The sequence below is a fragment of the Macrobrachium nipponense genome, chromosome 42 (genome assembly GCF_015104395.2).
Source record: "Macrobrachium nipponense isolate FS-2020 chromosome 42, ASM1510439v2, whole genome shotgun sequence".
Taxonomy (NCBI): Eukaryota; Metazoa; Arthropoda; class Malacostraca; order Decapoda; family Palaemonidae; genus Macrobrachium; species Macrobrachium nipponense.
Genome location: NC_061103.1, coordinates 48,706,119 through 48,765,816, shown reverse-complemented (window position 1 = coordinate 48,765,816; position 59,698 = coordinate 48,706,119). Strand labels below are relative to the sequence as shown.

Sequence of the window (59,698 nt, the reverse complement as noted above, 5' to 3'; positions counted from 1 at the left end):
GCACTGACTTCATGTCTGTGTAAGAGCATGGAAATATTGGTGAACACATTTCATTTGATACTTAGAGCTTGGTAGATATCTGTCACTTGCTTAGTGTGGTTTTCAAAGTATTCACTCCACAACTAATGTATTGGTTCGAATGGAATCTTCAGTATGTGAAGTTTTTGCTAATAAGCATCATCACATCACTGTTTTCTTTAATCTTGTGAGGGCTTATGATACAAAATGGAGATAGAGCATTTTGAGGGTACTTTATGAATGTAACATGACAGGTAATTTGCCTCTCTTAATCAAGGAATTTGTTAAAAAAGTAGATTATTTGAATTTGGAGCAACAGTGTCAGATGTGTTCAACCAAGGATTGCCACAAGGTTACAGTTAGAACACTGTTATATGTAAACTTGTTCACCTTGGCAGTCAATGGGGTATCCAAAATAATTCCCACAGATGTAGCTTCTATTCTTTGTTTTTGGTAACCTTTCAATATCTTTTGTGGCAACAAGGAGGGTAGTGGCTGAACGCTGCCTTCAGCTCTGTATGGATTACATAGTAGTAAAGATGGCAGATATGAATGGTTTTGGGTTTTCAGCTACTAAAACCGTAACCATGCATTTTTCTGCACAAGAGGATTCCATACATGGACAGAGAATTCCATGTGATGGTGAAACAAGGTTTCTTGGATTGCGTTTTGATAGCAAGCTGACTGGGGTTCCACATCTGAAATATATTAAGACAAAATGCTTGAAAGCAATGAATGTGCTGATGAAAGTTCTGTCTCATATTTTGTGGGGTGCTGACCGAAATCAGATATTGTAACTTTACAAAGCCTTATAGCCTTAAAATGCTCTATTCAATTCGTCATGGAGGAGTAAGATTGTTTACTGGAATATTTAAATGATCTCCCATAGAGAGCATGCTTGTAAATGCTGGAGAGATGCCTCTGGATCTTCATTACCAGCATCTGCTGGTTCAGAGCTGGTACAATTTTCAGAGGAATGGCTGCTGTTAGTGAAGAGGTAAAAAAATAAATTTTTGCTGGGTGGCTTCCCGTGTTGGGATGGTTGGGGACTAACAAGCTGATCAACTTGCTAAGTAGATTCTAGGTTCTTAGCAGTTTATTTATGTGTGAATGACCAGTGTAGATTTTAAGGGCATTAAATCGGTCTGCCAAATAAAATATTATTTTAAGTATTTGTTGTTATCTTTTTTATAAAATATTTTAAGTATTTGTTGTTATCTTTTTCATAAAATATTTTAATTATTGGTTGTTATCTTTTTTTAGGTAAACTGGATTTGCAGTTGCTGTCACGAGCATTCCAAGTACTGGAACGATCCAGACACTGGAAACCGTTTTGCCTCCCTCATCTTTGTACGCAAAGCCAAGCAGCGACCCCTTGATGCCCTTTACTAGTGTGTGTAATGTGTTTGTAGTACAATTTCCCATAAGTGAACTTTTAAGACTAGTGGTACAACAGTCTTACAGTTAAAAAAATATACTAAATACATATAGACAGGATTACATCGAATTTTTTCATAACTGGTATTCCAGCAGTGCAGGAGAATTTTCCCAGTGCAAAGGCCTCAGGTTTGTATGTTAGGAAAAATACAAATTGATTAAAAATTTGTGAAATTTAAAGTATATTTAATTTAGTTACTTCATCTGATAGCAAGTATGGCTGTCCACGCAGCTTGGCCACCCTTGGCATGCTTGGCCATGTTTGTCATGGTGATAGCATTCATAATTCTGAAGTACGGAGACCGCTTGTGTAAGGCTCGAACTGTTCCAAAGCCCCAGAACTATGAAATAGAAGACCAGTCTTCTGAAAATACGACTTACATGTACGACGAAAGGGAAACTGTTGGAGAGTACTTGGAAATACCAGAAATCACCCAAGAGGAAAAAGAAAAGTGCTACCCAGAGGAAAGGCGGGAAAAATATGAATATGCTGTTTAGGAGTACTACATACTTCCTGATACTAACATTTGTTGGTTAGCTGACTTTTCATTTTGCATTTTAAACATTCATTATTTTACTTACTCTTTGGATGGTTGTTGGATTTCTTTCTCTAGATCACCAAATTCCTTAACATACAGTATTTTAAGTATTTAGGACATATGAGATGAAGCCAGTAATGAGTACCATAGGTGATAATATGATGGTCGCACATTACATTCATGCTTTGTATTATTCTGAAAGCCATTCTAAAAGCCACCATTTGTTTTATGGAATGTCATATGGGCACTTATTCAGGCATTTTCTATCTTGATGCTAAGTCACATCAAATCCAGTATTCATGACAAAACTCACGTTCGATTTATAGCAAAGGATTGGCACCTTTGTCAGAAAAGGCAGTAATTACTACAACACTAATTATCAATTTACAATTAGGCTGTCTTTTTATTGGAATTGAAAAGTAACATTTGTCCTCATTGGATAACTTTCAGATTGAAAAGCCTTTATGAAATGGATGTTATTACGTTTATTTCTCTGCTTAATACATAAATTACTTCAATGAAAAAGCAAAGATCCTGGTTTACAAAAAAGATTTGGCTTGTGTAAGGCAAGATGCTAGAGAAATTGACTGTGTATGTAATGCTGCTGTTGATGACTGTAGTGTAGCATTATTGCCTGTTCTTCGTATTAACAGTTGTCTTTCATGAAGTGAAGGTATTGACGTGGGTTCCTGATTTTGTTACAAAAGGTTTTTTTTTTTCCGGGTATTACTAATAGATATCACTCAGTATTTTGAGAGGCATCACAACTGACTACTCTAGAACCGTCCATTTTATTCTGTCCATTTAGGCTAAGTCTTATTTTGTAGGGTTACAAATAGTTTGATACATATTTTAAAATGTAGATTTTCTATATATGAAGATTGGGGTAAGCTCAAACAGTGTAAATATGCAAAAGAAATTGTTCTTGATCACATAGGGCAGAAGATATTGGCCTTGATCATACACCATGTAGTATTTCAGCATGACTGTAGTCATTTGTAGGGAACTTGCAGTGAAAAATTGGTTGTGGAAGTGCATCATCTAAAGTTGTACATACAGGCAGTCCCCAGGTTACGACGGGGGTTCCGTTCTTGAGACGCGTCGTAAGCCGAAAATCATCGTAAGCTGGAACATCGTAAAAATCTTAAGAAACCCTTACTTTTAATGCTTTGTGTGCATTGAAAACTATGTAAACTGCATTCTTATTGCATTTTTTTATAAAAAACCCTTCAAATATTGATTATTTTGCATTTTTGGTGCCATATTTCATCTGCCAGATGAGTGTTGTAGGCGTCGTAACCATGGAAATAATGCCTGATGAATATAATTGAGAAGCGCCTTAACCTCGGAACGTCGTAACCCGAACCCGTAGTAACCCGGGGGGGGACTGCCTTACTATCAAGTTTGAGTAGATCAAAGTGCAAGGAACAAAGTTTAAGCTTGTTTGAGGATTTTATTTCCAGATGTTTGGTAGACATTTAAGTGTAGATGCATTATAAATTGTAATTATAGTGCTAGAAAGGTACATTGAATCAGTCATTTTTTCAAAATGTATATTGAGAATACAGTTATGTTAAGTGTTAAGTTTTGCAGCTCTAGATATTGAGCAGCATTTAAATATGGAATATTTCCTAAATTTACCTAATTTAAGATTCCCCTTAATATTGTCCCTCTCTCAATTCAGTACAGTATACTATGTGGTATAAATTTTTACTATAATGTCAATGCTGATACAACAGCACAGTATTAACTTTTTATGTGGTGATTGAGCAATCGAAACATTCTTTGTAATCTTAAGTATTGAATTTAAAGATACAAATTATGCAAGACTGATGGTGAACCTTCAAGTTTGTTTGTCCAAGTGTTCTTTGCTCTTCCATGGACCAAGAAGCCCTCATAGCCTGTTATACTTCCTCGTCCTCAAAGGTCACAATGTAATTTGTTATGTTAAGGTGTTTGCACCTTTTGTAATCTTGCAGTTGATGATATGTGTATCTTTGCATATTGAAGAAGAATGGAGAAGAAAGGCTTTCAGATGCCTTCCCCTAATTGACAGTAATACAAGTATAATCAGCACAGTGTTGGTATAACCCTCCTGTAATAGTCTCTATAACATTCTTTCAACAAACTTTTCCTTGAATTATTTGAATAGAATTCAGTCATTTTCAATCTTGGAAATAGGCCTGACCTGTATCATATAAGGCAATTGCTCCAGCCCCCTTTATGAAAAGCTCTAAAGTACCTTTGAAACTTAATATTTCAAATGATTAAACGTCCACCGTACAAAATGGATTGTACATTGTGTCAATTGGGTAAACCCTTAATAAATACCTAGTGCTCTTGCAGCAAGGGAATGACTCGCTCTGTGTGGTAGCATGGAAACTAAATAGGAACAGACGCACAGCTTCACAAGGACCTGAGAAAATGATCTGCAAAACAGTAACTTTAGTAACTGTAGTCTAGTTTACTTAGCCATTTATAGTATACCTTCAATAACTTTGAAAATTGACAGTTTGTGTTGTATTTGAATAATTTGATTGCAGTACCTAATTTCCAATAAAAGATTCAGGCAACTTAGAAACCACATTCGCACAATACTGTACTTGAGTTCAATATTGATATTTCGATGTAATTCAGAATGGAATTTCTATTGTGGTTATTTGATGGAGTTGTCATTGCAGCATTTTCAGGTCTTCACTTGCAGGAGAATCATGTCTATTTTGGAATCTCAACTTAGTCCGTCCTTTCTCAAGGTGCAAATGTTATTTCCATTTTATTGTGAACCATTTGGAGAACAAAGTTGTATATTTTCAACTAATAAAGGGTATATATTTTATAAGGTTTTTTTTAATGTAACAGTTGTTCTATTTAAATAAGAATAAATAATTTCCTGATACTAGTTTAAATTTCTGAAAGTGAGACATTAAAGGAATTTAAATGCAACATACTGCATTTTATGACCAGCATATTTTACTAAAGGAGAACTTGACCAAATATTCTTATAAAAGAATGAACAAGAAGAATCACAAAGTGAAAAATGAAAAAAAAAATGATTGATGTTGTGAGAATAGAACCACTTTGAATATTTATAAGTTGCAGTGTCCTGCACTTCCCCAGAGGGGTAGTAGTGGTTTCAGTGCAATTCGTGCAGTGCACTGTAGGCATTAGTACTTGGGTCATTGCAGTCTTGTGAGGACTTAGCTGCTGCATCCCTTTCATTGTGCCTCCATTCATATATATCTTCCATCTTTCCACCTTCCAACAGTTGATTTATAGTGCAACTGCGAGGTGTTCCTCCTCTTATATCTCAAACATTGTTATTCTCAGTTTCCTTATCAGTGCTGAATGACCTTGTAGGCCCCAGTGCTTGGTATTTGGCCTCAATTCTATGCTCTATCTAACAATGTTCTGCACTTTATTTCGGGACTAGTCAGTTTTATTTACATATTTATTGCTGATAACTTGTGTTGGAGATGAATAAAGCTTAGATAGCAGCAGCCAAGCCTTAACTGTCACAACACCATGTTTATATGAAAGAATGAAATAAGAAGAATCACACCAAGAATAACAGGAAAAATAAACATACATAGTGTGACAAAAACAGGCTTGGTTTCTGCTACCCAAGCTTTCTTTATTCACCTCAAACAAATTAATCTGCAGTAAACAAAACTTTATAGCACTTCCAAATTAAATAAAACTGACTAGTCCCTAAATATGCATTGCATACAAAGTGGTAATATAGATACACTTTCTAAGTAGTACAGCCTAATACACACACAAAAGGGAGGAGTCTTACATGTTGAGTGGATGGTACACCAATCCATGTAAACAAACCTTGAATATGATCGCAAGTGATGACAAATGTGTGAAAGTACGTACAGGCAGTCCCCAGTAATTGGTGGGGGTTACATTTACAGCATGGTGCTGATAAGCAAAAACCACCATTAACTTAAACTGATTTATGGCGCTGAGTTTTGGTTAATGGTGTGTCTTGTTAGGTATGTTATGGCACCATAACTATTATCAGCTCCTAACCGAAAACTTGGCACGTTATGGCGCTACATGAGCGCCACTAAATGAGTCCGCCAATAACCGGAGACTGCTTGTAAACTATAATTGTATGAAAATCTCAGTACACATTAAAATGACCTTCTACTGTAGATGAAAAGACCACTATCAAAAGGTTATGTTGTTCAATAATGTAACTACCATATTAATTTGACAGTGGAATTTTAAAACCAGGTGCCAGCATTGTATTGTACAATAAAATACAGGCAGTCCCTGGTTATCAGTGGATTCAGGTAACAGCGATCGAGTTTTATGGCGTTGGACAAGTGCCATAAAATTGGCAATTTATGGCACCATGACGCCCTGAATTACGGTTATCGAAGCCATAAGGCGCTGACAATAGAGTTATGGCTCCATAACAACTAACAGGGTCGTCATTAACTAGATAATGGTGCCACAAATCATTGAGTTTCAGTTCATAGTGGTTTTCGCTTATCAGCATCCCTGGGGACTGCCTGTAGTCAATTTGAATATGAAACTCATGATTAATCTGTATCCCTTAATAGCTGAAGTTGTTACCCTTCTAGACTTTCTTAGGTATAATAGAGTCTGCCATCTAACAGTTTGTAGCCTGTCAGGGCCAGAGTACACAAAAGGAGGTTATCAAAATCAGTGAAACATTTCTGTGAAAGTGAAAGCATAACTTTTGTTTATTACTTATCTCACCATATTTAGGGGAGGAAAGGCAAACACTCTAGGTTCTGGGACTGGTGAGCAGAAAAATGGGAGTTGATGGTTTTTTGACCATTGGATTCCAGTGCTTGGATTCAAGCCTAAATTTCATATTCCGATGGTTTTTAATGTTGCAAAAAGGTCCAATACTCATTTCCCCACAGTTTCCAGAGGTCTAGGTCTAATGTCCACTCCGTAGGTAGGATTTGCTTCTGGTGACTCAATTTGTCCACCAGAACATTCAGATTTCCTAGAATAAACCTTGTTACCAACTTGGTTAGGTTCTTGGCTGCCCGGAGATGTTTTGCTACTTCGCTCAGGGAGAAGGAGTGGGTTCCCCTTGGCTTCCTTATATAAGACAGGGCAGTTGTGGTGTCTTAGTGGACTGCCACTGTCTTGTCAAAAACTTCCTTGGCAAAGAATTGGAGACCTAGATGAATCGCTAACTATTCTTTTACATTTGTGCGCCACGATTTTTGCTCCAGGAACCAAATCCCAGATACTCTTTTGCTCCTATGAGAGTTCTTCAACCTAGATCTGATGCATCTGAGAAGAAGTCTCGGTTGGAGCTCAATGGATAGAGAGGCTTTCCCTCCGTCAAGTCATCATTCTTCGTAATTCCACCATAATAGGTCCTTTATTTTGGGGGTCATCGGAAAGATGAACGAATCCGGAGATTTTTTGTCCCAAATAGCCTTTATTCTATGCACCAGTCAAGAAAGCTTCAAAGGATTTCAATAAGCTCTTCAATAAATAATTTATCTCCCGATCTGAAAAGAACACTTTCACCAAAGCAAGAGCGGATCTTTGACCCGCATCTATAAGACCCGAAAAATCTCCTTGGATGGAGGCTGCCACTCGCAAGGAAGGAGCTTGCCCAGTCATTGAGATGGGTAATGACTGTGATAAGGCAGAATGCTAAAGCTTTCCACTTCCCTTAGGGCTTTCTTTGATGAAGAAGAGAGAACCATTGCCCTCTATCTCAAGCAGGCTGTGCATCACCACAATGACAAATTATTTTGTTAAACGTTTATGCTAAATTTTGTGCTTGTTCTGTCATTCACTATTTTCTTGAATATGATTAAACTATACAGTCTCACTTGGCACACAGAACAATGGCTGAATTAAGACTTTTTTTAATTATTTCTGTGTTGCATTTGATTGCTTTTATATTTTATCATTATGTTTAATTTACTGTGAAATTCCCTTTTTTATGTGAATTGTTACTGCTCTTCCATACGTACAGTAATATTTGAACTCTCTCTCCTCCTCTCCTCAACTTATCAACGCTCCCTCGTTCAGTCTCAAGTCAGCTGCGTGTGACGTCACCGCGGTATCGTACGATTTTGTACATCTTTTATGGTAAATATTATACTGAAAAGCCTTATTCTTTTATTTATTTTGTCGAATATGGTTACTTATCATTAAACTATACACGCACTGTAAAAGAAAAAACATGTTAATAGTACGGTTTTTCTTGTAAGACTCAGTAGGCCATCAAATACAAGTATAAACAAGATAATCAAGTACTAGAAACAAGATGAGTGGTCAGTTCGAAGTACGAGCATTTGTTAAAAAAAGATACTAAATTTTCTCGTAAATTTTGTCCAAAAAACAGAATGTTTGACATAAACATTCAACAAACGAGGTACCACTGTATGTATATGTAATAAGAAAATACATTATTTAGTGAATATTTCTGAGTGAAAAGTACCGCAAATATGTGAAGTTTCCACGAATAATGGGTAGATGTTCCATAGAGGAATCTGCAAATAGCGGAGTCTGCGAATCTTGAGAATGTGAATAAGGGAGTTCACTTTATATATTTTAAACATAAAGAGAAAAGTGTATTTTGTAGAGAATATGTGTTGGTGTCTCCGTCGTTATTTACAAACGAGGCACCAAGTTGTACTTTTGGTTTGCATCGCAAATGTCGGTTGGTATAACCCCATTCATTCTTAGCTATGTCTCCGTTGAATGTGAAGATATTCTCTAAGTTTTGTTTTAATTGCTTTTTTCTGGTGTGGAGGTTAAGTCATGGAAGCACATGGTACAAAATATAAGATATATTCTTCTAGCTCACATCGTTGGATAGATGCAAAGAAGGTTTTTAATAGATGTTTAAGCTGAGAGAGGAAGGGTAAGTCTGAGATACAATTCGTTTACAAATCATAGGAGAGCAAACACTGCTCAATATACAGACATGTGAACTAACATACTTAACTAGGTTAGTCACTTAAGCCACATCGTCTCGTGGGAGTCAACTGGTTCCCAGAGAAGGCATTGTTGATTGTTTATGCCCGACATAGATACTGCCGATTCCAGCTGTTCACACACTGGGGTTTTTGGACAATCTTTCCTGCATAACTTCCTTGGCCAATGGCCTGGTTTCTTGTTACACACATTACTCTACAGAATGTTTATACATATACATTCTTATTTTTAATGTAACACTTACATATGTACATAGTATTTAAAGAGAGCCAAGCAAATTACAACTAAAAACATTGAAATATTTCCTACCTTGCCTGATTATCACTCAATAGATACTGTGGACACCTAAGTTCAAGAGGAAACAAGCAAGTAGGTGTCTTGATTAACAATAGAAACTTCTCAAACAGCTAAAACATGTTCAAATAATAGCAAGTATGCCTCTGCCCAGTTCCAACGAGGATTAACAAGATTTTCCTAGCGTCCTCATATGAGGATACCTAATTTATCCCACTTTTTTTCATGTTCTATACAGCAGCCAGTAACTGGGATGAATTCATTGCTTATTGGTGTAAGATTTACTTCAACCAATGGTTCTTTGTCCCATTTTGTAATGTACTGAATATTGTGAAGTTGTTCCTATAACAACTAAATGTCAACAAAGATTCTTCAGAGCCTTTTGTAGGATTTACATAGGATCATATCCTGATACTAATCATTATAGTTTGCCTCGACTGATTCTAGTTTAAGACACATTCACATTCCATTTAATCATTTAAGGAATGAATTTTTGTGCAGTGGTGTTCAAATCATGGGGACTTACTGGTTTCCTGCACTTTTTTGATTCATGAATGAATCTATTTTGATGTCTAATGGTACCTTTGATTGTACGGTTGGGTCTGCTAATATGATGTAGTAATTTGTTTGTTCCTGAAACATTTGTCAATTTCTTCAGTTCCGATTTGACTCTCCACACATTCATTATACTACATTCACATCTGCATTTCTTATATGTACGTATATGTATATATAGTACATAAGAAAACTGATTTGGGAGTTTCTACATTATCCATTACTTGTGATGTTCTGGTATCAATAAACTTGGTACCAGCATTATATGTAGGCTGTTCCTCTATATTGGGAAGTTCCAAAAATTCCTTGCGAAAGATTTGTGGTTTCCCCCTTTTCAGGGGTGTGGTGACTCTGCAGACTTCATTTATCTTAGATGCCGAGTACGTAGTATTCAATTTCTTCGTTAATCTGAATAATTGTGGAATTAATTTTATTTCCATTTGAACTCATCTGTCTACCTCATCTTTTAACCAGACAGTTTAGACACAACAGAGTTTTTTAAACATATATTTGTGGAGATAAATACCTTCCTTACATCACTACAAGAGATTACAAAATCAGTATCAGCTTCAAAGGGGAATGCAAATATTACTTAGTACACTTTATTCAAAATGGTTGCATAAATATTATCGTATTATATTATACTCAAGTTTTCTATTATACTTAGTGGTTTTACAAATGTTAATTAAGCTTGCAAAAATAATAAAACAACTGAGATACTGTAACTATAAAGCTCCATTTGCTTGCGATTTATGCTGACATAACCTGACCTTCAAAGTATACTAAGAATGCAGTGAAATAACAAATTCCTGCAGTTAAAAGCCTTGGGCTGAAGGACTAATAACATTGTGTGTGTCCAGTCGTACATTAGATTAGTTTCATCTACGTACACAGTACTACTTACTCATGGAATGGGCTGGACAGAACATTGATAAAAAAAAGAAATTGCAACTTAGCTAGAAACTCAAATACAAATTGACCTTCCATGAAAATCATTACTGACAAAATATAAAAACATAAAATCTGCATCAAGCAATACTATGATGATATGCCAGTGCCCATAAAATATACACCAATCTTCACAAAATGACAGTACTACTATCTTATCACTCCTATTTGTATTAATTACAGTATTAATTACATTACCAAGATAACTCGTCCTTACAATTTCCTAAGAAAAGTGCACTTATTAATTCAGCATGAACTGGGACCTTCAATCAACAGAACACTGTGTCCAAAATCAATCTTGCCTGTTTCCTTAGGATGGTCTTTTAAGGGTTAGTACTTGGTACAACAACAACTAATGCAATATCTTTGGTCCTTTCAACATGAGGGTCTCATTTTATCTGTAAGTTCCTTTCAATGAAATCAAGGGTTGAGAGAAATTTACCACTCATGTTCCTTCAACTGCACTACACAACCAAAATTCAAACGAGGCAACCTTTGGGAACAGTGATCATATTTTGTTTCTTTTAGGCTCAAATTGAGAACTGGTAATTACCAAAGCTACGTGTTTCGTTAAAAATGAATTTAATTTACTGCAGTTTCAAATATAAGACAAGATTCTACTGTAGGATACTAATAAATAACTTTTATTCGACTGATTCAGACTTCTCAGGTGCCACCTTGAATCAGAAACGTAAGGTCACTAAACAATAAACTATAAAAATTACCTATTGTCTAAAAATATACAGTACATGGCAAAAGACTAAAATGATATGACAATATTTATTATATATATATATCAATCCATTTTATTTTCATATTAATCTGCTAGGATCTAGAAAACACTACTCAAAGGAGGACTCAAGATATTGCTGTAAACTAAATAGCATCGTACTCTACCATCAACATGAAGATTAGACTGGCAATAGCTACTTTGATAACAATGGAAACAAATTCAAGCTGATCTCCTGGAACACAACAGTACAGCATATGCAGTATAAGGACTCTCTTATGAATAAGACCCGATGGTTTTGACAAATAACTGAAAGAACATTTCACATAAAGCATGCATGAGTTATCATCCTCACCCTGTTCATATCAGTAAAATATAAAATGATTATCAGACTTTTTCAGTGTGAATCTTATGATTATGGTCAATTCTAAAGTCCATTGTTCACAGAAGAAAGACATTTTAAGAAGATCTAGGGGAAACAGACGGCATCATCTAACAATATTAGTTACTCTGCCTTATGGAACTATAATTTATATTGCCAAGCCAAATACGGAAACAATACAATACATAGTCTTGTTCTCCCAGCGGACGGTGCACGAGCCATCGGTTGTGTTATCCCAGTAACAGGAGCTAGCTGTGTGTAGCCCAGCACCATTCTTCTGCATTATTACACAAGTGACTGCAATCAAAGAAACATTTCATGAAAAATTAACCAAAAATTCAAACTTCTTGATTAACATTACTCCATAGAGGAGTAGTGTCATCAGTGCACCTCACATGTGGTACACTGTAGGCATTAGTACTTACGGTTCTTTGCAGCATCCCTTTGGACCCTAGCTGCAACCCCTTTCATTCCTTTTACTGTGCAGCCTTTTACGTACGTATATTATTTGTTCCATCTTACTCTCCACCCTCTTCTAAAAATTGTCCCACTGTGCAACTGCAAGGTTTTCCTGATGTTATTTTTTTTTCAGCTTGAATGACCTCATGGGTCCTCGAGCTTGTCTTTCGGTCTACATTGTATTACAGGCAGTCCCCGGTTATCGGTGGACTCGGTTAATGGCGATCTGGTTTTATGGTGCTTGTCTAGCACCATAAAAGTGGCGATTTACGGCACCATAATGGGCAAAGTTTTGGTCATTGGCGCTGATGATACAGTTATGGTGCCATAACATACCTAACAGAGGCACCATTAACTGAAACCTGGTGCCATAAATCGCCGAGTTTTGGTAAACTCAGTTCACGGCGGTTTCTATTCTTGATTAACATTACTACTCATACAACCAGTGCAGCAAATAAGGAAGCGATATGCTCACTCTCATAAAAGTGGTTACAATTAAAGACCTCCTGAAGAGGGTACCATTTGCTAGTCTATAGCCTGCAAACTCTAAGGACCAAATACCCTGCTGTATGTTTAATATTAAAGTATAAAATACTGCAAAACAATACTATTCTCTCCAAGTCAGATTTAAACTTGGGAGAATCTGTGCTGGTTATAACAAGCAAGTTTTGGATAGAAAGCTATGTGTTACATATTTATACCTTTAAGTATCTTAAATGTTTCTAGAAACTGACCCCTTAATTGAAGTTTTAATAATTAGTTGAAGGAGAGTTGTTCTAGCTGCCTACAGTAACCAGTGTTTTTGACTGAGGTTATTAAATTTGGCTGCTCTTGTCAATACTGCTTCAAATCTCTATATGGCCTTCCTTTGGGATGGCACCTAGAATTTGACAGGGCACTCAATAAATGGGGTCTGACTTCTGTTATCAATGCGTCCAAATCAAGTATGTACTGATAATAAAAAGGGATTTGAATTCGCTACTCTTTTTTAGTTATTTAATTTCTTCATATTATTCTAAGGAAACATGAATTTTCCTACAAAGTAAACTTAACACATCACATTGTGTAGAGAACACTTATAGAATTGCACAAATAAAAACCAAGAATAAACACTCGTTACCTAAATCCCTCTTTCATTGATCCACTTTGGTGACCCCAGAGGGAGTCATTCACCCAATCAGCACACAGTATTCAACTCCTCACACAAACTAAGCTCACACACATGGAGCAGTGGTTATCAGATAGAATACTGCTAACCTTCTGCCATTAACAGCACAATGATTGGCAAGTGTGCACTTTTTGGTGAGTAACTTTGCTTTACGATAAGTGTGTTCAAGGGCATTGTGTGAATACAGGAAAGGTGTACATATTAAGAAGCAGTTAAATGTCTGTGCCATGGTCCCTTGTTATAGGTCACAACTGTATTCGTCAACAGGTTTATCCACAAGTTACGGGAGATGACAACTTGCAATGAAACACCAGTTCCCTACAATCAAAGACAACAGACTACCTCCAGAATCAGTGTTATTATACCTAAATCAAATTTTCTTACAAAAAAGCCTTTGAAATCCTCAACTGGAGAGAGGAATGGGAGGGGTTGGATACTTTCCAAAATTTTAAAAGAGAAAGAAGTCTAAATGACATAAGCTAACACAGCACAAATAGGGACTTCTCCAACAAAGAAAATTTGGTTACCCTGTGATAAATGCTGATGGTAGCAGAATTCTATGATCTACCTTCATAGTTTAATTCATTATAGCATTATACTGCAAGTATACAACAGTAAGGGAACCTAACTGGGACTTGGCAGTGGCCTGAACTCTCCCAAAGCCCAAAGTTGATGGCAGTTACCCAAAAGAGGTTTGGTTGCAGTACCTTTCATAAGTATTAAAACAATCTTGAAGGACACAGCATGGTGCACCAAGGAGTCTTGAGTATCAAGTCTCCTTTTTTCCCTCACTAACCTGAATATTCTATGTGAAGAGTAAGGAGGAACCAATAATCATTTACTTCACCAGAGTCCAGTCTCAGTCAAAACCTGTTTTGAAAAGAGAATATAAACCCCTTTTCGTCTATTCCAGATAGGGTTAATCCACAAATTTGCAGAGATGAGGGAGGAAGGTCAATGTCCTTCCTCCCAACACCAACTTCCTTCAGAATTTTGCCTTCTCCTCTGAAGAGACTAAAAAAGGCAGTCTAAAATCATGTTCAGCCACAAGACCAGCCATAAGGTAGTTTGAAATGAAGCCTGGGTAACAGAGAGTGATCCCCTCTATAAGAAGCAATTCTAAACATGATATTGTTATGATACAATAAAGTTTCAAACATACTTACCTGGCAGATATATACATAGCTAAGACTCCGTCGTCCCTGACAGAAATTCAAATTTCGCGCCACTCGCTACAGGTAGGTCAGGTGATCTACCGGCCTGCCCTGGGTGGCAGGACTAGGAACCATTCCCGTTTTCTATCATATTTTCTCTCTTCCACCTGTCTCCTTGCGGGGAGGCTGGGTGGGCCCTAATCGTATATATCTGCCAGGTATGTATGTATGAAACTTTATTGTATCATAACAATATCATTTTCATACAATCAACTTACCTGTCAGATATATACATAGCTGATTGGCACCCTTCGGTGGAGGGTAAGAGACAGCTACTTATGGAATAGACAGGTTCCTACCTGATAGGTGGTAGACTTTGTGGCTGTAGCCCAGGAGTCTGCATCACCTCAAGAAACTTTAGCGAGATATGTGATCTATGGCCAAGAGTTCTTGTGGGTCTGCCGAAGGGGTCTTATCCACTTACTCGGCAGAGCCTGAAAGGACTTTGTCAATGGGTGCTGATCCACTTATATGACAATACACCTTATGAAGGAGCACACAACCAATCCCGACCACCTGATCCTAACCACCATGTTAGTATCAATAATTGTTCCGAGTTATCCCCAAACTCTTCACAACAACCATAACTCAAAACCAAATTACACACGCACACATAAAATTAAAAAAAAAAAAATTTAATGATACTCATCTAAAAAAAGATATCACAAGAGTTCCTTACTGAACGAAAGTGACTGGCCGCCAGTGCGGCACCTGCACTTGCTCAGCAGAAAGTCTAGAACATATCTATTAGACTTATGCATCATTTAAAGGATTGGTGTTAGCTCCTGTACCCAGGATTGTGCCCACAGACACGAAAGGACCTAGAGAAAAACATTTCTCGTAGGTCACACGAACGTCCTTTAAATAGTGAGAAGCAAACACTGAATTACACCTCCAATATGTCGCTTCCAAGATATTCTTTAGTGACATATTTCTTTGAAAAGAGAGAGACGTAGCTACTGCTCTCACCTCATGAGCTCTTACTCTCAGGAGTTTCAAAGAGTCGTCCGTGCAGGCCTTATGAGAGTCGGTAATGACGTTCCTAACAAAAAAGGCTAACGCATTTTTGGACATAGGTCTTGAAGGGTCCTTCACCGAGCACCAGAGACCTTGTCTAGAACCTCCCAACTGTTTCTTTCTCTGCATGTAGAACTTTAGAGCTCTTACTGGGCAAAGAGACCTCTCAGTTTCCCTGCCGGCGAGACCCGATAAGCCTTTAACTTCGAAGTTTCTCGGCCAGGGATTCGAAGGATTTTCATTCTTCGCCAGAAATAAAGCTTTGAATGAACAGATGGCTGAGTCTAGTTTGAATCCCACTTTATCACTAAGGGCGTGCAGCTCACTAACTCTCTTAGCTGTCGCCAGTGACAAAAGAAACAAACATTTTCTCGTTAGGTCACGAAACGAGGCCATATGCAGAGGTTCGAATCTTCCCGAGGACAAGAACTTCAGGACCACGTCGAGGTTCCAGTTAGGGGAGATGTATTCTTAGACTTCATGGTCTCAAAGGATCTAACAAGATTGTGTAGATCTCTATTATTTGCCAGATCTAGGCCTCTATTTCTAAAGACGGCCGAAAGCATACTCCTGTAGCCCTTTATAGTGGCCACGGAGAGGCGAGATTCCTCTCTCAAGAATAACAGAAAATCTGCGATTTCTGTTACAGAGGTACTGGAGGAGGACAACTTTTTCGACTTGCACCACCTTCTAAATACTTCCCACTTAGACTGGTAAACTCGCATAGTGGAAGTTCTCCGGGCTCTAGCGATCGCGCTTGCAGCCTTGCGAGAAAAGCCTCTCGCTCTGACAAGTCTTTCAATAGTCGAAAGGCAGTCAGAGCGAGAGCGGGGAGGTTTTGATGAAACCTCTCGAAGTGTGGTTGTCTGAGAAGATCCATCCTTTGTGGAAGGGATCTGGGGAAGTCTACCATCCACTCCAGTACCTCCGTGAACCACTCTTGAGCTGGCCAAAAGGGGGCTATCAGGGTCATTTTCGTCCCCTCCGAGGACACAAACTTCCTGAGCACTTGTCCCAGAATCTTGAATGGGGGAAATGCGTATACGTCTACATGAGACCAATCTAGAAGGAAGGCGTCTACTGTAAGAGCTCTGGGGTCTTCTACTACTGAGCAAAAGACTTCCAGTCTTTTAGAGAGGAACGTGGCAAAGAGGTCGACATGAGGAGTCCCCCAAAGAGACCAGAGACTCCGACAAACTTCTGAGTGGAGGGTCCATTCGGTGTGAAGGACCTGGTTCCTCCTGCTCAGCCTGTCTGCCCTTACGTTCCTTACTCCTTGAACAAACCTTGTCAAGAGGGAGATGTTCCTCTGGAATGTCCACAAAGAAGGTCTCTTGCGAGTTCGTACAGGGCATACGAGTGTGTCCCCTACCTTGCTTTCGAATGTAGGCAAGGGCGGTTGTGTTGTCCGCATTCACTTGGACTACCTTGTTCGTCACTAAAGGCTCGAAGCTCTTTAGGGCCAGGTATACGGCAAACAGTTCTTTGCAATTTATGTGCCAGGACACCTGAATTGCATTCCAGGTGCCTGACACCTCTCTCTTTCCCAAGGTTGCTCCCCAACCTTTTTCCGACGCGTCGGAAAACAATACAAGGCTCGGGTTCTGAGTCTCTAGGGAAGAACCTTGTTTTCCTTCAGAGGGGCAACCACCATTCCAAGTGACGTCTCATCATTACTGGAATGGGAAAACTGTCCGAAAGAAGTCCTGTCTTCATGTTCCACAATCTTCTGAGGAAGAACTGAAGAGGACGGAGATGAAGTCTTCCTAGAGGAAAGAACTGTTCGAGCGAGGAAAGGGTCCCTAAAAGGGTCCCTAAAAGGCTCAACCATTCCCTCGCCGAAGTACGTTTTTTCCCCTAAGAAGAGAGAGACTTTCTCTAAGCCTCTCGTTAGTCTCTATTGAGAAGGAAATACTCGAAAACCCCGAGAATCCATCTGAATCCCCAGATAGACCAAGGTTCTGGCTGGGGATCAGTTGGGACTTCTCGAGGTTCACGATGTAAGTAATCCTAAGGTCTTGATCAGGTTTAGGGTCAAAGCAACGGTCCTACAAACACTGTCTCTGATTTTGCTCTGATGAGCCAGTCGTCTAGGTACAGAGAGATACTGATACCTTTCAGGTGAAGCCATCTCGCCACATTTTTCATCAGGCTTGTGAAGACCTGAGGAGCAGTGGAAAGGCCGAAACACAAGGCCCTGAATTGGAAGATCCTTCCCCCGTCATGAAACGGAGGTACTTCTTCGACGAAGGATGAATCGGGACGTGAAAATAGGCATCTTGGAGATCCAGAGAAACCATCCAATCCCCTTGGCGAAGAGCTGCAAGGACTGACGCAGAAGTCTCCATGGAGAACTTCTGTTTCTGAACAAATTTGTTCAGAGCGCTGACGTCTAGAACTGGTCTCCAGCCCCCCGAGGCTTTCACAACCAAGAAAAGGCGATTGTAAAACCCCGGGGAGCTTTGATCCAGCACTAGTTCTATCGCTCTCTTGTCCCACATCTGATCCACCATTCGTTGAAGAGTATCTTTCAGCACAGGGTCCTTGTAATTGGCGGACAATTCCCGCGGAGTTGAAGTCAGGGGAGGATTGTCCAGGAAGGGTATGAGGTAGCCTTTCTGTAATACAGACATTGACCAAGCGTCTGTATCGATGAGTGCCCAGGCTTCCGCAAATCCCAGGAGCCTGGCACCTACTGGTGTTTGGAGGAACGCAGCTTCACTTTCCCCTTTTAAAGGGACAGAAAGAAGCTCTACCTCTCCTCTCAGTCGCTTTCCTTTTTGAGGGAGCTCTAGAGGGAGGACCTCCTCGAAAGGGCTGCAGAGGCGTATTAGCACCTTTCTTCTCTCCCACCACCACTGGTCTCTTCTTCCTGGACGACTGAAGGAGAAGATCCTGTGTCGCTTTCTCCGTCAGCGAACGGGAAATGTCCCTCACCAACTGCGCAGGGAACAAAAAGTCAGACCTGGGAGCGAATAACAATGCTGCCCTTTGAGAATGAGATACTGCTTTTGTCAGAAAAGCGCTAAAAACAGACCTCTTCTTCAAGAGTCCGGCTCCAAATACGGAAGAGACTTCCCCTGAGCCGTCCTGTACCGCCTTGTCAATACACGACAAGATCGAGAGGAGTACATCAGGGTCAAGGCCTTCCGAGGCATGGGCCTTCTTGGCCATCACCCCAAGGGACCAATCCAGGAAGTTGAACACTTCTAAAACATGGAAGAGTCCCTTGAGGAGATGATCCAGCTCCGAAAGACCCCAAGTCACTCGTGCAATATGTAGGCTGTGTCTCCTGGATGCGTCTACCAAACTGGAAAGTCAGCTTCAGCCGAAGCTGGGAGAGAGAGACCCATATTCTCCCCCAGTCTGGTACCAAATACCTCTCTTGCCCCGTAAGTCTAGCGGGAGGCATGTAGAACACAGTTCTAACGAACTCCTTCTTGGTTAGCATCCAGCTATCCAGAGACTGAAGAGCTCTCTTCATTGATATCGTTGGCCTCATCTTCAGAAAAGACGAAGACTTTGGCGTCTTGGAGCACGAAAAAGGGAGCGTGGAGAAGGAGGATGCGGCAGGGCGGGGGGGGGGGGGGGGGGGGGGGGGGGGGGGGGGGGGGGGGGGGCTCAAGGAATCTCCGTATTCCTGAAGAAGAAGAGATGTCAAAACCTTGTAGTTAGACAGCCCTTCTCTGCCGTGAGTCTCGTCTTCTGAGTCCTCTTCCATGAAAGGATCAGAAGGAGAATTCAACTTCAAGTCTGGGTCTTCCTCCCCAATCTCTCTCTCTGCGGGAGACAAACCCCTAATTGGAGAGGGGCTAAGAGCGTGCACGGAGCCCCTATGAATCAAAGCAGACGTCTCGCGCCTGGTTGGCTCCTCGCGCTTGTCTGGCGCCTCGCGCCTGGCTGAATCCTCGCACTTGGCTGACGCTGCTCGCTTGGCAGACGTCTCACGTCTGGCTAAATCCTAGCGCCTGTTAGGCTGCTCGCGCTTGTCTGGCGCTTCAATCCTATAAGACGCTTCTCGTCTGGAAGAAAACTCGTGCTTGGCTGGCGCCTCGCGCTTGTCTGGCGCTTCATATTTGGCGTACGACTCGCTATCAGAAGACATCTCACGCCTAGAACCCGACGCCTCACGTCCCACACAGGAGCCTCACTCCTGGCGGGCGAGAAGGAAGACGAGACTTCTTGACAGGAAGCCTCACGTCCTTCTACAAGGAGGATCCTTCGAAAGAACTCCTACCAAGGCGGATAACTGTTCTTGGACAGCTAAGAGAATCCTTTTGGAAGCCTCTCCGGCGTCCTCTTCAACGGGAGAGGGAGACCTCGAAGGAGTTTTGTCAAAGCCAGGAGATGTCAAAACCCTCTTAGCCTTCTTGATCGAGGAAGGCGCTTCTTCAGAAAAGCGTTCGGGGCTTGAATCAAATACAGGTTCTTTCCAGTGCCTTTTAAGGGGCCTGGAAAGGTCCGAATCCTTCCACCCTCGTTTAGGTGAGGGAGAAGCGGACGAAGAGAAGCACTCTCGGAGGACGCTTTTTCTATAGCGGTCCTGAGCAGTCTGTTGAGCTACTGAAGCCTGCTGAAGGGACGCCTGACCGGGGGGAATTCTCCACAACCTCCGTAAGGCTTTCGACTTTTCTTCTCCTCTGGGCTTGGGAGCTTGAAAGAGGTCTAGGCCTGGGAGCGCCTGGGGGCACTCACTTCACTAAATATGTCACTATCACAATCCTTACCTTTCATGGCAGCCATTTTGGATTTCATCCTCTGAAGTGTAGCTTTCAGATCAGCGATTTCTGAGGCCGAATCTGAATGCAAAGCTTGTGAGGGCCCTGATACAGAATTAGAAATCATATGCATAGTTTAAAGAAGAGTTAGAATTGTTACAAGGCTCAATAGGCCTTGTACTACCCGCACTCTTAGATGCAGCCCTTCTCACTCTATCCCTCTCTAACTTCTTCAAATAAGAAGTTAGTGTCTTCCATTCCTCAACATTCAACCTCTCACACTCATGACAGGTGTTAGTCAAAGAACAGTCAAAACCTCTACATTTACGGCATACAGTGTGAGGATCAACCGAAGCCTTCGGTATCCTCACCTTGCAGCCTACATTCACACACTCTCACACAACCACTTGAATCAGACATTCTTGAAGAAAAATAAAACAAAAGGCAAGTCCAAAAATCCAGTCCACAGTAGCGAATGCCAAAACAATGTATCCAGGTACGTCACCAAAAAAGTTCCAAAAATAAAAGATGATCAATTGCCTTGAAAAGTGAATTCCAGTCAGGAGGTAGTAACAACGATGTTGATACCACCGGCGACAGAGAAAATATGATAGAAAACGGGAATGGTTCCTAGTCCTGCCACCCAGGGCAGCCGGTAGGTCACCTGACCTACCTTGTTAGTGAAGTTGGCGCGAAATTTGAATTTCTGTCGGGGACGACAGAGTCTTAGCTACGTATATATCTGACAGGTAAGTTGCTTGTATGAAATTATGTTGTACAGTACATCACAGACTGGGAGGTACACCTGCAGAAGGCAAGTATCTGTCGCTTATGGGCCTTTTTCATTATCTCACAGGTAGAGGAAGCAACTAAAAGATAATGGATTCTTTAATCCTGTGAAAAGAGAAACTCCATCATCCAGCACACCAAGCACAAGTGGGGACCAAGCCAGCCAAAAGATTGGTGCAGACTCCATGACTAAACCCAAGGTATTTTCAAACAGGCGTGATGAAACAAGTTACTATATGAAACATCAAATAAATAAACTTATATCACTTAAAAACCACGGCACAAGGCGTTGAGGAATTGGCCTGGTCACTTCCCTAAGACCACTGCCTCTCCTAAAGCCCAATCCCATGAGTCCAAACATATCCTTGAAGGAAACTACACAATGAATAAAGGAATCCTGAGTATCAGTTCTCTTCTCCACTGATACCTCAATATTCCTCTTCAAGAAGAGTAAGGAGGGATCCACAAACAAAACAATCTAGTTCTCAAAAGCAAGCCCATTCTTCATCAAAAGCTCTCTTAAAGAGGCTACAAACACCATCATGACACTTCAAGACAGGGTAACCCACCCGTTTGTTAACTTAAGGGAGAAGGTCAACACAGGAGAGGGTTAAGTCCATCACTGTGTTCAGCAACAAGTCCAGCCACAATGTAGTTTAGAATGAAACCCCACAAACTGACTGGCCAACAGGTATTGTATGAAGCATGGTTTGGCCACATCTCAGACAGTATATCTGAGCCCATGTGCTGGGTGGAAAAAGCAGCACAACTGATGTGTTGCTTATGGCAAGCCTGCTGTCAGTCAAAATCTATCCCATGAAAAGGCTACAAACAGTGTCATGTCTCTTCAAGACAGGAGGATTACTCCACACATCTGCAGACATAAGTCAACATCCTTTTTCCTGACACCAACAGCCTTCAAAAACTGAGCTTATTTGTCACTCAACAGAGTGATGGGCTCAACTTGTATGGGACATGAATCTGCTCCTCCAGGACAAAATTTCCATTCCCTGCAACTGGTGGAAGCAGCAGCTCAGCAGAGTATTAGGAGGATACATTCTCCAATCCTCAGATCAGACAACCTATCTCATTCAGCACACCCTGTACAAGTGGGAAATGGAAGCTAAAAGTACAGTGCAGACTCTGTAGTGAAACCAGCATGCTACGAAAAGAGAGCAGTGGGTGTTGTGAAGTTACCCTGGTCACTCCCTCAAGACTGTTTCAATCATGAATCAGTCCAATAATCATGGAAAGTTGCCCCTAAAATTCTGCCTCCATCATATCTACAGGCAACAGATTGTCAGGTCCAGTAAAATCCACAACAGGCTGAAATGGATCCTTCCTGAGGAAGAGGATTGCTAGAAATCTAACTGGCCTTGGTGGAGGCTGTATCTCACCTAAAACTGAATGTAGATTGCAGAACCACCCCAAAAGGGCTTGGCTGCAATACCCTTAACAGGTTCAAAGGAAACTGTATGGAAGATAAAATACCTTGAGTGTTGGCTCTTCTATTTTCCATCAACATCTCAAGCTTATGAAGGATGAGGAGAAACCAATTACTGATCCGTTTCTCAAAGTGACCCAACTCTTGGCAGGAATTGCCTTGAAGAAGCTGAAGACTCTGTTGCCTCTCTTCCATACAAGGTTTCCCCACACATTTGGCAACTGGTGGGAGAGGAAGGTTGTCCTTTAATTTGACACAAATAACCTTGGAAACTTAAGCCTTCCTTTCCTCCAAACTGACCCTGGAAAAACAAAGTCCATTATCATGTTCAGCCACACAACCAGCCAGATGTAGCAAGGAACAAAGCTATGGCAACCAAATTCATGGCTCCTGCTTCAAGTGAGTATGGAGTAACTCATGATCGACCCATTTCTCACAGCAATGCCATTCTTGGTCAATATCGTCTTGGAAAGGCAACAAACACTGCTGCCTCACTTCACGACAAGGTTGGGCTACAATTTTCCAAATATGCACCCGAGCAAAACCAACAATCTTCACTTTGATACAAACAACCCAATAACCTAACAAAAATGCTGCTCAAATTCCAACTGCATGGGTTCCACAGGAAGTGGAAGAGTAAGGAGGAAACCACAACTGATTGTTTTCACAAATCTACCCTGCTCTGTCAAAACCTGTCATGAAAAGACGCTATGAACACCATAGCATCTCCTCAGGACAGGGTTAGCCTACTGCCTAACCCCAACAGCCTTTGAGATTTGCCATCTATTCATCCAAAGAGACCCAGAAAAAGGTAGTGTCCACCACATGTCCAGCTACAATAGTTACGAACAAACCGTGGCAACCAACTCCATGGCTCCTGCTTTGGTGGACCCGTCTTACACACCCCCAAAAGAGGAGTCCCCAAGGGTGGTTACCTAGGCAGTCCCACTGGGGAGATCACTGCTTGCATTTTTCACTGTTCTGCTTCACACCATGAGGATCAGGAAGACAGGGAGTGGAGCTGGATGAGGGACTCTCCTAAGATATTCTGCAGTAATGGTGTTGGTGAGATCTTTGAAATCAAATGTGGTCTATATTTTGGAGCATTTCTTACACAAACATATATAAGATCAACTATTCTCTCATGTAGAGCTTCCCTGTAAATCACAAGCAATCCCATTTGCACTCTTACTATTGTCAACCAAACTCCGTGCATACAAGTTAACAACCACTGGTTTTATTTATCCATCACAAAAGACCAGATAAGCTATTAGAATTTGCCAGAAAACATACAGAAGTTACTCACACACATTCAAAAACAAAATGGTAATGACTATCCTTTTATAATCAAAAGTAAATTTTAAGTAGCAACTCGTAATTGGTAACATGTTAAGTTGAATGATAGTGATCTAGATCCTCTTTTTCTTCATTTTTGGCTGACTCCAGTTACTTCTAAATACATTAGGCAGGGTGATGGGGTAGCACACAAAAGAGTTGACAACATCAGTAGATCCCATTTGCTAAGTAGGTGTCAACATCTTCGAATTCATCTTCGTCGCCATTACACGACAATGTCATTAGTAAATAACATTTACAGGGGGTCACTCACCAAGTAGGTTAGCACATCATCAATACCGTTCTCACTCTCGTTAGACTTCATCATCAAAATCAAATTGTCCTAATATACGTACACCAAATTTTACTTCTTTTCAGTTCTCTACAAATTCCTTTTCCCTTCACAGTTGCAATTGGAATCTTACAATATTAATACACTCCATCATTTTCTTTACAGCACTATTTTCCAATTTTCACTTCTTAAATTTTACATTAAAGGATCATATAATTGAGTTTCATCCTTGACAATTAATGCCACTATCCTAAATATCATTACATACATAGTACATTGATTGAGTCATCATTCACACCACATGTACACAATCATAATGAAAGCTCAAGTCATCAACAATATTAGAAAAAATATGTCAAGCACAATAAAAACAGCCATGATCAAAGTCCAGCAACAATAAAGATATCTGTATAACAGTGCAGCCAAAGAAAGAGTGATGCTACCTTTTCTTCAGGCGGTATAATAACCCCACGTCCCCAATCACCTTCCACAAATTAACTATACCTTGCTACCAGACTTCAATGACTGGACCAACTTTCACTGAATGTAAAATACTTCAGGTTCAAATCCTTGTGGAAACAAATAGTGATTGTAACTTGTAAAAAATCATATAACTATGGGAAAGACTACTGAGTACCAATAGCTTGACGTTTTACTTAACACAGAGAAATGGCAAAATATGAACTTCTAAAATGAGAAAACCTATACCACTTTGTTTCAAAGGTCAGTAGTAAAAGTTAGCTAATGAATGCTTACCAATATATTTGAAGGCTTTATTGAGCTTTGAAAGGTTCCCCAAAACATTCTCCACTACTTGTGATGTCCAGTTGTTGACCTTCGCACTTGTATATGCATTTCCTCCTATCACAGTCTCAATGCTTTCTTTGATGATGGTGCTCACTTCATCAACAACAAACTGATGCTGAAACAAAAGAAAAGAAAAGACATTAATCTAGCCTGAGAACTTATTTCAATCTGTGATCATTACCAATTTAACATGAAGCTAAATTTAATAACTTAATTCTATGTGCATCTATTGCCTAATCTGTATTGCTGTCTTTCACTCTAGTCAGTCCACCAAGTTCAACATATAATAAGGCTTCAACGTGGTACAAGGTTGAACCATCCAGTCCTTCCAGAGATCTTTCTTCCCAATCTACTCCCCCATGAGGAAGAACCTCGCCAGACCCCCTGGATCCATCCCCAACAACTTGAGCATACATTCAATGGGGTCCTAAAACCCCAGGGACGTAGGCTGTCGACGCCGAATCCCGTGGAGAAGGCTCTACGGGATTCCTAGTATTCACCTCGCCCGTCCCGGCGTAGCCCGAGGAAGTAGAGGGAATAGGAGAGGTGGATCGGATGCTTTCACCCCTACTAGCAGCTCTGCTGTCAGGGGGAGTGAGCCATGCCCTTGCACCAACCCATGGTGGTGGCAAGTGCATGGGTCTAGGAGACTGCGATCGCAAAGACAATATGCTCGCCCGAGGAGAATACATCGGTTCTCGCTGCTGGTAAGAGCAGTGCCCTTGTTAGCAGCACTGCTGCCAGCAATGACGCGGCTCTCTGCCTAGCGAGACTGAGCATCGTCCTCACGACGCACCCCAGAACTCTTCGAGGCCGAAGCCCCTAGCGAAGCAGTCTGTACAGGACACCTCTTAGCCTCTCCCAATACCTTATCCCGAGGAACAGGGATAACAACCATGGCTCCTAACGAAGAACCAGGATAAGTCTTCGCAGGTGGGTTCAAGCTGTGGCTCAATCCCTTCTCTCGCCCCGTACCACTGTCGTGATGGAGAGCTGATTCCCTTTCGCTACCTGTGGATGTACGACTTCCCTTGGGAGGTTGTACATTCACAGAAACTCGCAAACGAGTCTCCGACATGGCCCAAGTACCGCCAGCAGTGCCTACGGAACCAAGGACTGTTCGTGCTCCAGAGGCTCACAAGACTCTAGCCCCTGAGAGCGGAGTCTTGGTTCCCTCTCCCTAAGGAGTGGGAGAGCCGACAAGAGCACCAACTGCCTCTCCCCCCACTCAGAAGGAGGACGACGAAAAAGATGGAGACGAAGACGAAGACATCATCATCATCCTCGATCTTTTCTTCTTCAACAGCTTCTGCAGGATTGTAGTCAGGGCCAACCAAGGAACATCAGCAGGAGCAGGTCCGGGGGCAGGAGCAGGTCTGGGAGCAGGGTCAGCGTGTTCCGCGGCAGGCATAACAGCAGGTATGGCTGGCATCCGTGGCATATCCACAGGTGACAAAGGAGGAGCAGGAAACCTTGACACTGCCAACACTGGTATAGTGGTCCCTCCGTATTTGCAGGGAATGTGTACCAGACACCCGCCGCGAATAGTTGGAATCCCTATAAAAAATGCTCAAAACGGCCTATTTTGTTAGTTGGAACTCAAGAAAAAACCACTAAAAATTTTTATACATGGTTTTTTTAAGTTTCATCACAAAATCACAATTTTTAGAAGTAAATTGTATTTTTCCTGACTATACAAACCTGAGGTCCTTTACATAAGGAATTACTTACGCCGTAGCTGGAATTACGGCCGTTGTATCTTGAACAATCGGCAGTAACTACTGTGTGGCAGGCTAGCCTGCCCGGATGTAAACACTCCACTTTGCCTTTCAGCCCAGGTTCAGATTTTGAGGGGTGGCATGAGGTGGGGCATTTATATGTTAAAAGGACCTCAGGTTTTGTATAGTTAGGAAAAATGTTTATTGTTATAATACAATTAAGTTTGTTCATACTTACCTGGCAGATATATATAAAGCTGTATTTTTCTGAGGTCCGACAGAATTTCAAAACTCGCGGCACACGCAGTGGGCGGGCCAGGTGGTGGAGTACCCATTCCCGCCGCTGGGAGCGGATATCAGGAACCATTCCCATTTTCCTATTCATATTTTATTAATGCCCCCTGTCTCCTGAGGGGAGGAGGGTGGGCACTTTAATTATATATATCTGCCAGGTAAGTATGAACAAACTTAATTGTATTATAACAATAACATTTTGTATGCCACTTACCTGACAGATATATATATAGCTGAATCTACCTTCGGATGGTGGGAAGAGACAGAATAGGATTTTTAGGAAACTTAAATTAAGTAGATGATGTATATCTTGGTTCCTCACCTGTTAGCAAAGTAGACTATGTGATTACTGTCACTTAAGCCTGCTTTTGCTTAATCAGAGTTGCCAGCCAGGTGGAGACCTGTAGTGCTGGTGCGCTCTGGATGATCTGTCAACGGGGACGTGACCTCAACGTGACAAGACCATAGAGCCATACATATGAGGGCAACGAAGCAACTAACCACCACCTGACCAACTATCCAAAGACCCCTTGAATACTAAACTAAGGGATGGGAAATCTTCACACAAGACTCACCACAACCTAAAAACACAACAATAAAAACTAACCTAAACCTAACTAAGGGATAGGGAAAGAGCTACCTCCAGCCCCCAAGACTGTGTCTGCAGAAACGTATGGCCCAAGAGAATTACAGTCGTCATAAATCGTTCTCACATCCCTTTAGGTAATGTTGAGGCGAAGACAGAGTTGCTCCTCCAAAAGGTGCCATCAAGAATGTCCTTGATTGACATATTCTTTTGGAAGGCAAGAGAGGTTAGCGACAGCTCTAACTTCGTGAGCTTTTCACTCGTAAGAGGCTCAAATCAGTCTTCTGGCAAGATGAATGAGCCTCTTTAATGACGTCCCCTCAGAAAGAAAGCAACAACATTCTTAGATAAAGGTAATTCTGGTCTCTCACACAGAGCACCAGAGATTACCTGAGGGACCTCTTACCTCTTTTGTTCTATGCACATAGAACTTGAGAGCCCTGACAGGGCACAGGGCTCTCCTCTGGTTCTTGGCCCACCAGACTTTTTGACAATACCCTTGATCTCGAAGCTTTTCGGCCAAGGGTTAGAAGGATTTTCATTCTTTGCCAAGAAAGTGGGTTCAAAGAGCAGACAGCGTTGTCTCCTTTGAATCCCACTAGATTACTAAAAGCTTGTATTTCACTAACTCTCTTAGCCGTCGCCAGAGAAGTTAGGAAAAGAGCCTTCCTTGTCAAGTTTCGAAGAGACGCTGCTTGAAGTGGTTCAAAAGGACTTGACATTAAGAACCTAAGAACCACCATCAAGGTTCCATGAAGGCGGTCTCGTTTGGGGAATCTTCGAAGTCTCAAAAGATTTTAAGAGATCATGAATGTCTTTGTTGTCAGAAAGGTCCAGGCCTCTGTGCCTAAAAACCGCTGACAACATGCTCTTATATCCCTTGATGGTAGGGGACTGCTAATTTCTGCACATTCCTGAGAAAGAGCAGAAAAATCGGCTATCTGGTTCACAGAGGTCGTGGAAGAGGAAACTCCCTCCTTTTTACACCATGCCCTGAAGGAAGCCCACTTCGATTGGTATACAGCTCTTGTAGATGCACGTCTTGCATTTGCGATTGCTCTCACAGCTGCTTTCGAAAAACCTCTCGCTCTGGCCAACTTTTCGATAGTCTGAACGCAGTCAGACCAGAGCGGAGAGGTTTTGGTGATACCTTTTCGAAGTGAGGCTGTTTGAGTAGATCTTTCCTCCAGGGCAACGTCCTTGGAAAGTCTACAAGGAAAGACATGACCTCTGTGAACCATTCTCTCGCTGGCCACATCGGCGTGATAAGGGTCAACCTCGTCCCTCCTTGAAGCCGCAAACTTCCTCATGACTTCCCCTATGATCTTGAATGGCGGGAAGGCATACAGATCTAGGCCCGTCCAATTACATAGGCAACGCCGTCCACAGCGATTGCTTCTGGATCTAGGACCGGGAGCAATACAGAGGAAGCCTCTTGGTCCTCGACATCGCGAATAAGTCGACCAGAGGACGTCCCCACAACCTCCAAAGGTCTCGACACACGTCTTTGTTTAAGGTCCATTTCCGTCGGTAGGATTTGTTCCCGACGACTGAGAAGGTCGGCCCTGACATTTTTGCACTCCTGCAATGAACCTCGTCAGGATCGTAACCTTTCTTCTTTTCGCCCACAGCAGAATCTCCTTCGCCAGGTGAAACAAAGTTCTGGAGTGTGTTCCTCCCTGATTCTTCAAATAAGCGAGTGCTGTGGTATTGTCGGAGTTTACTTGAACGATCTTGTTTGTCAAACTCCTTCGAAGAACTGCAGCGACAGGAAAAGATTGCTGCTAGCTCTTGACATTTATGTGCCAGGCTAACCTGTTCCCCCCCTCTCCGGAGCTGACACTTCCCTCCCTCCTAGTGTTTTGCTCCCCAGCCCCGCGATGGAAGCGTCTGAGAACAACACTAGGTCGGGGCTCAGAAGACTTAGGGACAAGCCCTCCTGTAGTTTCTGTGGGTCGAACCACCATCTTAGATGGCTCTTTATTGGATGCGATATTCTCAAGATCGCATTGAGATCGTCCTTGACCTTCCATCGTTCCGCAAGAAAAACTGGAGAGGTCTGAGGTGCAGTCTTCCCAAGGAAAACAAACCTTTCTAGCGATGAAATGGTGCCCAGCAGACTCTTCCATTCCCGTCGCCGAGCAAGTTTCTTTCCCCAAGAAGGCGAGAGTCTTCTCTAATCCTAGCCGCTGACGTTCCTGGGACGGAAACGCTCGAAAAGCCACTGAATCCATCTGAATCCCCAGATACACGATGGACTGTGTCGGGTTGACAAGAAGTCCCAGGGACTTCGCTAGGGCTAACGTGAAACTGCAAGTCCTTCAGACACTTCTCTCTTGACGAAGCTCTGATAAGCCAGTCATCGAGGTAAAGGGAAACTCTTATCCTGAAGAGTGTAGCCACCTCACCACATTTTTCATGACTACGGTGAACACCATTGGAGCCGTGGTCAGACCGAAACAAAGAGCTCTGAACTGCCACAATTTTTTGCCCAAGACGAATCTTAGGTACTTTCTTGAAAGAGGGTGGATCGGGAGTGAAAGTACGCGTCCTGCAGGTCTAAGGACACCATCCAGTCGCCCGGTCTCAAGGCTCCCAGAACAGAATGAGGCGTCTCCATCGTGAATTTGGTCTTTTTCCACGAAAAGATTGAGCCTGCTTACATTCTAGGGACTGGACGCCAACCTGACGACTGCTTTGGTACTAAGAAAATCCTGTTGTAAAAGCCTGGAGACCCCAGGTCCGCGACTTGTTCCACCGCTCTTTTTTCGATCATTTGTGTAGAAGATTGAACAACACTTTGTTTCTTTTTCTCCCTGGGAATAGGATGGAGAAAGGTCTCTGGAGTCGTAGAAAGAGGAAGGATCTAAAAAGGGGATCTTGTACCCCTGCTCCATGATCTTGAGGGACCAAGGGTCCGTGTCTCTCCTCTCTCCATGCCCGCAAAGAACTTCAGTCTGGCTCTGACTGGTGTCTGAAGGACATGCGTCTCACTTGGATGGCTTTGGTTTGAAAGAAGCTCTTCCTCTTGCAAGTTCCTCTCCCTCGAGGAGCCTGCTCTCGAGGGAGGAGCCCCACGAAAGGGCTTAACCTTCTTCGGCGGTCGTACAAAAGCCGAAGAAGTGGAAGGAACTGTCGGACGTCTCGAGGACTGGGCTAAGAGGTCCTGCGTTGCCCCCCTTTTCTTGCCCAAAACTGCTTGCCAGTCCTTAACCCTTAAACGCCGAATGGACGTATTAAACGTCGAGTCAAAATCTCCCCCGATTCCGAATGGACGTACCATACGTCGGCTCAAAAAAAGTTTTTTAAAAATTCGCGGCAAAAATACTTATAGGCCTACCAGCCGAAAACTTTTGAATCACGCGCCTTGGGGGATGCTGGGGAGTTCACGGATCAAGGCGTTGTTTTGTTTACAATCGTTACGCAGGCACGCAAGCGTGAATTTTCTTTCTTATCGCACTAAAAAGTATCAGTGACACATCTCAAAAATTATTTCGTCACTTTGACATAATTTTTGCAACCGTTTTCTTAAATTATCCGTTACATGAGGTATTATATATGACAATGTGCGCAATTTTCATGCAAACACCACAACAAAAAAATAGTCATGATTGTAACTTTTTATCAATTTTTGAAATATTTCCATATAAATAACGATAAGTGCCAAAATTTCAACCTTCGGTCAAACTTTGACTCTACCGAAATGGTCAGTCGAACGCAAATGTAAGCTAAAACGCTTATATTGTAGTAATATTCAACTATTTACCTTAATTTTGGCAACAAATTGGGAAGTCTCTAGCACAATATTTCGATTTATGGTGAATTTATGAATAAACCTTTTTCCTTACGTCCGCGCGGTAACTCTTCCGAAAAAAATCATACACGCGATTGTGGTTAGCCGTTACATAAAGTTTTTATATATGGAAATGTGCGCAATTTCATGCACAATACAAACTAAAAAACAACCCAAGGTTGTAGCTTTGATCAGTTTGAAATAATTTTCATATAAAAAATGATAAGTGACAAATTTTCAACCTACGGTCAATTTTGACTCTACCGAAATGGTCGAAAAACGCAATTGTAAGCTAAAACTCTTATATTTTAGTAATATTCAATCATTTACCTTCATTTTGTAACAAATTGGAAGTCTCTAGCACAATATTTCGATTTATGGTGAATTTATGAAAAAAACAAATTAAATTTTCCTTACGTCCGCGCGGTAACTTCCGAAAAAAATGTTACGTGCGATTGTGGTAATGTTTGCACCTTTTTTAAATTAGCCGTTACATAAAGTTTTATATATGAAAATGTGCGCAATTTCATGTAAAATACAACGAAAAATAATTTGAAGTTTGTAGCTTTTCTCATTTTCGCAAATATTTGCATATAAATCACGATATAGCAAAAAAACCACGTTCGGTCAACTTTGACTCTACCGAAATGGTCGAAAAAACGCAATTGTAAGATAAATCTCTTATATTTTAGTAATATTCAATCATTTTTTTTACCTTCAAAATTTGCAACAGATTGGAAGTCCCCTTTTCTAGCACAATATTTTCGATTTTATGGTGAATTTATGAAAAAAAACTTTCCTTCCCTCCGCGCGCGGATTCTCCGCCATAAATCTCCGAATTGCGTACATCGAATTCTCGGAAAATTTGCTCCGTTTCATATTAGGCATTTCATAGTTTATATATGAAAATGTGCGCAATTTCATGTAAAATAAAATGAAAGATATTTGAAGGTGTAGCTTTTCTCATTTTTGAAATATTTGCATATCAAATCACGATAAATAGAAAAAAAAAACCACGTTCAGTCAACTTTGACTCTACCGAAAATGGTCGAAAAACGCAATTGTAAGCTAAAACTCTTACAGTATCGTAATATTCAATCATTTTTATTAATTTTGAAACAAATTGGAAGTCTCTATAACAATATTGAGATTTACGGTGAATTTTTGAAAAAAATATTTTTTTACGTTCGCATGTTACGAATTCGTACATCATTTTGTGATAATATTTTTCCGGTGTTGCTTTTATTGTTTTACAATTTATTATATATCAAAAGGATTGCAATGTAGTGTACAATACAACGGAAAAAAAGAAACTCGTTAGCTTTTTTTACCGTTTTTTGCACAGCGTGATTTTAATACAATTATGTATGAATGTTTTTTTTTTTCGCTACATATATCGCATTATTTACATATGATAATGATATTATTTTTTCATTTCTGATGATTGCATACTATACTCAGGCATTGACAAAAAAAAAAAGGAGCCAAAATGAACTCTTAATCTTCAAAACTAAGCGCGCTGTGATTTTTTGAAAAAATTATTTTTTTCCGATTCCGCGCTCACTCAAAACCGGCTCCGGAATTCGGGGTTTTTTTTTATTTTTACCGCTTCGGCGTTCAAGGGTTAACCAAAGTCTGGGGGAAGAGATGGTTCGTTATAGGAGAAAAGAGCAGCTCCGCTTTCTGAGCTGGAGTAACTGATCGAGCTGTGAAATTACACAGCAAAGCTCTCTTCTTCAAGAAGGCCATCCCAAAATGAGAGACCAGCTCCTCTGAACCATCCCTGACGGCTTTGTCCATGCATGATAGCACGCTGGACAGCTCCCCCAGACTGAGAGACTCTGGGCTTCGATTGCAGATCCAGAACTCCCAAGCACCAGTCTAGGAAGTTGAACTACTTCAAGAGTCCGGAGCAGCCCCTTCAAATGATGGTCCGTCTCCGTAGGGGTCCAGGTCACTTTAGCAGTGGATAAAAGGGACCTCCTCTGAGAATCCCACCAAGCTGGAGAAATCCCCTTGTGCTGAAGAAGGGATTTCTCCACCCCAAAAAACGTCTTTCTTTGGTTTTTTTTTATACCACATACCTCCTTTACCTTTCCGCTGAGTCTAGCGGGAGGAAGGGCGGAAAGTTGTCTTGCCTTGATCCTTCCTTCGTTCCATCCAGTCTGGAGTTTCTGAATGCCGCTTAGTAGAGAGCGAAGTCTTCATCTCGACAAACTCTGGGGTCTTACAAGTCTTAGAGGATGAAAACTGCGAAGGAGGAGATTTGGGAGCTGCAGGCTGGAACTTGTCCCTCGAAGGACGAACGCAAACAGCCGCACAAGAACTTTATAATCCGAGATTGAAAGAGGCAGCAGAAGGTTCCTCTTCAACAGAGTCAGCAGGACTACTCAACTCTCCTTCTTCTCTAATCGTAAGAGGAGACCGCCTCTCCGGAGGGGTAGGGCGTACGTCTATCGGTCTGCCTTAATCAAAGACCCCCGATGTTTACTGGTAGAAGCCTTATCTAGGCTGTCTTCCTTCTGGCGTTTACCGCTCGAAGGAAAGGGCAGAGCGTCCTGACGGCGATGAACGTCCTTAGCGACGCCCGAGGCAAGCCTCACTTGCAAAGAGAAGGCCCGTCCTTACGTTTCCTCAACGAAAGGGTGGGGGTAGACATTTTTTCTCAGGTATACGCGCCTGTGCGCGCAACCCACGTCCTGGTGTACGTCTTCTTCTTGGCCGGAGTCCCCCGAAGCGTCCTGGAAAAGCGTCCTTCCTGCCGAGCGTCTTCAAAAGCGTCCTGATCGCACTGAAAAGCGTCCTGAGCGTCCTCCCGAAATCACGGCAAGCAGCCTGCCCATGACGTCGAGAGGGAATGAAAGCGTCCTGACGACTCCGTCTTCTTAGCGGGTGCGAACGAGATCGGCGAATCGCCGAAGGAGACGCAATCGGAGAAAGACACGAGCGAGGAGAGGGAGAAGGAGACTGCTTCGTCCTCTTAACGGGCAGTGTAACGGTCCTTCCTCCGCTTAGGCTCGACTGCTGCTGGGCGAGTCCTCTGAGCCATAAGCGTCGATAGCTGGTCCTGAAAGCGACAAAAGAATGTTCTCGTTGGAGAGGAACGAACAGAGGGAGCAGGGCTGATCCTGCGAGAAGACGAGGGGGCGACGGGGAGCGCCTCCTTCCTTCTCACAGGTACAGTTACCTGCTTCTCAGGGATACGCGCCTGTGCGCGCAACCCAGCGTCCTCGTCGGATGAGATTTTACCTTTCTACTGAGGCGGAAGCGTCATAAGCATCCTCCGAAGAAAGCGGCGATACAGGACGTGAAGCGTCCTCAACACAAAACGTCCTTTTCAGCAGACGAGAGTCTCTCCGAGCGCTCCACCCCTTGCGCGGGAGGGAGGACGCTTTGGAGGACGAAAAGCAGTCCTTAAGGTCGCGCGCCCTGTGCGCGCTCCTTGACAGCCTGGGACTTTGCAACAAGGCCTGCCGAAGGACGCCAGATCGGTGGGGAGCCCCCCGTAACCCTCTTGCGGCTTTCGACATACCCCCTCCCTGATTCCTGGAGTCCGATAGCGGTCTAGGCCTAGAGGCATTATGGGGGCAGATCTGACGCCCCCTCCACAACACTAGGGGCACGATCACGCACTTGTCACTGAGCCAGTTTCCAAGGCTTTCACTTTGGTCTTCTCGTAGTACGTAGAGACTCCAAAATAAGAGAGAGAGCATTACCTTCTTCCCGAACACAGAATTCAGGGGGGGCCCGAAGGCAACACAAGGTTTAGGAGATGCAAAATCTACATTTGGTGTTATTACAGGAGAAATAATTATCACCCCTTTACCCTTTGGAAGGGGGTTTGGTAGAACCACTCCTGGAGGGAAGACCTCCTGAATCCTATCGCGTTCTAATTTGCGCCGATAGGAATCATACAACCCTCCAATCATCATCGGCCAATCCATCACATTCATTGCACCAGATCATCCATCAAACAAATATGCCCCCTACAACTCATACATACTGTGGGGGGTTCACCGATGATTTCGGTAGCCTCACCTTACAATCACTCCTCCCACACACACTCTGAAACTCACTGCACTTGATCCAAGACATCACGTTTACAGAAAAGCCAATCCAAAGTAAAAAAAACAGTCCACTATCGCTTATGCCAATCCAACAATCCAAAATCAATACCAAAAGTCAATCAGATACTTAAATGCGAGTCAAATCCAAAAAATCCTGGGCGGAGGTCTGTAAAACAGTAGTTTTACCGACACCGGCGACAGAAAAAAAATATGAATAGAAAATGGGAATGGTTCCTGATATCCGCCTCCCAGCAGCGGGAATGGGTACTACCACCTGGCCGCCCACTGCGTGTGCCGCGAGTTTTGAAATTCTGTCGGACTTCAGAAAATACAACTATATATATATCTGTCAGGTAAGTGGCATGAACAAAATACAATTTACTTCCAAAAACTGTGATTTGTTCCGACACGTAATACAAATCCTCGGTCCTTTACATAAGGAAGAATCACTGATTGGTGGGAGGAATCTGAGTGAGCCTCTAGAACTGACTGGAGTTTTGCACACCTAGGCCACTCCTCCTGGTCATAAGAGCGAGGAGGAGTGCCCTGCTGCCTCTGACAACTGGATCGGAGTATAGGAGCTGCATGATCAAGAGTCAGACTTCTGGGCCTTTTCGAAATGAGTGAGGAATCGTGACTCATCCGAAAAAGGGCTGTGAAGAATATTTGGCGTCAGAGACATTAATGCAAAGTTCTGGGAAGGGTTTGCATTATTGTCAGTCTCCTTCCTCCCCTTGCTAGAGGAAGGAGCAGGATTGCCTTTCTATGGATTTCTGATAAGAAAAACATAAGAAGGATGCTTATGTATAAGCTTACCGCATCAATCGTCCAACCAGCCAGTGTGAGTTCAAGTCCCATCCTCAACCCGAAGGAAGAGGAGCGGAAGGACAAGGTGTGGAAGGGACAGGTGAGGGAGACCTGACACTCCTACCCTGCCTACTAGTAGAACCAGCAGGTTGGGAGGACTTCAGGCAATCGCCAACCCACGTTGGTGAACGGGCTGCAGGTCTGGACCCGCGGTCTCCTTGCGGAGAAGTGCTGGACAAAGGACGGAGCGCCAGTCTCGTTGCGTCAGGGGAGCTGCTACGAGAGCTCCTACCCTGCCTAGCAGCAGAACCGATAGGCTGGGAGGACTGCAGGCAATCACCAACCCACGGGGGCCATCGAGCTGCAGGTCCGGACCAGCGGTCTCCTTACGGAGAAGCGCTGGACCAAGGACGGTAGTGTCGGTCTCGTGTGTCAAGGAAGCTGTTACCAGTTGTGCGAGCCAACTGGTCCCGGTGGGAGCAACAGTCAGGTGACTTGGTAGTGTCCACTAACGTGGTGAGAGCGAGCACAGTCCTCTCGATGTGCCACTGTACCAGATCTAGCCGAGGCTGGACCCGGTGACCAGGCCCAGGCGAGGCTGGACCCAGTGACCAGGGGAGACCTCTTCCCAGCCTTGCTACGTTAACGGTCTGGTGGGAACGTCACGTTTACCCTGGGTACCAGGCAGTCGCTGCGAGAGCGATTGCCGGTCTGGCGAGAGTCACCTGAGCGACTCTTACCATCCTTCCGCTCCGTGCCTGGGTCCTGACACAGTGAGCGTGCTCAGCAGTCTGGACCTTGGCTGCACGGTCACCCGTAGGTGAACGTGCACTTGGTGACGCTTGCAAACGAGCAGCCGAGACAGTTCCCAGTCTGGAGGTAGAACCTCTGGAGCTGGGAGCAGAGGTACCAGCGTAACCGGTACCCCTATGGTCCTTGTCTTCTTCCTCCCTGGGGAAGGAGAGACGGGCCCCGTTCCTCTGGAAGACCAGCGGAAGACCCACCTGTCTCACCAGAGCGAGACAGACCCTTAGAAGTCTCTGTGCGAGACTCCTTGGGGGGGGGGGGGGGGGGGGGCAATGGGGGGGGGGGGGGGGGGGGGGGGGGGGCCAAGGCCACTTCTTCTTCCTCGGCTGGGGGGCCTTGGAATTTGAAGGGGAAGAGGCAGTAGAAGATGACGACGACACCCTCTTCTTCCTGGACTTCCTCTTTGCCCGTTCCCTCAGGACAACCAACAGGTCCTCCATCCAGGACGGAGTTGGGTCGGTTGCGGTAGCAACACGGCCCAACTGCACCTGTCCAGAGGGACCTGCGAGAGCAGCAGTGGCGAGAACACTTCCTCGAGGAGGGTTACAAAACTCTTACCTGGCAGGTGAAGCGCGTGCCACACCGACACTGGTCAGTCGCACGAACGCGACCGTCGTCTGGGTGGGGCTGAGCGTGCGCCTGACAGGAGATAGATGATACCATCCTCCGACTCTTCCAAGTCCTCCTTGAGGCCGAAACCTCTCTGAAAAAAAGAATAATTGAAAGAGGGCTGGATGGGCCGCCTCCACCGGTCTCTGCGTGCACGGACCCGCGGGAACATCACGCCAACCCTGGGTACCGGATGATCGCTGCAAGAGCGATCGCCGGTCTGGCGAGTCACCTGAGCAACTCTTACTATCTTCTGCTCCGTGCCTGGGTCCTGACACGGTGAGCGTACTCAGCAGTCTGGACCTTGGCTGTAGGTGACCGTACACTCGGTGACGCTCGCAAGTGAGCGGCCGAGACAGTTCCCAGTCCGGAGGTGGAACCTCTGGAGCCATAAGAGGAGGTACCAGCGGTGGCTGGTACCTCCATGGTCCCAAAGGGCTCCATTGCCGGAGGAATGGGAGGACCAGCGGAAGACCCACCTGTCTCACCGGAGCAAGACAGACCCTTAGAAGTCCCATGACGAGACTTCTTAGGGGGGGAGACCACCTTCTCTTCTACGGCAAAGCCTTAAAAGTCGAAGGGGTGGAGGCATGAAATATGATGATCGAAGCGGAGGATGACGACACTTGACGAGCTCTCTTCCTCTTCGATTCCTCCAAATTCTATTAGACTTCTATCATCAGGAGTAGGTAAACCTCACACGGCAGTGCAACAGATTCGTCCAGTGACATAACTCCAGGGTAGTAGTGATAATTGAATATGATTATCAGCAGGGGATCAGTACACACACTCGAGGATCGGTATCGCAACATGCTAAGAGTCACAGGTACAATTCCAAGCTTAGGATAACCGATACAAAGAGCTATCCAACCCATACTGCTGTAAACACAATCACCACTGTTAGTCTGTAAAATAAGGAAAAAATGATTAAAGTAATGAGGCTACTCCTCACGCATCCAAGGGCACCGCCCTCCAAAGTGAGAGGAGATCCCCCAACCATCAACACCACACGCCCGTTCTTCTACCTTCTTCTGATAGTAAGTGAAAGGATGAAGGAGAAGAGAAATTACCATAAAAGCAAAACAAGGACAAACCTTTGTAGTTCCCATCAGTAATTCCCAAGCGTAAGCATAATTTTCAGATGAATACATGTCTCGTTACAGGATCAACATCACTCACGTTAAATACATGTCATCCTCACGTTAAATACACATCTCGTCCTCACGCAGGTCTGGACCAGTGTTAAAGGGCGAAAGAATGTAAATAATATGTTGGCATACCTTTGCCGCCGACTCTTAACACTAAGTAAAAAGGCGGCTATCACAAAAAGTGGGTTTGTATATTAATTGAAAAACAAGGACAAACCTTTGATTAGTATCAATATCAAACACTGTATATACATATTCATTTAAAAAACAAAAACAAACCAAAAAAATCCCACTGGGACCGGAAAAAAGATCAACGACCAGTCAGCCAGAGCTCACAAACGCACGTCTTCATCGGAAGACGGCTGAAAGCAAGGTGGAGTGCTTACATCCGGGCAGGCTAGCCTGCCACACGGTAGTTACTGCCTAACCACCTTGTTCAAGATTCAATGGCCATAATTCCAGCTACGCCGTAAGTAATTCCTTATGTAAAGGATCAAGGGTTTGTATATTGTATAGGAACAAAAGTGCATCTTATGATGAAAGATTTAAAAAACAGGAAAATACAGCAAATAGGTGAATTTTCTGCAAATAATGGGGGAAATGTTCCAGAGAGAAATCCACGAATGCGTGAGTCAGCAAATCCAGAGAATGCAATAACGGGGGGGTCCACTGTATCCAAAAACCAGGAGGGTGAGGCATCAGTAGGTTGGTTGACGGCAGATGGTGTTGCACCTCAACCAAGGAAGACGTCACACTCGTGGGGTTATGTGCCAACCAGGTCTGGAGGCTCATAGTAGCCAGATTGGGTCATGGTAAAAGCAACAACAGAATGGGTAGCAGCGCTGCTGGATGCACAGTTTAGATGAGCCAGCAGCACTTCTACCGAGGGAGCGCCCACGAGTCCAAGCGAAGACCATGACTGGCCTAGTCCTGATACCTCACCTGCAGAAGCAAAAGTTGGGTTAGGGGGAGTCCCTCCTCACTCCGAAGGAGGACCCTCGAAGTGAGCAGAGACCCTAGGAGGAGCGTTACCCAGGTCTGCAGCCATAGTCCCCCCTCCTCTTCCACCCTCGATTCGTCAGAGGAGGAAGTGGAGAGAGGTCTCTCCCGAAGGGGTGGCAGAGAATATGGGATTGTTGCTGGGAGAGAGGTATGAGGAAGAAGGGTTTGTAATATTCTTGCCGTCCATCCTGGGGCAGATAGGAACAAGAGGTAAATCTAGGGTTTGCTGGGTATTCATTTAAACACAAGCAATCCACAAATATTCAAAAGAAAAAGGAATAATCCCACCACGATAGAAGATGAAGAAATAGAGAACAGTAGTCAAGCAGAGAGCAGTGAAGAATATGTCCTTCCACGACGACTGCTGAAAGCAAAATGATATTGTAATGATACAATTAAGTTTGTTCATACTTACCTGGCAGATATATATAGCTGATAATTTCCGACACCGACCAGAATTTAAAACTTACGACACACGTAGTGGGAGTCAGGTGGTTAGTACCCAGGTCCCGCCGCTGGGAGGCGGGTATCAGGAATCATTCCCATTTCTATTCATAATTTTTATTCCACTGTCCTCCTGAGGGGGACGGGGGGTGGGCGGGTACTTAATTATATATATCTGACAGGTAAGTATGAACAAACTTAATTGTATCATTACAATATCATTTTGTTCATGCAACTTACCTGTCAGATTATATATATAGCTGAATCCCACCTTTGGTGGTGGGTCTAGAGAACCAGAAATAGAGGATTTAGGAAAACCATATGTGTAGATAATTGATATCTTGATTCCTTACCTGTTAGCATAGCTGGCTTCGTGATTACTGCCACGTAAGTCTGCTTGTGCTACTAGAGTTGCCAGCAAGGTAGAGACCTATGAAGCTGGTGCACTCCAGATGATCTGTCAACAGGGGCGAGACCACGACGTGACTAGACCATGGACCATACTAATGAGGGCAACGAGACCAAAATACCACCACCTGGCTTAGTTTACCAAAGGTATCCCACTTAACTAAGCTAATGGAAGGGAGACCCGCCCCAGGCGGTCACCCACAACCATAAACACAAATTAAAAAACCCCCTAATCCCTAAAGGATAGGATGAGTGTTACCTCCTGCCCCCAAACAGTGTCTGCAGCAATGTATGGTCCGAGGAGAAAGCAATTTTCGTCTGTCACTTTCACCTCCCGCAGGTAGTGTGAAGCGAACACCGAATTGCTTCTCCAAAATGTTGGCATCAAAATATCTTTGAGAGCCATATTTTTTGTGAAAGGCTACCGAAGTAGCAATAAGCTCTCACTTCGTGAGCTTTTACTTTCAGAGCTTTAAATCACTGTCACTACACTTATTATGCGCTTCTTGAATCGTATTCCTGATGAAGAACGCCAGTGCGTTTTTCGACATAGGAAGATCAGGTTTCCTCACTGAACACCACAAATTGTCCGATGAACCTCTGCAAGCTTTAGTTCTCTGCAGATAGAACTTTAGAGCCCTGACAGGACACAGGAATCTCTCACGTTCGTTCCCAACTATATCTGCCAACCCTTTGATTCGAAGGACCTCGGCCACGGGTTGGAAGGGATTCTCGTTCTTTGCTAAGAACATGGACTTAAAGAACACACCGCACTACTTTCTGAAAAGCCGATCTGTTTGCTAATGGCCTGAATTTCGCTAACCCTCTTCGCCGTCGCCAGAGCGGTTAGGAAGATCGTTTTCTTCGTCAGATTCCTGATAGAAAACTGAATGAAGCGGTTCGAAGTTACTCGACATCAAATATTTGAGTACCACATCCAAGTTCCTCGAGGGTACTTTAGGCTGGACTACCTTCCTATTTTGTTTCGAACGAATCTAATGAGATCGTGAAATGTCCCTATTATTAGACAAATCGAGTCCTCTGTGTCTAAAGACTACCGAAAGCACGCTCCTGTAGCCTTAATAGTCGGAACAGCCAACTTCACTTCTTCTCTCAGATGAAGAAGGAAGTCAGCTATCTGGCTCACAGATGTTGTGGTGGAGGAAATGCCCTTCTTCCTGCACCAGGATCTGAAGACAGCCCACTTCGATTGGTACATAGCGATCGAGGAGGGCCTCCTTGCGGTGGCAATCGCCTTCGCCACAGGTCTTGAAAAACCCCTCGCTCTGGCCAACTTCTTGATAGTCTGAACGCAGTCAGACTCAGAGCGGGGAGGTTTTTGTGGTACCTCTCGAATGTGGGGCTGTCTGAGTAAATCTTTCCTTAAGGGTAGAGTCCTCGGAAAGTCTACCAGGAGGAGGACATCACCTCTGTGAACCAGTCGGCTGCCAGCCAGAAGGGCGATGAGTGTCATCCTCGCTCCTTCCGATGCCGCAAACTTCCTCATCACTTCCCCGAGGATCTTGAGCGGGGGAAAAGCGTAAATGTCTAGGCCGACCAACTCCAAAGTAGGGCGTCTACTGCGACTGCTCCCGGGTCCAGAACTGGCGAGCAATAGAGTTGAAGTCTTCTCGTCCTTGACGTTGCGAAGACATCCACCTGTGGACAGCCCCACAGATTCCACAGCGACTGGCAAACCTCTTGGTGAAGGGTCCACTCTGTCGGCAACAGCTGTCCTCGTCGACTGAGAAGGTCCGCCCGCAAACATTCTGTACTCCTGACACGAACCTTGTCAGGATCGTGACTTCTTGCGCTTTTGCCACAACAGGAGTTTCTTTGCGATGGCAACCAGAGAAGGCGAGTGTGTTCCCCCTTGATTTCTTAGGTATGCCAGCGCTGTGGTGTTGTCCGCATTGATCTGAACGACTTTGCCGGATACTTCTTCCTGGAAAAACCTGAGAGCCAGATAAATGGCTGACAGCTCTTTCAGATTGATGTGCCAGGACACCTGTTCCCCTCTCCAGGTGCCCGACACTTTTTCTTTCCCTCCATAGTGTTGCTCCCCCAACCCGACCGTGGACGACGCGTCGGAAAACAACACTAGGTCGGGGTTCCGAAGTTTGAGGGAGAGCCCTTCTGCGAGCTTCCGAGGATCTGACCACCAACTTAGGTGATCCTTCACCTCTCGTTAAGCACAAGATCGCCTCCAGATCTTGCTTGTTCTTCCAACTGTTGGCTAGGAAGAATTGAAGAGGTCTGAGGTGGAGCCTTCCCAGAGAAACAAACTTCTCCAGTGAGGAAATGGTCCCCAGTAAACTCATCCATTCCCTCACCGAGCATGTTTCCTTCCCCAGAAAGGTCGCCACTTTCTCCAAGCATTGAAGTTGTCGCCCCTGGGACGGAAAAGCCCGAAAAGCCACTGAGTCCATCTGAATCCCCAGATAGACTAAAGATTGAGACGGAGTCAAATGCGACTTTTCGAGTTTACCAGAAGTCCCAGGGACTTGCTAACGTCATGGTCGTGTGCAGGTCCTCCAGACACCGTTCGCGCGATGAGGCTCGAATAAGCCAGTCGTCTAGGTAGAGAGAGATCCGTATATTCTCCAAATGAAGCAGCCTTGCTACGTTCTTCATTAGAATGGTGAAAACCATCGGCGCTGTGGTCAGACCGAAGCAAAGTGCCCTGAATTGGAATACCTTCCCCTTCAGGACAAATCGCAGGTATTTCCTTGATTGGGGATGGATGGGGACGTGAAAATACGCGTCTTGGAGGTCCAGTGAGACCATCCAATCCCCCGGTCTCAAAGCTGACAGCACCGATTGAGTCGTCTCCATCTTGAATTTCTTCTTTATTACAAAGAGATTTAGACTTGCTGACATCGAGGACGGGTCGCCACCCCCCTGAATGTTTCCGGCACCAGGAACAGGCGGTTGTAAAACCCTGGTGATTCCAGGTCGAAGAGCCTGTTCTCGATCATTTTGTTGCCAGCAGATCGAAAAGCACTTTTCTGCTTCTCTCCTCGATAAGATGGGAGACAAATCCTTTGGTGTTGAGGATATCGGGGGTCGACTTCAAGAACGGGAATCCTGTACCCTTTCCTCACGACATCCAGCGACCAAGGGTCGGCATCTCTTCTCCCAGGCTCTCGCAAATCGAAGAAGCCTGGCTCCTACCGGCGTCTGAAGGACTTCGACTCACTTCCTACCTCTTTGACGGAGCAGGGTGTTTTTCCCTCTGGAAGAGCCTCTTCCTCGGGAGGCTGCTTTCGAGGAAAGTCCAGCACGAAAGGGCTTCGATTTCTTGGCAAACGAAGCTCCAGAAGATGAAGCAGCTGCTGGCCTTCTAGAAGACTGAGCCAGAAGATCTTGCGTTGCCGCCCTTTTCCTGAAGGCTTGAAGCTATGTCCTTAACCATAGCCTGGGGAAAGAGATGGTCTGAGAAAGGAGCGAAGAGCAAGTCCGCCTTTTGCGTTGGAGAGACGGATTTAGCCGTGAAATTACAAAGAGCGCTCTCTTCTTAAGAATCCCCGAGCTAAAGTTGCGTAGCCAACTCCTCAGAACCATCCCTGACGGCCTTGTCCATACAAGAAGTACGCTGAACAGCTCCCCCCAGACTAATAGTATCAGAACTCCTTGACTGGCATCTAAAACTCCAAGACACCAGTCAAGAAAGTTGAAGACCTCTAGAGTCCTGAGAGGCCTTTTAGTGAAAGTCGAACTCGTTATGGGTCCACGTGACTTTGATGAAGACAGAAGGCTCTTCTGGAGGCGTCTACGATGCTCCCAAAGTCACCTTGAGCAGAGGCTGGTAGTTTAACGCCTATGTCCTCTCCTGTCTCATACACATGGCCTCCTTTACCGCAGAGTCTTGAAGGCGGAAATAAAGCTAAAGAGGACTTTCCTGACGCTTTCCTCTTCTCCATCCATTCATTGACTTTCCGGAACGCTTTGCTTCGTGGAAAGCGACTTCTTCATTTTTAATGACCCCGATGCCTTCGTTGCCTTAAAAGAAGAAAATTGAGAAGGAGGAGTACGAGGGGCTTCCGGTTGAAAAGTTTCTCCGAACTCTGACTGTAGCAGACGCATCAAAACTTTATAGTCCAGAGACAGTAGCTGTTTGTTGTTCTTCCTCTGCTTCTACTAAATCGTCGCTAACTCCTTCCTCAGAACTGGAGAAGTAGGAGGAAACTCTGAAGAAAACTGACGCCCATGAAGGGTTCCTTCATCCACCTGAACTTGCATCGGTGAGGGACTGGTGTCTACCAGCGCGCGCTTGGCGTCCGAATCCGCACGTTTGGCGCCGACAGGTGCGCGCTCGACTTCTACCAACACAGCTTGGCGTCACTGGCGCGCACCGAGCATCCACTAGTGCACGCTTGGCTTCCACTGGTGCGCGCCGAGCGTCAGTCAGCGAGCGGCTGCCGTCACTGTGCACGTTTATCCACAACAGGTGCGCGTTTTCTGGCGGGCACTGAAGCGCGCTCCACTTGCACAGAAGCGCGACTCAGCGTCGATCCCAACTCGCTTGCGAACATGCGAAGACTTGCGATCGGGAGATATATCATCCTGAGAGCGAGAAGCGAACTTCTCACCTCCTCTAGAGAGCTGCTGGGGGAGCAGATCGAACTCTAGAGGGAGACTCGAACGAAGAGAGGAGGAGGCGAGCGAGGAGAAAGAGCGGGTCTTGACTTCTTCACCGGGAGCTTCTCATCCTTCCTACGACGCGGAAGAGCCTCTCTAGCAGCAAGAGCGTCCTGAAGTTGCTGCTGCAGTGACTGAATCATTCTCCTGTTAGGCGAATCTTCCTGCTCTGGGGAGGGACTGATCCTGTGAGCAGGAGAGCGGCGAGGGGACGCCCCCCTCCTCCTCCCAGGGACGGCCTCTTCCCGAGCTCTGGAGCGACCGTATCGCTCACACGAGCTAACTGAATCCAAGTCCGAAGACTCCCTACGCCTTTTCTGCGGCGGAAAAGCAGCGAACGCACTGTCAGGCGAAGATCGCAAAAGCGGCGAACTAGGACGTGAAGCGTCAACATTACGCGCCGTTCCCTTTTCAGCGGACCGTGGTGAAGCACCTTGAGAACTCCACCCTTTACGTGGGGATGAAGCCTCCGATGACGAAAAACACTCCTTGAGGAGGCGTGCACGCGCACGCTCCCTGGCAGTCTGGGGATTTTCATCAGTAACTGCCGAATGGCACGTCAGATCGGTGGGGGTTCCTTGTAACCCTCCTTCGGCTTTCGACATGCTCCCTCCCCAGGTCCTGGGAGTCCAAGCCAGGGTGCGTCCAGGCCTAGAGGCGAAACGATGGCCGATTCTGACGCACCCTCCACTACACAAGGGGTAATCACTGCACTTTTGCACGTCACTTTTGCTCTCAAGAGCCAACACTTTTGATTCTAGATTACGAATCGACTCCAATATTAAGGATAAGTATTACTCTCTACAGACACTGTTTCAGGGCCCGGAGGCAAACTACAGGGTTAGGAGCATTAACAGAAGGAGGGTTAACAGGAGAAACATTAATATCTTGAACGCCTGGAAACACTCCTGGAGGAAGACCTCCTTAACCTATCCTTTTCAAGTTTCCTAAGATAAGGCTCTCATACCCGCTTCCACTCAGAATCTGTTAGTCTTTCGCACTCCTTGCAACGGCTTTCATACACACATTCATGCTCCCTGCAACTCTTACATACCGTATGTGGGTCTACTGAAGCTTTCAGTAGCCTACCTCTACAATCAGTTTCTAGAGCAGAACCTAGCGCTAGCTGAACTAGACCCTGACATATTATTCCAAGAAAAGTCCCAAAACCAAAATCAAATCAATCCACTAATAACGTGTGCCTAGCCACCGATCCAATCAATTAATCCAAAAAAAAGAACCAAAAGGGATACTCAAGTAGCAATAAGTTTCCAAATCCAGACGGAGGGTGCTGTAAACAGATTTCACAACACGGCGACAGAAAAATTATTGAATAGAAAATGGGAATGATTCCTGATACCCGCCTCCCAGCGGCGGGAATGGGTACTAACCACCTGACTCCCACTACGTGTGTCGTAAGTTTTAAATTCTGTCGGTGTCGGAAATTATCAGCTATATATATACTGACAGGTAAGTTGCATGAACAAATTGAAATGTTTACATCCAGTTGGAGAGACTAACAATGACCGGACTGATAGTTAATTACCAAATCGCCTTGTTTGAAGAATTCAGGGGCCGTGACCAGGTTATGTCTTAAGTAATTCCTATTGTAAAGGACTAATTGTTTGTATATCGTGTGGGAACAAAGAAGGATCCCTCCAGTATCCAGTCATTTTGCCCACATGCCATTGCGCCCACACTATGGAGTCATTTTGCCCACACAGTTGAGTCATTTTGCCCCCACTGTGGGGTCACTGGTTAAAAGTAGCTTCATATTCCACTTCATTTGTAATTGTCCATACAACCAAACCAATCAGTGTATAATAATAGTACCAAAATAATAATAATTAAAGGCTTGCACAATCGACAAAACAAACATGCTGCAGGTAGATATAACCTCCAGTTTTACCTCCTTGTAAGCCTTCTCCACAAAGGGCTAAATTGACATCTGTTTACATAAGGTTAGTATCTGAAACAAAGGGTCCCCAGAAAAAGTGTAGAGACTTACAGGGTAAATTATTCACTCTTTGGGATGAGCATGTGACGGGTAAGAGGTCTTCATTTCAGCAGCTAAAAGCATGTGCTCATCTCAATGGCCCAGTGCGCAGCTGAATCTTGCATATATGTACAGTGGAACCTATACATACGAAAGTCCCTACATACGAAAAATTCAGGTTACGAAAGCAAAGACAAAGATTTTTTTGCTTCTGTATACGAAAATAATTCAGGTTGCGAAAGGGTAAAGTCCAAGATTCGCCCGGGCCGCCGAGAACAATTTTAAATCTCACACGCTGCCGACTCAGTAGACTCGCCACCATCCTCCCACTCTCCCATTGGTTCCTGATGCTGGTCACCACCGTAAGATCCTGCTCTCCTATTGGTCAGCATCTGTCCCATCATGCCTCTATGTAAAGGCGTTCCTTGACCCTTTTTTGCGGCAGCATTATCGTAAACATCTCTGGAATTCATTCGTTCACATATATTTCGATTGTTAACGTAAATTTATGTTAAGTGATTTAGTTTTCGTTGTACTGTAAGTTACTTTATCGTGTTGTGTGTGAACTTAATGACTTACGTTATTAGCCATGGGTCCCAAGAATGTTGCTGAAGTTCACGGAAAGAAGAGGATGCTTTCTATGGAGACGAAGATGGAGATAATCAAGAAGTGTTAATGTTTTCTGCCATTTTTTAATGTGTTTCGTAAAGTTAGGTGTTCATGTTTTCTGCCTTTTGTCCTCCCCCTCAGGTACAGTAATGGTTAGGTTAAGTATTGAATGGTCCAAATTGTTGTAATTTATTGTTTAATGGTCAATTTAGCTTTATTATAAAATTTACTGTGGTGTTTTTGTAGGGCTTGGAACAAATTAAGCAATTTACATGTAAAACGTAGATCTACATAGATATAATAAAATCAGGTTACGAAGGCCGGTTCGGAACGGATTAATTTCGTAACCTGAGGCACTACTGTATCTTTTATTAAAAGTTTATTTTTTAATTCTTTGTCACCACGTTTGTTCTCGTCCCACAAAGTCATTCTGACCCTAGGGCTTTATTCTTTCTTGTCATAAAAATACATGGTAATGATGGCATATAAATACTCCAACAATGTATAGTGATCGGTGGACATGCCATGGGATGTGTGTGGAGAATGAACTTATATGTGGGCAAAATGACCGTAAACCATCCCACCGGGAAATCATGATTAATGGCTAGTCAGCAAAAGCTCACAAAAATACGTCCTCATCGGAACACGGCCGAAAGCAAATTGGGAATGTTTACACCTGGGCAGGTGGGTCTCCCACCCTAATGGACGATAGTAACTGGTTAACTACCTTGTTTAAGAATTTGGCAGCCATGTTCCAGCTTTACCGTAATTCCTATTGTAAAGGACCGAGGGTTGGTAGTATACCTATTACATAGGAACAAACTGGTTGTATACAAAAGTGAAAATGTTTTATAAGATGTGTTTTTCTATGCTATTCTCTCAAGCATTACATATTTTTTTAAGGAAATACAAGGGTAAATGCCTGAGCAGCGACACAGCAGCCACCAATCCCGGAATGCAGTCAACTACCCCGAAAAAGTACAGGCAGTCCCCAGCTTACGAAGGGTTTGGTTTATGACGTTCCGAGGTTACAATGCTTTTCAATAATATTTATCAAATTATTTCCAGGGTTACGACGCATGTTCCAGGGTTACGATGCCTACAACGCTCATCTGGCAGAAGAAGCATGACTCCCAAAATGCAAAATAATCAATATTTGAAGGTTTTTTATGAGAAATGCTATACGAATGCAGTTTACATAGTTTTTAATAAACCCAAAGCATTAAAAGTAAGGTTTTCTTAGGAATTTTTACGATATTCCGGCTTACGACGATGTTCGGCTTACAACGCGTCTCAAGAACGGAACCCCCATTGTAACCTGGGGACTGCCTGTACTTGAATTCGCTGCCATGAGAATCAGTCAAGAGTTATGGCCTATCGAGGCAGCACACCAAGACCTCCATGCTCCTCTCAAAGCTGTAAGTGCTTTCTCCTAAACTACGAACTAATGGCAGAACTCAAGCGCTTTTTGGGAAGTGGCCACGTTCCGAGAGGTGGCTGCTATGTCACCGCTCGGTCATTCACCCTTTGTGGAAATTCCTAAGTTATCAATATTACCTAGTAATTCAATCCATACCCTGTCAACAACTAGCCTGATAATACTAATATTAAATATTTAGCAAAAGACAATGAGTGGTTTTAGGTACGGCTGACTACAGACTGCTGGAGCAGTCTGATGTCATAGGAGATCACTGCCCATTAAGTACCCACCCAAAACTTCCCTGCGCGTGGTTAGACCTGGTTTTCTTTAGACCTTGGTATTACTACCTAGGCTACACTACTAGCCTAAGTACGAAATTCAACAGTAATTATACAGAATAGTTCAGCATGGACTGCAAGGAACGTAACCGCGGATACGACATCCACTAGGGATTGGGGCGTCCAATGTATTACGCCGTGTTTAGTACTGGCCCCTGGGGGTTAATTTCAGTCGTCCGAATAAATACCTACTACTACTACTTAAAATTCTTGCTCAGGAGGTAAAACTGCATATAGAAAAACCGCAATTGCCATAGTCTAGGCCGCCGCGGAATACCCCTAGTACCCTAGATCTACCAATTCAACATTTTATAAACTAGGCTACTCATCCTACAAGTCCTTGGCCTGCGTGAGGGGGAGAAAGGGAGGAGGGAGTAAAAGGAAAGTTTTTAAAAATAAAAAACTAGGTAAATTTGACATCCTGGGGATTAACGGGGAACGGGGAGGGTGAGGAACATGCCAGATGGGGGGGGGGGGGAGAAGGAAGGTAGGGTTAGGTATGCCTCCTATGGGTGGCCTCTCCTACCAGGCTGCAGGTCACCATATATATAAATCGACTCAGAGCCACCATTGCCTCGTCAGCCACCAAATCTCTCCCACCGGATTCATTACCTCTTCGCTCTGCGTCGTATCCTCCATCCTAGGCGTCAAATGAGTCAACAAAACGACGAGAAAAGAACGTCATCCAAGACTATTAGTCACTGGGTCCTCGTCGTCGTCGATAACTTTTTGGGGGTCGGTCGTCGTCAACAACAAGGTAGTGGTTCTCTCTCGAGATGACCAGACTCCAACTAGGTAGTGTTTCTCGGGAAGAAAACTCACTTCTGATTCCTGGTCTCTAAGCGCTCACTCCACAAACACAGTTACGGGGGCACACTACTACACTGTTTACAAGGTGCAAAGCTTTATTCCCTTCATTGTTTACTTTACTCATTATTAAGTTTAACTTTATGTTCCTTCAAAATGTTTATTTTAATTCATCTCTATTATCCCTTAGTAGATCTATATTACTATTCCGCGGCGGACTAGACTATGGCAGTTGCGGTTTTTCTATGCAGTTTTACCTCCTGAACAAGAATTTTAGATAATATTTTATTCGGACGACTGTAATTAACCCCCAGGGGCTCGTACTAAACACGGCGAAATACATTTGACGCCCAAATTCCTGGTGGCTTTCGTATTCGCGGGGACGAACAATGCGGAATGCTTATAGAAATACCTATCCTTTTTTTTTTTTGCAACAATAGTAACCCCGAACCATTACATATATTTCTAAATTAGATATAATACAATATTTCTACTTTACTTTTAACCCAACTACCTTTCATTTCTTCATCTCTATAACCGAGGTAGAGCCCTGCTCTTACATAGCTTTGGCATCCATCGTTTTCCAGGTTAAGAACATTCTTAATTTTGAGGGGCTCTCCTTATATATTCTCCCAGCTTTCTGTTGGGTGTCTGTTTTTTTTTTTTTTTTAATGATTTGTACTTGCACATGTATAAATGTTCAGTGGTGTCCTCTTCCCCTGGTTCCTGGTTCCTGATTCCTAGGCGCTCACTCCACAAACACAGTTTTGGGCACACTACACTATGAGGTGTTAAGCTTTATTTACTTTTACCCAAACTCCCTTTCATTTCTTCTTCTTTATAAGTGAGGCAGAGCCGTGTTACTTAGCTTTGACATCCATCGCTTTTCAGGTTAAGAACATTCTTAATTTTGAGGGCTATCCTTCTATATTCTCCCCAGTTTTCTGTTAGGGGATAACAGTGTCCCTAAATTTATATCCTTAACTGCTTTTTGTAGTAATTGACAAGTGAATAAATGTTCGGTGGTGTCCTCCTCCACTCTACATATTTCACAGACCTCGTCATTAAATTTACCCCGGAAGTTAGCCTTTAGGTTCATCACATTCAGTCTGGTTTTCATAATGATACACGCATCCTTTGTTTCCAGTTCCCTTATGTACTTGTTTTCATCGAAGTCGTCTATGAATCTTAGCTTCTTCATTTCTTTTCTCTTTTCTCTCAAAGTCTCTTGGATATCTTGATTAATTTTTTTTTCTTTATTTCCTTTTTCAGTACTGCTTTGGGATATTCTCTTAGTCCATTAATATCTATATCCTATTTGGTGCATATGTTCACCACACTTTTTGTCCAACATTGCCCATATGGGGCTCTTAACTGATCTTCTATACTATTTCTTTTGCTACTCTTTTCTCCTCCGAATTTATTATGTTGTGGAAAAGCATTAACTTCTTATACTCAATTCTGTAGGCTACTGGCCATATGCCGGACTCAGCTATAATTCCCCAATACGGCGTGCCCTTAGGTTGTTCATACATTCCCCGGAGGATCCTATATTGCATTTTCTCTAGCGCATTTAATTCATTTTCCGTTACGTTACTCCACGTCTCTATGTTGGCAAATAAGGTTGGTACAACTACTGTTTCATAGATCTTTTTCCTTACTTCTAGTGCCATGTTTCCTACTTTGTTAACATCTCCATATCTTCTGATTTCTCTTAGTAGGTACTCAACCTTTTGATTTCTCGTTTTAATACTTGCTTCCTTTGAAGCATTCAGTATGTACCTACCATTCTCCTAAGTACTTATATTCTTTCACGCTACTAATTGGGCAATTTTTAAGTTCTGTTTTTATTTGTACATCTGATTTCTTTGCTTTTTTATCTATTACTAGCACTGTTGACTTGCTTGGCTTTGTATTAAATGTAAATTTCTTAAGCTCCTCTAGGCTACGGCAGTTTCCAATTGCCATTTCTACTCCTTCTTTCCTGCTTGTGGGGAACATTATGGGACTTTATTGCTACGTTTCTTATGAGTGTTACATTCTTCCTGCTTAAATCATTTACTCTGTCAGTCACTATGCTGCATAGCTTTGGGCCAAAAATTGTACCTTGCCTCACATTTTCTGTTATGTTAATTATGTCAGTTTCTCCCGCTGGGCATCTTATGACTGCTTTGCCATTTTCATTCATTTTTTTTATCAACCATGCATCTTTCCATCCTATCCTTTTACCCATCTCTCTGATGCAGTCCTTCAGATCCAGTTTGTCAAAGCATTTATACGCTCTGCATATTTCGGGAAGACTCAATTCTTCTTCTTCTTCTTCTTCTTCTTCTTCTTTCCTACCGTTATCCCTACATAAAAGGGCCGTCGGTTGCCTGTTGGGTGAGACCATCGTGAGTGGGTAGAAAAGAACTCACCGTCTGCCAGATGGTATAAGACATCGACTGATCTAGTACCTCCTCCCATAGACATGCACACACCAAGAAAACTTGCTGTGACCATCCACAGACTCAGGCTAGGATATAAAGCCTGCTGGGAAATTGTGGAAAACAGTGTCAGACCATGTGAACACTGTCAAGAAGAAACACAGCAACCACTCCTTCACTACCTGCTGGAATGCAGAGAAACAGCACAGCTAAGAGGTGCAGCACAAAATGAATTACTTGCACAAGATGCTGAGCATGCAGCTGCCACAGTCACAAAGACAATCATTGAAAACTTAGAAGAGCATGCCCAGATGCTCTACAACCTACCTCCACCAAGGTAAAGAAACTAATAAGTGACATCAACCACCCTCATCACAGCCCCTCACTGTAAGGCTCTATCCACATCATCCACTATCATTCTTTTAAACTTTACCTACAACTGAAATCCTCCTGCAGGGACCCAAGGAAGTAAAGGGTTGGACAACCCCACCTGCACCGCTTCTCCGATATTCGAAAGCCTTACATTCTTTCAAACTTCTACTATAATATGACATGATGGCCCTCTCTTACTGACACCATCATCCTTCCCCTGTCCACTCCTATCTCTACAACTAAAGATATTTCCAATTTCAAAAAACTAACCGTGTACCTAATGAATCTTTTCAGATCACCTACGGGCCGAACAAGGGAAAGGCCCGTGCCAACAAGAAGTGTTGGCTTAATACAACAACAACAACAACAACAACAACAACCTGTTGGGCCTTCTCCACGCCTTCTATCAAAGGCATCATCAGGCATAGTTTATTGTTTGGCAAAGCGGGTTTTTACAACCGCATGCCCTTGCTGTCACCAACCACAGTGATTGGCGGTGAGCCTCACCTTTTACTAAAAAGTACGACTGCAAGGCAGCAGTTTCCACAGTTATTGGCGGTGGGCCTAGCCTTTTACTAAAATGGAAGACTATTATAAAGCAGCAGCTGTCCTTTTAGTCGCCTTTTACGACACGCTGGACCTACAGACACCCCCACAACAGGATCTTCTCGGGAAGAATCACTCTGCCGTCATAAGTACTACATGAAGATTAAGGGAACGAGAGAGGACGTTAAAAAAAAAAGCATGTGAAATGAAATAATGATAAAAAAAGATTTGCGTGACGTTGAAGAAACCTTTGAAGAGAAGCGGAAAAATTAAAAAAAAAATTCATAGAAAACTGCAGGTAAAATGAAGACATCGGTTACTCGAAGCAAAGGATGCCTGTTTGATGATGAAAGCCGGGTTAACAGTCCATATTTAACATGATAACTGAGCGACCAAATGGTCGCCCAGCAAAGAAAAATGATCGCCTAATAAGAATTTTTCACTACTGGGCGACCAGACAAATCCCCAAAATCAACAGGAATGATTAAGAAATTCAAATCAATTTCTTTATTATTGAAAGATTACTTATCGATAAATTCCTCTATCATTCAGACTGTTTACAACAGTCGTAATAAATCTATTGTTGTGAGGAAGGGAGGGAAGAGTTGAGGTTGGCTATCATTTTTTTTTTTTTTTTTTTTTTTTGTAGCACGCTCTGGACAAGAAATTATCCTCTTTTATCATGAAATTTTGAGTAACTACGCTTATAAGTTTGATTATGGAAAGGTTTTCTATTACCTTTAAATACCACTCAAAGTTTTGGCTTCCGGGGCGCTCACCCCCCCCCCCATAACTTTATGCACACGAATAAATGCTCTGTGTTGTCCTCCTCCACTCTGCAGATATCCCAATCTGGGCGGCCATATTGATATTACCTATGATTTGTACTACCCCATAGTACAAATCATAGGTAATATCAATACGGCCGCCCAGATTGGGATATCTGCAGAGTGGAGGAGGACAACACGGAGCATTTATTCGTGTGCAAAACCCCACAGAAAATAAGCAGGGTGTTACTTTAGAAACCGAACACCCCTAACAGAAAAGTGGGAGATGCATAAGACTATCCGTGAGAGTGAAAAATTGTGTCAACCTGGGAATTGCTGGTTATTTATAAAAGCCACTAACACGGCACTATACCCCAGTAACAGGAAAAATGAAAGAATGTGGTTAAAAGTAAAGTATTCATCAATTAGTACCTATTATTCGGTAAAAATTAGTTTAGTAACATCTCTTTAATTGGGGAGGGGGTGTGGTTTCCAAATACAGAAAAGGGTAAGGGTCAAGAATTAAAATAAGCAGTCTGATATACTATTAATAAAGTAAAGCTAAAGACGTTTAAAATTGTAAATAACAGGGGAACCCAGTGTCAGTTTAGATAATGTATTGGCAGTACAAAAGAGAAAAGCTATGAATGATTCTATTTCAAGTTAAATGGCACCGCACCTAACATGAACAGCGCATTGTGCCCGCAACTGTGTTTGTAGAGTGAGCGAGCGCTTGGGAACCAGGAACCAAACATAGAAACGTTATTGATAACCACATCAGACCGAAACATAAAGTACAGAATACAGAATATTATTGTTCTTCCACAGTGCAGGGCACGAGAGCACATGTGCATAATATTTCATCTACCCTAGACAGACATTAATCACATGGACGAAATCACTACTATATAGTTGAAGAAGACGTGAAAAAATAAAACGCAAGAAGAAAGCAAATTAATCATCAGATCTAGATGGGTTAAGCGAGGCCTTGGTTAAAGCCGTTCACAATGTTTATGCTGAGCGCCATTCTCAGACAGCTGGTTCAAGTCTAAAGCAAACTTCACAGCAAAGAAACTATGCCCTTCTTTATATGCTAACAGAAATAAAAACGCCACAAAATATCCATGGGTATCATGAAGACGAATTTTTTAATATGCAAATTAGGACTTTATTCATAAAATTAAAAGGTTTCCAGAGAGTTTTTGCCTCAGAGACTTAAAGAAAATTTACAGAAGACATGGTGAAAAAATGTAGTTGTAAGGACTGCAAATAACACAGCAACACGATGTCTCGGTAACATGAACAGGAGAAACTGGATGTAACAGATGGCCTAAGATAGGGAATGATAGAGCAACCACATTCTTCCTGTCAGTAACTTACGTGATCTTTGAAAAGCTGGAAAATGTAGGGGTAGGCTTGAGGAAATAATTCTAAAAATCGTAGCACTGTTCTATTCAGATGATGGGTAGATTGCAAGTCGCTCTTTGCGAGAAATAATAAAAGCAGCAAACATTCTTTATGAAACAGCTGCTAAATGTCTCCTAAATATAAACAAAGCTAAAAGCAATAGCGATATTTACTGATCCAGAAGACATGCAGTCTGTTGAAGGAATGAGAATAGCGAAGCAAATAAAAATATCTAACGGTTATAACAGCCAGTAGCGCAAAAGATGGCCTCCGAGGAACCAAGTTCACTGGACAATACAGAAAACACCACAGCAGGTACATTGCGAGTTGTGCTTTAGGAATTGAAATTGGTGAAATAGATGCTTCTTCTTCATGCCGCCCAAGGGATGCGAAGAACAAATCATTTATGTGACGTATATCTTCCTCGAGAATAACAGAAATATATACCTACCCTATAACCTTAGACCAGTGCGAATAATAGAAAACGCACTGGATTTATTTTTGGATAAAGGAGCACAAGGAGGAGCTTCACTGTTGAATTTAACAAATCGATGAAAGAAAAGTATTTAAAAAGAAATTATGAAAGTTACAAATAAATGGACTGAATAAAAAATTAAAAGTTAACTTCGAAAATCAATAGAAAATTTAGGTCAAATACAAGAGAAGAAACTTGGTACTACACTACTGAAAAAGATTTTACATTGAATAGCAGAGCTAGATTGGAAATGCTGGAACTAAATAACAGGAAACAATCAAAGGCGAAGACAGCACATTTCTATACTGTAAAGATGAAGCTGAAAACCTACACCATATCTGATTGTATTGCCAATATCCAGTCATATCAGGAACAGATTAAGATTTTAGCAGCAGCCATATTAGGAAGATATAAAGTGGAAAAAGCAGCTAGTATCTTGCTATTCAAGCAGTTGTCTAAAGAAGGTATTGAAAGCATACTGAAACAAACAGCCGATTAATATATTTTTGCTTCTAGATAAGTGAGACTCCTTTCTGTATTTCCCTTAATAGTAGTAGTAGTAGTAGTGGGTGGGATATGCCTTTGAAACGGCTCCCTTGCTTCTTTTATTCCTCCTTTGTTTGTGTTTGCTTGAGCTTCTTCTCTCTGAAATACCACATTTCTTTTATAAAATCTTTCCTATTCTCCACTTCCTCCCTCATTAGTACTACCAATAAGATTATATTTGCTACTAATTCCTCTTTATTTTCTTGATATGGTTGCTGCATAAAGCTATATCTATTTCTAATTTCATTGTATGCTGGACAGTAAAGTAAGAAATGTTCTAAATTTTCATTTTGTTCCTCACAGTATAAACATTTTGTATCTTCTCCTTTTATCCTATTTCTATCATTTAATCCTATTATACCTAGTCTGGCCCTACTGATCAGCATTGTTTTTTCAGTGTTATCATACCAGATTTCTTCTCTTATGCTTTCTTTATATTTTCTGTAGATTCTTAATGTTGACTTTTCATTCATTTCTTTCTGCCATATTTTTCTGTACCCAATTGTTTATTATTTCTCTAACTGTTTGTCTTTAACTGCTTCAATTTTACTTAAGTTTATGTTTAGTTCTTTCATATACTCTTTTACTTGCATTATCCAGGTTTTTTTTTGTTTTCATACTGATCCATTGTTATTTCATATAGGAGCCTATTTCCACCATTCTTTAGTGTATGTTTCAGGTAGAAAAGTTTATTCTTGATATCTCTAGATTGGCAGGAAGAGGCCCCTATTTCAGATCTTAACGCACAACTTGCTGTGTAACTTGGCGCTTTCAATATTGCTCTGTATACTTTATTATACTATCTTCTGCAATTCATTTATTGTTTTCCTGTCAAGTTTCATGACTTCCATCGCATACATGAATGAAGGCATCTCTAGTCCTTTCCAGTACAATTTTCCTATTTTTACCCTGCTACAGCTTTTATTGATGACTGCATTAGCCATATTTGCCATCTGTTTTGCTTTAATTTGGGCCCTTTTTATCTGTTCTCTGAAGCAGTCTTTCATGTTGTTGATTGTTACTCCTAGGTATTTAATATTCTTAACTATTTTTATTCCTTCTATGTGTTCCATATTCTCCACATCATCGATACTGTACCAGTCGTTGTATATTAGTATGTTACTCTTGTCCTTGTTCATGTTTAGGCCATATTCACTTGCGATTTCCATAAGGGTTTTTATTGATTTTGTTATTTCCTCTAGTGTGTGCCCTAGTATTAATCCGTCGTCTGCATATAGTAGTGCCACTATCCTTATTACTTCATTTCTGAAACCTTCTGTTGTATTTTCTAATTTTTCTATTATCAAGTACGTTATTAATAGAAAGAATATGGTTGAGCCATTGCATCCCTGTCTTATTCCATTGGTTACGTTTAGTTGCTTTTTGTTCTGTATTGTTAAGGCATAGGCTTGTTACGTCATTTGTATATATCTTTGCAACTGTATTTATTACTTCTGCACGTAGCCTGTATTTCATCATGACCTCAATGAGCTTTTTCCTATTAACCGAGTCAAATGCTTTTTGGAAGTCTATTGATACTACAAATAATGGGTCCTTTCTTCTGTAAGTCTCTTGTATGCAGTATTATAAGATATATAAATTATCGATTCCTCTCCTTTGTGCGGTAAAGCCTGATTGTGTTCATTCATTTTCCTATATTTCTAATATGTTTTTTCTATTTTGGTTCTCAGGATCCCCATGAAGATTTTATATGATGCATTTGTTAGAGCAATTGGCCTTAGATCTTTGACTGTGGGGTTTTGTTTTTTGGCGTAAGTGTTGTTTTTTACTTAAACCAGTTTTCTGCGTTTTCCTGCCCTTCAGTATGTTATTTAAACATTCTGCCAATTCTTTTTAAGGTTGTTACTTTGTAATAGTAAATTGAACAGTACTGGCTTCATTCCATCTGGTCCTGGTGCTTTATTTGTCTTCATTCTCTCAAGTTGATTTTTTACATCTTCTTCTGTTATGTTGATTTCTTCCATGGTCTGATCTCTGTCTCTGTTGGGTCATACACTCCATGCATATGTTCCCTTAAAGATATATGGCATTTCATCTGCTGTCCTAATCTTTTCACTATTTCTTCCATGTCATGTTTGTACTGTTCTTTCTTGCTTTCATTCCATATCTCTCCTATTTTGTTTTCTTCTTTTTTGGTATTTGTTTCCCAGAATTTTACCAGCTCTTTCCCTAGGGTTTCGTCCTTCATCTCTTGCTTATTTTCATCGAATATTCTTATCCATTCTTTTTCTGATGTGGTCTTTCCTCTCAGCATGTCTCTATATTCCCAGATTTTCCTGTGTCTGTTTTTTATCATTCATTATCTCATTTCTAATCTTTTCTTCATATTCTTCATATGCTTTCTTTATTATTATCTGTACTTTTTGTTTTTGTTTAAGATATGCTTCTTCATAGTATCTTTTTTCTTCTATTCTTATGGCTTTCCTTTTTAATTTGTATATATATCCCTTCTTGGCTTATTTCTTTCTTTATTTCTTTGGTGACCCATACTGGTTCTATTTCTTCTTGCTTTCCTGTCTTTAACCTTCTTTTGATTATCTTCTC

General features: G+C 42.8%; 2 protein-coding genes across 4 annotated transcripts in view; one reads left to right on the top strand and one right to left on the bottom strand.

Annotated features, from left to right (window-relative positions):
* The window catches only part of LOC135213195 (uncharacterized), a 35,117-nt gene extending 33,446 nt beyond the window's left edge, over nt 1-1,671 (top strand). For all 3 annotated transcript variants that reach the window (XM_064247166.1, XM_064247165.1, XM_064247167.1), the window contains exon 3: nt 1,282-1,671. In XM_064247166.1, the coding sequence (XP_064103236.1) occupies nt 1,282-1,410 (129 nt within the window). In that variant the 3' untranslated portion in view covers nt 1,411-1,671. The remainder of the gene's footprint in view (nt 1-1,281) is intronic.
* A 7,114-nt stretch (nt 1,672-8,785) lies between these two features.
* LOC135213194 (dynein light chain Tctex-type 1-like) lies at nt 8,786-50,558 on the bottom strand. The gene is made up of 3 exons (XM_064247164.1): nt 50,400-50,558; nt 25,050-25,215; nt 8,786-12,154 (listed from the first exon to the last, which is right to left on the bottom strand). Exons 1-3 carry the CDS (start codon nt 50,424-50,426, stop codon nt 12,006-12,008), a joined length of 342 nt encoding a protein of 113 aa, XP_064103234.1. The 5' UTR covers nt 50,427-50,558; the 3' UTR covers nt 8,786-12,005.
* Nucleotides 50,559-59,698: the final 9,140 nt, after the last annotated feature.

What these genes read in the sequence shown, in the direction of transcription:
- LOC135213194 (XM_064247164.1), bottom strand. Translation starts at nt 50,426, where the DNA reads ATGGAGGATACGACGCAGAGCGAAGAG. An exon ending in ATACGACGCAGAGCGAAGAG is followed by an intron (nt 25,216 to 50,399) that starts GTAATGAATCCG and finishes CTTTTGTTTCAG; the next exon opens with CATCAGTTTGTTGTTGATGA. An exon ending in TAAAGCCTTCAAATATATTG is followed by an intron (nt 12,155 to 25,049) that starts GTAAGCATTCAT and finishes CTTTGATTGCAG; the next exon opens with TCACTTGTGTAATAATGCAG.